Source organism: Nicotiana sylvestris, chromosome 6 (genome assembly GCF_000393655.2).
Source record: "Nicotiana sylvestris chromosome 6, ASM39365v2, whole genome shotgun sequence".
Classification (NCBI taxonomy): domain Eukaryota; kingdom Viridiplantae; phylum Streptophyta; class Magnoliopsida; order Solanales; family Solanaceae; genus Nicotiana; species Nicotiana sylvestris.
Genome location: NC_091062.1, coordinates 85829804 through 85901892, shown reverse-complemented (window position 1 = coordinate 85901892; position 72089 = coordinate 85829804). Strand labels below are relative to the sequence as shown.

Here is a 72089-nt window from a genome sequence, read left to right as displayed (position 1 = left end):
CGCAATTATCTACAAGAATGTGGATATTTGGTAAAGGAAAATTATCTTTTGGACTTGCTTTGTTCAGGTCCCTGTAGTCAACACAGACTCTGGTCTTTCCATCCTTCTTCAGCACAGGCACAACATTCGCCACCCAGGTGGTGTATCGGATAGCTCTGACCACATTGGCGCTAAATTGCTTAATTATTTCCTCTTTGATTTTGTCACTCACGTCTGTTTTAAATTTTCGTTACTTTTGTTAGACTGGTGAAAAATCAGGATACGTAGGAAGCTTATGAACCACTAGATCAGCATTTAAACCTGACATATCATCGTAAGACCAAGAAAACACGTCTCTGTATTCAAATAAAAGTTGAATCAAGGCATCTCTGGTTTTTTGTTTAGTGTGAATGCTTATCTTCGTTTCTTTGACTTCTTCATGACTTCCGATATTAATTAGCTCAGTTTCATTGAGGTTAGGCTTAGTCTTGTTTTCAAATTGTTCCAACTCTCTTTTTATTTCCTCAACAACCTCATCTTCATCATATTCAACCTCTTGATGCATTATTTTGATATTAGACAGCTTTTTAAGATCTGGGCGTGAATTCCGCATGCATGTCATGTTATTAAATCTGGCATTAACAAAACTGAAATGGAAACAAAATGACAAGAATTAGAAAAAATAAAAGATAGGAAACTTAATAGGAAACTGAACTGCATTTTATTGAATTCGAAAGGATAGAAGGGTTAACATCAAAACAAAAAAATCATACTAAGTTGTTTGGATTACAACCCTGAAAGTAACCCAAAATACAAAAAAGAAGCTGCAAAAGCAAACTACTAAGACTCTTTCCTTGTGGGGAGAGGAGTTGCTTCCTAGTTGGTGAGCATGGTGTATGGGTCAATTAGTTGCATATCAGCACGACTAGTGCCTTCACCAGCCTGGATCATATTCACTTCATAAAACATCTGGCTGAGGCCATGGCAAATTTCATCAATGTTTGCATGTGCCGAGGAATTTTGACCCTCTTGGAGTCGTGGCTTGACAAAAGTGTAGAAAATGTGAGGGATAGGTTGTTGCAAGACCCATCCATGATTTTTGCGGTGTTTGGCTTTGTTTTTGTCTGCTTGTGCTGGCCTGAAGCCTAAGCCAAAAGTACCCTGGTTACTGAATGGAGAAATAGGCTCCGAAATTCCTTGCAATGATGTCCCAAGCCTTTTCCTGGATCATAACCTTGTCTCAACATAATTGCAGCCACCATTACAGATGTGGCGGAAAGACGGGGATGCAGAATGGGCTTTCCTTCCTCAACATGGTCCACAACAACCACTTCAAAAGCCTGATAGACAATGGACTCACACCCTTCCTTGGCCTCAATACAGGGGATTAACAGGTCTTTATAAATGGAAGACTCGTCTTCCCCATGAACAATAATTTCTTGCCTGTCATGTTCGAATTTGAGCATCTGATGCAAGGTGGATGGCACAGCTCGGGCCGTATGGATCCATGGCCTTCCAAGAAGAAAATTATAAGAAGTGGCCATGTCCACTACTTGGAAAACAATCTCAAAGTCAACCGACCCAATCGTCATGGTGAGGTTGATCTCCTCAATGGTATCTCTTGCTGAGCCATCAAAGGCCCGGATGCGAACATTGCTGGGTCGGACTCTGTTTGTATTGATCTTCATGCTTTTCAAGGTAGAGAGAGGGCATACATCTACACTTGAGCCTCCATCAACCATGACTCGCTTTACATAATGCCACTCACATTTGACCATCAAGTTCAAAGCCCTATTGTGCCCCGCTCTCTCCTCGGGAAGTTCATCATCAGTAAAGGAGATTCGGTTCACCTCAAAAAATCTGTTGGCCATCTTCTCTAATTGATTCACTGTGGTATCCTCTGAGATATGTGCCTCGTTCAGGACCTTGATTAGTACACGGGCATGCTCTTTGGAATGTACGAGCAGAGATAGTAGAGAGATTTGGGCATGAGTCTTTCTTAGCTGGTCAATGATTGAGTAATCCTGAACTTTCATCTTTTTCAAAAACTCTTCTGCCTCTGTTTCAGTGACTGGTTTCTTTATTGGCAATTGGCCTTCTCTGATTTGTTTGGCCTTCCTCAACTCTTCTGGAGAGTAACACCTCCCTGATCAAGTCAAACCTCCAGTTTCCCCCACTTCCTCTATGATTTCCTTGCCTTTGTAGGTCATCACGGTTTTGTTGTAGTTCTAAGGAATGGTTTTTGTGTTGGTCACAGGGGGTTGCACGACAGGTTTAATTATGATCGGCTCTGTTATACCTTTCGTACCTCCCTGCTTCTACCTTGTAACGGGGTGGCCTCCAAGTACATATAACCTTGGGCTTGGAACACTGGAGTGAACTTCCAACCTTGAGATTTTCGGAACAAATAAAATTGCCTTATTTGAGCTCTGGGCACCTTTTACAATCAATGGCACATCTCGGCTGGGACTTACTTCCAGACCTGTTCCTTCTTGGATTGCACCCACTGTCATTTCTACTCGACCGATCGGCTTGTATTCTTGATCTTGGCCAGTCATTCCTACAAAATGAACATCATTGTGTGTTGGTAACAGGTTGTTTGTCACATTAGGAGGGTCCTCGCCATTCGTTACTACAATCAATTTTTCAGAAATGAGCCTCTCTACGACTCTTTTCAGAGTCCAACAGTCATTAGTGCTATGCCCCGTGGCACCTGAATGATATTTGCATCTAGCATTCGCTTGAAATCCATGTGAATCAGGATGCATATGGTGGGGAGCTATGGGTCCAATCATGCCCATTTGCTTCAGTTTCTGGAATAAACTAGAGTATGATTCGGCCAATGAAGTGAATTTTTCTGCTGGCATCTGCTCTCAACCATAATCCTGCCTGGGACGAGCATTGTAGGGTGCCCAAAAATTTTGCTGCTGAGGTCGGGGGGCCCTTGGAGCTGGTGCCCGTACCTGCTGATTGTGAGGCCGAGCATATGATTGAGCATTGAACACTATATATTGTGGTGGGCCCACAGAGTATTGAGGAATTGGCGGGGGGTAATAATGTTGAGGGTAGCTGGATTGCCCCTGCTGAACTTGCACATAAGGGTGTGATGCCCTTCTTTGAACTTCCCTAAATCCCGAAGTCATCATGGACCCTTCATCTCTCTTCTTTCTATTTGCCAAACTCCCCGACCCATTTTGGATAGCTTGGGTGGTGGCTTTGAGAGTATCTTGACTTACAATTCTGCCAGTCTTGATGCCATTTTCGACCATCTCCCCTATTTTGATTGCTTCTGCAAAAGGTCTACCCATTGCGGACATCATGTTCTGAAAATAATCAGGATCTTGAGCCTCCAGAAAAATAGTGATCAACTCGTGGTTATCCATGGGTGGATTAACTCTAGTCGCTTGCTCCCTCCACTTGATGGCATACTCCCTAAAACTTTTGGTCGGCTTTTTCTTCATATTGGACAAGGAATTACGATCCGGTGCAATATCAATGTTGTACTAAAATTGTTTGAGGAAGGCCTGGGCCATGTCATCCCAAACATGCCAGTGAGAGATATCTTGGTCAATGAACCATTCGGAAGCTACCCCCACAAGGCTTTCTCCAAAATAAGCCATCAGCAACTCTTCTTTTCCTCCTGCACCCCTCAACTGGTTGCAGTACCTTTTTAGGTGGGCGATAGGGTTACCGTGTCCATCATATTTCTCAAATTTTGGGGTCTTAAACCCTCGTGGTAAATGGATGTGAGGGAACATGCATAGATTACTAAATGAAACACTTTTGTGACCACCTAGTCCTTGTATATTCTTTATATTCTATTCAAGACTTTTCATTTTCCTGGCCATCTCATCTGGCTCAACCGTCATGGCAAGCTTTTCATTTTCCACTGGTGACTCGTAATGAGGAGTCTGATTGTATGGGGACGAGACCCCGAAAGCCATATTTGGAGGGTAGTATTGTCCATCATAAGCATGAGATGGTGGCTCATTGTTTGGCCTCGTCACAATAGGTGGTGGCGGGATTGTATATACTGGTGCGCCAGATACGACGAGAGGGGTATTCCTGACTGGTGCGACTGGAGGTCGCATGTTAGATGTACCGGGGGCAGCGTGGAGGTTGTAGTTCGGCACATACCCTGGTGGTAGAATATGATCGCTCGTTGCATGGAGCGGTGTTTGAGTAGCCTGGGTTATGGTGGAAGTTCCCTCTAAAGGACCCTGGGGTGGAGGTCGACCGGAAACCCAAGCTTGATATACATCTGACAGTTGTTGTCTCAATTTTCTTATCTCCTCCGACTCTTGCTCAACTGACTGACCCTGTGGATTGTCACTGACCAACTTGATTTCATCACTATTATCCATTACCACTGCTCCCTTAGATCTTGTGAAGTAATGATGTGTTGCCAGTTTCACCACAAACCAACCACCTTAAGCTTACTAGATAAGAGGTAACAAATGTGTTAGGGTTAAGAATTTTACAGATAGGAATCATACGTAGATATGTTATGCTCCTAAGATATTACCATCTCTAACATGCTTTTGGAAGGCTTCATGTTTCATTCCGGCTTATCAGCTTGTTGCTTATTGACACTGTTATTTCATTCTCTCTTTTTTCCGTTTTTTCGCCTTATTTTGATCCCTTACTTTAGAGTCATTGAAAAATATTTGATCGAACCTTTTGTGGGTTGCCTACGTATCATGTCGCCGCATGAATCAGAGCATTACGTAGTTGAGGTACATGACCATTTTTTTTAACAAACATCTTTTTGGTTCATTTTAGAATTTTTCTAACCAAAATCTTTTTCATTGATTTTAAATATAATAATAATTTTTTTTGGTACAAGACTCAAAAAACAAGAGTTACATAAAGATAAACAAGACCAAACCTGACTTAAACAGACTTTTTAGGATAAAAGGTAAAACAACAAGACTCAAAACACCAAAAGACTCTTACAGACTCAAAAACAACAAAAGCATAATGAAAAAGGATTGATAACTAAAAGAAGACTTTGATCTCTACAGCAGAATCCACCAGCATCACTGTAATCAAGGCTCTTGTTCCCGTGGCTGACCGCCAACATTGCGGTATATCCTCTCCAAGTCTGCAGATATATGACGAGCAACGTTCAATGATACTTCTGCAAACCGCTCGGGCGTCATTCCCTGGAAACTCCTGCATGCTCTTGAGGTATATGTGGCTACCTCGAGGATCTTTCCCTTAATGTATTCCTGAGCCACATGCAACTCTTGATTTTGCTGACCACGGGTCTCAGCTAGATCCAGCGCATCACGCTCATGGTCCAAGGCCATATCTTTCTGGCGCCGAACTTCTAGCGACTCCGCTTCTAACTGATTGATCACCTTTTGGTAGTGGTGTCTTTCTATTTCAAACTCCGCGATCTGGCTCTCCTTGCTTGACTCAACTCCCCCTATCTGATCCCTCAGACCTTGGATTAATGGAGCAAAACCTCTACGCTCATGATCACGGACTACCCTGAATTGGGCTACTTTCTCTTCTTGTTACTGAGCGGTTGTGACTATGTTCTTATTTCGAATTTGGGCTTTGAGTGATTGCTTCTCTCGTGCCCACTGAGCCTTTTCTCGCTCGAAATCAGCCTGTTGTATGTCCATGGCTGTCTCCAGAATGCCCTTATCTTCTTGTAAAGTGTCAATACGAGATTAGAACTCTTGTGCCACCTCCCTTCTGGTTTCTCTAACTCTGGCATTGATTTCATCCTCCCAATCAACTGCATGCCGTATGGATCTTTCTGGCCTTTGCTCGGGGATATCCTGGTTATGAAACCACTCAAGGTATGCGATGCTTACCTCCCCCCGTTCACGATCAGCTACCATCTCGTCCAAATCAGAAAATCGACTACCAAACCAAACCTTTTGCGCATATGACTCCCTTGGAGGTTCCTCTCCCTTGAATTCCCACACGAACGGGTGCATGTCCTTAATCGGGGGCCTCTTTTGCTCTCTCCCTAGTTGGCGCATGACGTGTATAGGTGCGTAAGGTTGGAAACCTCTGAAACCCATGAGTATGAAGAACGGGCGATACGTTGAAATATGCATGACCTTAGCAGAAGGGAACCAGTAATAGTTCCAAGTGATTCTATCAGCACTCAATGAACCAAGTAATATCCGCCAAGCCCTCACCCCCTCTGGAAGATTACAACTCGCAGCTCTGTCTGGGTGACATCCAATGTAATTCATCCAATCATCATTGAAATTTACTACTATTGGATGATGATAAAGGTGCTCTATGAACCACATCTGCAGCAGAATGTTGCATCCCTCAAAGTAATCTTCACCTTCTTGACAACGGGTCAAAGCCCAAAAAATATCTCCCAAAATCATAGGAAGAATGGTATGATCCTCACTACTTTGCAAATACGAGACTACCGCAACCAATCGAATTCTGATACGCCCACCACGCTCTGGAAAGACAATGATCCCTAGAAATGATATCATGAACGTGAAGATTCTTAACTCCCTCCAAGCGTCGTAACTCAACTGGTTGACGAATTCTGTGCCTGAGAAGTTCTCAAACCCTTTCTCGTCCCCAAATCTGTCATAAAGATATTCCGACGGAACCCAACCTTCGTTTAAGCAAACCATTGGAATTCGATAAAGGCATAACTTCTTTAAAAAGTTGTTCACACCAACCTTTCTCGGAGCAGCAGGCTTTTTCCCACGAAGGTCTCTTCCTAATCCGGTGAACCCACCTAATTCTTCCAATGTGGGCGTCGTTTCACAATCTTTGAACCTGAAGACATTGTTCGCGGGGTCCCAAAAACCCACTAGAATCTTGATTAAATCTCTGTTAGGCTTAATTCCCATGATGTTGGTGAGGAACTTGAGGTGCCTAAATACTCGATTTTGTTCCCATGTAGCAAAACTAGCCCACCAATTACAGAGATTACTCGGGGTCTTATCTCTGATCAAGAACATAGGAGGTGTCTCATCCCTTACCCTTTTCTGACTGCTTCTTTGTGGAGAACTCATGATGATCCTAAGAATAAGATAAAAAGGGTTAGGACTTACCTAAACTATATGCAAATTATGATCATTCTTTTTTTTTTCTTTTTCTCTCTTTTTTTTGTCAATTTAGGACTCGACCTATTTTTTTTATTATTATAATATATATTTTGAAATTACCGGACACAAAAGTTGATATGATAAAAATGAAAAAAATGGCTACTATTACAAATACGGCCCTTTGATACTTCCATAGAAGGCATAAAGGATGTCTCGGCAAAACAGCCAAACAGAGGAACAAAATGATAAAACATAGAAAAAATAATAAATAAAAAAACTATTTTTACGAAAATGACCATTTGCTACTCCGAGAGGGGTTCAAAAGATGTCTCAGCAAATATAACCGGACAAAACTAGATCAAATGACTACTTTTGCGAAAACAGCCTTTCAGTACTTCCGGAAAGGTTTAAAGCTGCTTCGACAAAATGGCTAGATATGAGGGCAAAATGGTAAAATGTGACCAAAATAGGCTCTCTTTTTTTTCGAGAATTTTATGCTCCCTTTTTTTGAAGAGTGTGGGCTGAACCCGATGGAGGTTGCCTACGTATCTCACATCCGGTGAGAATCAAACCCGCGTAGTTCGATAAAACTAGATACTTTTCCCTTATATATATATATATATATATATATTTAATAAAAAATAATCTTTACAACTCACACCAGACTATTTTTTTAAAGGTTTATTTGCACTAAACGAGGAGAATTATTCTTTTTTTTTTCATTTTCAATAATTACACTAACTAATTTTTTTAACCGGTCGACAATGCAAGTAAGCCTTCCAAATGATGTATCAAGTAGCACATACGTGAACATGATGGTCTCAAAGAGGATACATGTCTTATACGGACCCGGCCCCTGTGCCGAGTTTCGCTAAGTCAAATGCACGTGATGCAAATACAGCGAACCTACTAGGGATATCCGGCATGAGGTTTGTTCTTCTAGGTTTAAATCCTATTGGAGAAGGTATCTAGACTGGCTTACTCGAGCGGACAACTCGAGCCGAGGAGGGTCAGCGTACCGGTAGCATTGCTTTCCGGCTTAACTGGTGGTGCTCCCCGCCTAAAACATGTGTGACTAAAATCCTTCACCGGGTGACAAGCACCTCGGCTATCTCAAAGAAAGCGGGCTATGTCAAGAAAATGCCCAATTTTTAATTTCAAGAAGACTCAGAGGGGTGCGTGAGAAGACAATTTATATGTACAGTTCAACAATATCGAAGCAGTATAAAGCGAACAGGTAGCACATTAGGCACAAATAAATCACAATATATACAAAATTAATAAAGCCAAATAAAAGTCAAAATGTACAAGCTCGAATTCTGGTTGTTCGCCAGCGGAGTCGCCAGAGCTGTCACACCTCCTTTTTACCCCTCCGAAAGATATATAATGTTATGTAACGTGTTATGGATTATGGGTTAAAAAGTTTTTCCATATGACAAATTTGAAATAAGGATTATTTTATTTACAGAGTCGTCACTTGGAATTGATTTTTGCCGGTGTTCCAAGTCACCTTTTATTTGAATCCCTATTCAAAGGAAGGTTTGACTCTATTATTATTGGTCTGCAAAAACAAGTTTGGGTAAGGAATTCTGTTGACCGGGGAGAAGGTGTAAGACATTCCCCGAGTCCCGTGGTTCTAGCACGGTCGCTTTATCGACTACATTTGGCTTGAATTAATTTTGGACAAACTGTGATTTATATTATTTTCATGTTTTACCTATCTGCTTTTATCTCTTGATTATTAGAAAAATTAAAGAATATTTTTGAATAAGAAGATGTCATAACCACACTACGCAAGCGAATGCGTGATCGACGAAATTTATTATTTAGTCATAACAGCGCTACGCAAGTGAATCCGCAGTCATGATAAACGATTGTTAGCACGTTATTTACTTCTGGGAAAATTACTACATTCGAAGAAATTAGTTTGGAAAATTCATTAAATATCACTACCGCGCTACGCAAGCGAGTCCGTGGTTATGACAAAAATAATTGGGCCTAAAAGAGGAGGCATGATATTTATTTGCAAAGCTAATTATTGAATGTCACAATCATGCTACGCAAGCGAATCTATGGTCGTGTTGAAATTATTAACGCACCTGATGAAGAGTTCACTAGCCTTCTATTTTAGAAGTGAATAAGTCATATAAATATTTAAAGAGAATATAGCTCTTTGAAATTAATTGATAAAACTAAAACACTTATATTTGAATGGCTAACTTTTATCAACTTAAGAATGGAATGATTTGGAGATTTTGGCCGCTAGAATAGCACTGGGCCTACTATGATTTTAAAACATCATTTTTTTCAATTCTAAGTGCGAGAAACAAACTGCCGCAAATCACTTTCTTTCTTCCCTTTCTCTTTTCTATTTATTTATGAAAAATATAAAAATATATTTTTTAAAGAAAATATCTTAACGATCTCATGCCTATTTGGCCTAACAGATCTATATTTCTTTTAGCAAAATATTATATTTATATGGAACTAAAATTTAGCCAAATTTCACTAAGAATCTTTACACCAATATAATCTCAAAGATAAAACCCTTTCACATCCCCAGTAGAAAAGAAATAACTCATTGATACCATGATCTTATCAAACTCGTATACATATTCTACTTTATGAAGAAATTTAGATTCTTCGATATCCATGAGAAATAACCTTAAACTAATATAAGAGTCAAGATAGTTACATGAATCTGACAAAGTCTTTGAACCCAAATGATAGAAAATATTCTTGGTTAAATTTCATATTGTACTACCACTAGCATGAGTTAAACAAAATTATAGCAAATTTTGTAAATAACACTAATCTAGAAGAAATTGAGCAACCATCATTCACTAGTTGAACTCGAATGGTACTCCAACAACAATAGATATTTAAGCCTCAAAAAATAATTTTTAATTACAAACACAGAACAATCAAGAAAATAATCTCGTTCATTGCTTTAAACATTTAACTAACTTGGATTAATTATTTCCAGCACATGAGATAAGAACTAAACTTTACTTTCAATTTATAAATTTAAGCAATCTCCACAACTAAAATCCGCATGTTGATTCCAGAACAACACAAAAAATATGAATAAAAAAGAAACTGATATGAAGTAATTCACACACCCCTGACATAACTTGTATCCGCAACTCTAATAACTTGATAAGAAAATAAGGAAAAACTGGAACTATTTAATTACAGGTGTTCCATATATATTCATCATAAGGAGCAGACCTTATTGAAGGCATGGAAGTAAACTAAAGAAGCTTAAATCATCTCATTTTTGCATTCATTCTTGACCCAAAAGTAGTACAACAATTGAAGAAATTACCTGATCAACAGAGAAAAAATATTAGCAAGGGAGGGACTGAATTTCAGCAACAAACAGCAACGCCACAGCAGCCAAATCAACAACTTATGACCCGAGAAACATCCCAGAAAAATCCAGCAAGAAAGTATTTGAAACCGGTAGCTACTTCCCCAAGCAATCACCTAGGATTCCTCTATTTTCTTACAAGTTTTACACTCTAAGAAACACTCACAAAGTTCAGAATTTTCAGCTCACTATTCAGTATGTTCAGCTGATCTTTTCTGAAGTTTTTGTGTTTTTTAAGGTGTAGAAGGTGATGGCTAAGTGTGTTAGAGTGTGTGTAAGTGCAAGATCCAGTCCCCTTAAATGAGGAAAAAGCTCCTCTTTTTATAGGGGGAGCAAGGGCCTTGGGATCTGTCAAAAATGATAGATTTTTGACCAAAAACCTGTCCAAAACCTGATTTTTGTCCAATGAACAATTGTTCTAACCAGATATGGACAGAATTTTGGAGTATTGTACTCCAAAACAGTTTTCCGAACAGTAAAAACAACCAAATAAAGGCCCTACACTCAAATACCTTCTATTACCCTCACAAACCAATATCCAACTAAACTATTGCTTCAAATTAGAGAGTGCAAAATCAGATAACTAGGCTTGAACCATTAAACTAACAAAAGAACCTAATGAATACAAACAAATAAAACATATAGTTAAGGCCTTAAACTAATTAGCTTAAACATAGACAAAACTAGAAATAATAAATATGAAATTAGAACTTAACAACTTAAAGGCAACACAGAATATGAATGATAGTGAAACAACTATCGAATCGACTAAAACATGAAGTCAAAAACGATACTAAACACAAACTAATAATCACTAACAGATTTCGAGCTAAGGCAAAACACCAAAATCAAACGCGAAACCAGAAGATCAATGAGCTTTGCCATTTATAAATAGTTAATCGGATTTCACAAGTGATTATCAAAACCGATTGACTAAAAAAAATATAATGACAGATTAAATGACTAACCAGTATTAAGCAACGACCAACATTGAAGAAAGTTAATGAAAGTAAATACGAACTAACTATATAAACAATTGAACTAATCTTTTGGTTTTTTTCATGAAATTAATATAAAGACTTAGCTATTCGACCGACTAAGTCGAAAAACTGAAAATTCAGACTTAACAACTCTATACAAAATAGTCAACCGATTAAGTCGAAGAACCAAAAATCAGAACTAACGGACAAACAAAAATAGTTGACCGACTAGGTCGAAGAACTGAAAGTTCAAGCTTAATCAAATCCACACAAAATAGTCGACCGGCTAGGTCGAAAAACCAAAAATCGGAACTAAAAAACAATAACAAACTACTCGACCGGCTAGGTCGAAGAACTGAAATTCACATTCATGAAGTAAAATGTAATTAAAAACTAATACTTATTGCACATAAATAACAGAAACATTAGTGGAAATTAAACCTTAGAACTAACACTAAAACAAAACAAAAAATCAGAAAAGATAAAAATAGGAAAAGGAAATTGACGTTTTACCATACAGAGGGATTCAATGCCGAATCGAGCAAAGAGACGGATGTCGGGGAAGACGCTATGACTGCCCGACCTTGAACGAGCGTTTCTTTCTAGCACACGCCCAAACCAATGAGTTCTAGCATTGTACTAGAAAGAAACGAGCGTTTTTGGTCGGCGATAATCTAAAAAAAAGGGCCACTGATGGTCTTGGGTGGTCGAGGTAGTGGCGAGCAGTGGTGTGGCGGGCAGCGGTGGTCGGATGGAAGCTTCGCCGGATATCGGTTCAAAACCAATATAAATGATAGCCCCCGCCGAGCTCTATCTATGTATGTAAAAATTAGGTGGAAATGGTGGCTCAATCTCCACGAATTTGTCAAAAAGTGGCGGCTAGGGTTTTGATTTAGGCTAGATTCGTGGAATTTGGTTGGGATTCGGAGGATATGAGGCTTGGATTCATGGAGAGGAGGAAGAGACAAAGAGGGGGTGAAATTTTGGTGGTGTTTGGAGGGGCTCCGCCGCCGGTGGCGAATTCCGGCAGGCTGCGCCGCCGTGGATGCCTTGCGGCAGCAGAGAGGAAGGGAGAGAGTGAGGAGAGGAGTTTAGGGTTTGGGTTGGGTGTAAACGAGGCTATTTTCTGATTTTTGGAGCCTTATATTTGGAGTGGGAAATGGATCTAGGCCGTTGGATCAAGAATAACGGAGGGATGGGATTAAGTCTTCAGGTTACTAAATGAAACGACGTAGTTTTGATCCAAAACTACGTCGTTTGGACCCTCCCCTGGCAGCCCCCTTGTGGACCGGGTTTGGACGAAATGGGCTCAAAGTTTGGGCCAATTTTGACTCAATTTTAATTAAAATACACTAGTCCAATTCCTACCCCATTTATCAAACTATTAATTAACTCTTAAAACCTATACATACACAAATAAGAAAAAACACACACACTCATACACATACACATACATATATATAATGAAGAAGAAAAAGATGGGGCAAAAATTAGGCATTTACAGACGGCTCTAATAAAAAACCAAAAAATGAAATTTTGGAAATGGTTGTATAACTTTCTCCCTGTAAAGGTTAAAATTCACCAAAATTAATTGTAAAAGAATGCAATACATTATCAATTACGTGTGCAACTTAAATCTTTCTCTTCAAAGTTTTCTTCTATGAGTGATAATCCTACCTTGTTAAAGTTGCCAATTTCTCGATATATATACCCAATGCATGTGCTTTTTTTTTTTTCATTGTGACCCATCACAACAAAACTTCCAGTAAATGGAAAGTTTGGAATGAAAGTTCACATATGCGAGGAAAGAAAAAACTTCAAAAAATGCATTTCTTTTATCTAATAACTTGAATAACCGATTGATCAATTATACAAAAATCGTTGATGAGTTGTTTGGTTAAAAAGGTATATAAGCTAGAGATTTCAAATTATATAGCATCTCTAGATTCTAAGTATTGTAAGTTCTAGTAACAAGCTATTATTGTCACTAAATAACATTTTCAACATGCCATCTTAAGCATTTTAGTATTCCAGTACCCCCACATGATCTTTACTAAAAGACGGTCAAAATTTGACCACTGCATGAACAGTTCTTTTAATATGGTTGATCGAATACTATATGTCTTTTACAATTACGATGCCAAATTGATAAGAAAGTGTTGGTAACTTTTTACTATAATATATCCCTTTTCTTTTACTGATTCCTTTGTCAATAGTAGGAGAGTGGGACTAGTTTGTTCTATTGGTTGAGGGGCACCATTGAAAAGGTTAAAACGTCTTTTTTTGTGGTGCATAAGAACTTACTAAAGACAACATGGTCTGCAATTCTTGGCATGAAGCATGATAGATAAAATCAGTATCAAATTCAATTTTGAATGGAGTTAAATTGGTACGCATAAAACACAATAACGAACGTCTTTGGGTTCCTCCTCAAATAGAATGTTCATTGACTTGAATTTTGGGTAGTTGAACTTGCGCTTTCAGGTGTATATATACCTATTGGCTATTGTGTATGGTTTTGGTTGATAATGCTTTGAATCATTACCTTTTGTCTTCAATCCAATGTTATCTATCTTTTGTCTTTTGGACCATTTTTGTGTATATGCATTAGTATAGCTAATTGTCAATGCAACATAATAATCAATGACAGAGAAGGCATTCTGAAGATTCAAATATAGCACCCCGACAATTTTAATTGTTTCAGTTTAATTGAACACGGAGTTTAAGAAAAATAACGAATACTTCTTATTCTTGTTATATTAAATTAAAAATGCATGTAATATATCAAATTGTCCTTGAATCTTTTAATTTAATACATGTAATATATCAAATTGTCCTTAAATCTTTTGGTATTAAACATGCCATGTGAAATGTTGGGGTTAAACATTTATCAAATATAGAAATTAAAGTAACATTTTTTTTAATAACATACAAAAAAAAGAGAGTAAAGTATAACATATAAATTGATGTAGATGGAATAATTCATTTAATTATATTGAAGTAAATCAACACTTGTAGACATGCATTCGTTAGAAGGGGATCAGTAAGTCCCAGTGGCTAAGAATAGCAGGCAGAGGTTGTATTTAGTAATCAAGTCAAAAAAGGTGAAAGAGAAAAAAAGAAATAGAAAAGATTACATAATGTGTCTTCTCTCGTTCCCATTTTTCCTACCCTCACTTCAATTTCCTTCAATACACCCTTTTTCTTAAATCTAAATTTTAGGAAAAGAAGACCAGAATATAAGTCAATTTTCTTGTGATGTTAGGAAATAATACTCCAATCAGCAACGGGAACCTTTCCGGCAAGTAAGGGCGCCGGCACCGGAAACAATGGAGGTTACTAAGGAGGAAGGTTTAGCACTCAAGCTTGAAGCCTTGGCATAGCTTGAAGAGGCTGCAGCTCCTGATTGAATGAAATATGCACCATTTAACATTAGGTCCCCATCTGTTCTCCAATTCCATTTCTTCCACTCGCTTTCTGGTGCATCCTCGTGCTTCGTCACCTATATATATAGTTCCAATAATTTATAACTCTAAGGGTCGTACGATTTGCAAGGACTATAATGCAGCGAATAATAATACATAAAATTGTCATGTTGTGAACAATAATATATCCACAAGCAAGACTATAATTGCTAAAATTGAAAGTTAATTACCTCTTTGCTAAATCTGATATCAGGAGCAAGGAATCTGTTGCCCTGGCTATTGATGGTGGGATTAGCACTCCCACCAATAGCATACATTTCCCAGTGAGTATAGTCATTGTTCACCACATGGAAATAACCATGTCTACATCTACATGTTTCAAAAAACCAACAATTTTCATTAAATTCTAATCCTATAACATAGATTAAATTTGCTTCCTAACTGATTTCAAGACAAGTATAAAGTAGCTTTTTGCTTTTATATATATATTTACCTTGGCATTCTTTGGACAAGGCCTTCTCCAAAGTGATTGAAGGCAACTGTTACTTGCATGTTCTTGTCTTGGACATGGGAATCACTGTGTCCCAACAGCATAACTTTATCATGGTGAGTCATGTAATTGTTAGAAATGGTAATTGCAGTGGACCCCATAATAGCATCAATCAAACCATCTTTGCAATTTGACAAGGAACAATGGTCTACCCAAATATGACTCCCCCCAAAAATGGATACTCCATCACCATCTGATATAGTCCTCCACCCATAATGCTGTGGAGAGCTCCTCACCATAGTATTCCCACCTTGCTTACAATCATGTATGTGAATTCCATGGATTATAATATTGGTCACGTATTGTATTGTTATGCATGGTCCACCTGCAACGACGAATTCAAAATTTAAATTAATAAGTTAACCTTTAACGTTTCTCGTACGTACTTTGCAAATTATAGGTACAAAATTCAATATTTGTTAAAATGTTAGTTATCATTCATACATAAGTCAGAATAAATATTAGATTCGGACATTCAGTTGAACTCATTGAATATATAAGCTATATCAGAATACCTGCAATGTGAACGCTAGCTCCTCTTCCATCAATAGTCTTGAATGAGTTCATAATAAGTTCTTCTTTCAGTTGGATCACCATGTCCCTAGCAAAAATGACCCATAATGGCTCGTTTTGAATGACAGCATATCGGAGAGTGCCCGGTTTAGGGTTAACCGGATCGTCGTTGCCGGAATCGGTGACCACGTAAATCTTGCCGTCTTTGCCGCCAATGGCATTCTTGCCAAAGCCAATAGCACATTCAGCTAGCCTTTGGCGGTTCTTTTCCCAGTTGGGATCACAACGCCAGCAGTCATCTATAGGGTTTCCCGTGCCACAAGAGAGATAGCCCAAGTTCCTCCTTGAGGCATTGTTTATACTCCTGCAAAGAAAGCAAAAATAAAAGAAAATGTGAAAACTTGTTGAGCATATATATAATGTACCACCAAGAAACAGAATAGATAAATACAGAGATATGTGAGACAGGCAAAATGAACCTATGTACTGGATCAACAACAGATTGGGGATTTTGTAAGGTAGAAGAGGCAAAATGGGGAGGAACTAAGAGAAGATAGGGCAGGAGGAAAAGGAGAGAAAAAGAGGAGATGGCCATGTATTTTTTCTCAAAGGTGGAAAGTGCTTATGAGGTGGGGTTAGTGAGAGAATTAAGAAAAGAGAGAGTCAAGGAGTAGCTTTGGCTGGGACGGGAAAAAAAGAGAGGGAAATGGAGGATGTTATAAAGAGAGAAAAGCCGGGGAAATTGGCGTAATTAAACCAAACGAGTGGGGTATCTTTAACCTTCTTGATTACATGTTTTACGGAGATTCCTCGACAAGGGACTATTAAGATTACGGTAAAAACTTATTTGCAACATGTGCTTAATTTACACTAAGCTAATAAATACATCCACCATAATATTCGTTTACACATAGAATTCATACATAATCATGATTAATCAATAACTATGATAAATTAATATAGTTTTGTGTAAACATCAAAGAGTGATACATGGAGGAGTATTGGCAGGGCAGATTTAGAGCCCGTTTGGCTTAGCTGATTTAAGTAGCTGATAAACATTAGAAAAACACTTTTAAGTGCTGAAGCAGATTTAAAAAATAAGCAGTTACGTGTTTGGATAAAAGTGCTGAAATTAATAATAAACAGCTGAAGAACTGGGTATACGAAGAGTTGTTTAAAAAGAATTATTTTAGGGATAAAATAGTAAATATTTTGGTCAAACCTAAAGTGCTTATAAGCTGAAATTTGATAAGTTGGGGGAGACCAACTTATGGTTTTTGGCTTATAAGCACTTTTACTTTTACCAAACGCGTAGATAAGCAAAAAATGCTTATAAGTCAGTTTGATCAGCTTATAAATTTAACCAAACTTTAAACTTCGCCTTGAGTATTGGTACTTTTGGGTTTTGGCCATTGAGCAAGCATCCCTAGCTAGTTATTTGAAGCAATTTGGTGCACTAAACTCTTTCCTAGTCGTGAAATTCGCAATAAAAATTGGACCACACTGGGACGAAGCTCGTCAGCAGCAAGCATATCGTTGGAAAAGTAAAAAATCTCTCATCACTCCATTTGTCTTTCTACTTTAGCATATCTTTTGGAGATCATAACTTTGACATGTAAAGGGTTATAACTTACTTTATTTTTAGGTTATTAATACACACTTGTCATAAAAATTATTCGAGCTTAATTTTTGAATCACTTGATACTGTATATTTTTTTTAGCTTCCTGATCAGTATAGAAAATTTAATCTGTTTGTTCAAGAGAATAATGGAGTATAATTCTCCTGAGATTTCAATGCATAGCACATATATTTCTCCTGCTACTTTCAATTAACACTCATAAAGCTTTCCTTCATTTTTTTTTTCGTAATCGTTGTAAACAAAGAGATGCACTTTCCCATTAATTAATTATGTTTCAACGTATTTTTCTAGTATCATGTGTGACAAAATTGTTTAACCAAAAATCTGAGTCCTTGGTCAAAGCTAAAAGAAAAATTCGGGTTACTGATAATCAGGAGACAAAAAATAAAATACTTTTGTGAACAATGGTAGAGGGTAAATAGATAAGTATTTCAGTGTATTCTCAATAGTATATCGTGTCCTTACAAATGATGATCCTTCTTCCTTTTATAGATCATTCTACGTAAAGGAATAAAGCCTCAGCTTTAATGATATAATCATGAGCAATAAATGACATTAAATAGGCCGTTACACAATCATTCCTATTAAATACCAACTTTATAACGTATCAGACATTTAATAATGAATTTGGGCTCCTTTCTGTCATCTGATCCTTGCTTTCAATGCCTTCTAATCCGTTGGCTGCAAATAATTTAAATTGGTACGAGACTCGTATCTATACGTCGTCTCGTGCTTATTTAAATTCTTCTTCCCGTGGCTGTTTTCACCGTGCCTCTTAGTCAATTGCTGTTTCTTTGACCATTCAACTAATCCACGTGTCATGCCACATCATTTTTAATATAAATTCAGTTTTTTTCCCAATACAGATAGTCCCCCCACTTTCCAATTTTTTTTTATCAATTAAATAATTGGGAAGTGGATCTTCATGTAAAAAGAACTTTTGCCACAATTAATGCTTATGACAGTACTAACGTCTCAGCAGTCTTTTCCATTTAATGCTCTGTCCATGTGTCATTTTATAATTGATTCCGCTATTCATTCCTTTCTTCGAGACTTCTTCATTCTCACTATTTACGAAGTGATAGCTGCCTTTATTATAGGCTTTTCATCATTATACTTAAAAAGTTGACGGTTCCCATTTTACACATAACTTTGTCTTCCTTTGTCTTCTTCACTAATCTTCGACACATACCTTCTTCTTGACAATGTCTTCTTCAAACCCTAACCGTAAAAAAGTTCCAATTCTAGATCAGTTCCCCAACGCCCCTATTAGACACAGAAGAGGCGGAAGAAGTAGGCCTCGAACAGGGTTAGAATCTACGCGAGGCGGTTCCTCTGGTTCTTCTTCAAGGAGTTTTGTTCCAAAAGCCCCTTCTTCTAAGAGTAGGGAAATTCTTGATACTTCTCAAGAACCCTCAGTTGATGATATAGTTCCCAGTGATTTGTCTTTTGAAAGTGACAAAACGTCTCTTCAAAAACAAATTAAAAATTTAGAAAGAGTCGATACTTACCCAACATTAGTAACCGAGCTTACAATCCCCACTATAAGAAGAGATTGTAATTGGAAGGATAGTCTTCGAATGTCAATTCCTTCCCCAAATCAAAGAATTTCTTCTTTTAGAAATGGGTATTCTTCTGTTTACACTTACCCCTTCACTTTGGGTTTTAATCCTCCGATTGACCCAGTTATTCTCGATTTTTGTCGTTTCTTTACCATTTGTTTGGCCCAAATTGGTCCATTGGTGTGGAGAACAGTGGCTTGTTTGAGATATTTATCATCCAAGGCCAATGTCAATTTCACCTTTTCTCATCTCATTCATCTATACCATCCCAACTTAATACGCCATGGGGTTTTCACCTTAACTGCAAGGAGCAAAAAAGTTTTGGTAAACCCTGAGGATGACAGAGATCGTGGATGGTATATCCGTTACGTTGCTGTCCGTACAGTGGATTTGATTGGTGAAACAAATATTCCCTTTCCTGAGAAGTGGAATTTTGAACGTAAGTTTTCTCTTATTTACCGTACCTACTTTTGAGAATTTCAAAAGAATGTTGTTTTTTAACCTCGTCCCTTCTTGGTTTTTTGTAGCAACCATGGGAGATGTGGAACCTATTCCCAACTTTCGTGGTTGGGTAGACTCACTTTTGAAAATTGCTACTAGGGAGCAAAGAACTTGGAAATCAATTTCTTCCTTACATGGCTGGAAAGTCAAAACACACGGTATCCCCTCTTTTACAAAATTTTGTTTTACATGTTAAGCACTTTTTCCTCAACTTTAATCATGTATATCCATTCTTTAATCAGGATTTGGCATTAGAGGAATGACAGCTGAAGTAGCTATGGCCATTCGCATGTCTGCGAATGCTGCTCTGGATTTAGATAAGGCTCGAGCCTTGTTGCCTAAAAGAAAAGCTACAAAGGGAAGTTCTGAAGAAGAAGAGGAGGGTACCTCCCTAATTACCAGGCCAAGGGCCAGGAGACGAATAGTCATTGATGATGAAATTGAAAACACTCCTGCTCGTACCTCCGCCACCGAGCCTGTTTTGATTCAATCTGATAAGGATGCCGAACCAAGAGATAATAATGAATCAATTCAGCACCTTTTTGACAGTGGTTTCGAGAGTGGCGAGCTCGGACCTGTTTTTGACGAAGCTCCTCTTTCCTCACTTGTTCCTATTTCCTCCATTCCTCTGCCTACCGTAAATGTTTCTTTACCAGCTTTAACACCTTCCATTTGTTTGCCAATTTCTACTGCTCCTATATCTGTTCCCTTGGCTACTTCAACCACACATGCTTCTGTTCCGGTGTTGGTTTCGACATCTTTTCCCTCCATTCCTTCTATTCCCTCCGCTGCTCCTCTTCCCTATGTTCATCATATAGAGACAGGTTCTAGCAGCGGAAATATGTCAATGAGAAGTGTTACTTTAGAAGTTCCTGCCAATCATAGCCTCTTGAGGAAGACTGGCAGAGCCGATGTTTGGCTCGAACCTCTCATTGGAGATATAGAGAAGAAGAAGATGGAGAGCCATAGCTGCTTAACTTTGATGAACGACGTAGTTCATTCTACTTTGAAGGTATTTCTACCAACAAGTTTTTTTTTAAATTATCTTCAATTTCTCATTTCCATGACTTACCTCTGTAGGCTAATCTTATTAGCACGGAACTAATGAGAAGAATTTCCTTACTGGAAAGAAAAGCTTGTGAGTCTGAGAAGTCTGTCCACGAGGCTGAGGAAATTGCTAGGGGAGCCCAACTTGAAGCAACCAACTGGAAGGAGCAGTTCGAAAATGCTCAAGGGACTATAGAAGAGTTGCAAGAAAATAAAAACCTCCTAGAGCAGCAAAACCGTGGTTTAACTTCTGAGCTGGCAACAGTCAAAGCTTCTTCAAGCCAATTGAAAAGAGATAAAGAGCTTTTGGAATGCTCTTTATCAGAACAATTATCCAGAGCTAGTGAAGAAGTTAGAGAGCTGAAGGCACTTTTGGCTAAAAAGGAAGAATATGCAAGAGAGTTAGTGCAAAACTTAACTCAAGCTCAGGCTGACTTACAAACTTCTTCTGTCGAGATTCAAGCCTTGAAGAGTTCTCATGCTTCTCTTGAAGCTTCCCTTGATTCCCATTTAGCTGAAAATCAAATTTTAAAAAATGATCTTTCTATGTGGGAAAAGGAATATGAACTTCTAGAAGAAAATTTTAACATAGAAGTGAGTTGGGCTTTTCTGAATTCTCGTCGTGATGCTTTGACGGAAGCTGCTCAAGAGGGTTTTGACTTGTAGTCTGAACTGGATAAAGTCATAGATACCATCGAGAAAAGCCAACAGTCTACTGATACTCCTTCTCCTGCCCTTGAAGTTCCTGAAAATGCTGCTATTCCAGCTTCAGAGGGTGCAACTTTTACAACCCAGTCTATGGAAGTTGAAACTTCTGTGATAATCCCCTCAAGCTCAGCTGAAACCGTTCCTGTTGCTGCTTCTTCAGAAGTTGCCACCGTGCCTGTGGCTGAAAGTGAAATTCATATTGCAACTTCTGATGTACTAACCCCTTCAACTGGATGATGGTTTTATCCCTTAGTTTTTAAGGGATTTTTTGGTGAAAGTCCCCAGTTATCATAATGGGGCAATTGTATAAACTTTTATTGACTAAGTTTCTACTTAGTTTTTTTAATTAGATCAAGAAATTTGTTTATACTTCAATGTGTTCTACTCTTGCCTTTTCTTTACTTATTTAGGACTTATAGAATAGTTTAGCATTTTTATTCTTTGAAAATGCTTTATGATTCTCCCATGACTTATTGACATGAGGCTTATAAAAGAGGGCCCTTTTATTTTATCGATACTTAATGAAGAAGACGTCTCAACTTCATAATGGTGTTAAAATACGATGAAAGTAATAGGAAAACACACGTTTTGTATGAAACAACTTTTAACAAGTGTTTGACTGTTACATGTATTACAATACATCTACCACTTTTCTCGTAACTGTTTTTCTTGTAACAGATTTGTAAATAACATAAACTAAACAAGGTTTTTTTTATAACCCGTTTCAGTACATAGTCATGACCCTATCTTTACATGTTAAGAAGGGTTTGAGAGGTGACTTTGTTTATGAGTTTGAGAGATGACTCTGTTGTTCTCATGAATGCTGAAGACTTCGTAACTTCTTCTCAACACTTGCTTCAGTTTGGCCGACTTTTATTCGATACTCGTATCTGTTTCTTTGCACCTATCTGTGTATAATATGTAGTCCCCCAAGTGTTTGAGCGGTGAAGTATGAAGCCTCGAACACTTGTTTATTTCTTTTTACTTTGGCCCTTTTCCTGAAACAGAAAGATATACGGGACTCGACTATGTGATTATAGATGAAGACTGCCTAACTCGTGTGTATTTCCATCAGATTAATTGTAACCCTGGGCTAGGAATTTATGCATACTCCATTTTGCCTTGCAGGTTGTGACTCATCATTTGGCACGAGTTAGGATATTTAGCCTAGCATCTAAAATCGTTAGTAAAATATTAAAAAATCAAGAGAAGAATTTTTACATGATGATACCTGACCGTAGGTACTTTCTTAAAAGTAATATCTTTTTAAGTGGACAGCATTCCAATGTGAGGGTAAAACTTTACCATCCATTGTTTCCAACTGGTATGCTCCTTTTCCCGCAATGCCACGAACTTTGTATGGTCCTTCCCATGTTGGACTTAGCTTTCCTGAGTTAACAGCTTTTGTAGATTGGAAAACCTTTTTAAGCACGAAGTCCCCAATTTTGAAAAATCTGAGGCGTGCTTTCCTGTTGTAATATCGTTCTATTACTTGCTTTTGCGCTGCCATCCTTATCAAAGCAGCCTCTCTTCTTCCTTCAAGTAAATCTAGGCTAACCCGCATCTCCTCATTATTAGATTCCTCCGTTGCCTGATCGTACCGTGTGCTTGGCTCACCTATTTCAACTGGTATTAAGGCTTCCGTACCATAAACCATCGAAAATGGTGTTTCTCCAGTGCCTGTTTTGGTCGTTGTACGATAAGCCCATAGTACTCCGGGTAACACCTCAGGCCAATTACCTTTTGAATCTTGTAACCTCTTTTTCAAGTTATTGATAATAACTTTGTTAGTTGATTCCGCTTGTCCATTCCCCACTGGATGGTATGGCGTAGATGTTATTCTTTTGATCTGCCAACTTTGAAAAAATTCTGTAACTTGTGCTCCAATGAATTGTGGTCCATTGTCACATACGATCTCCTTTGGTACTCCAAAGCGGCATATTATATTGCGCCATATGAAGTCTTTAACTTCTTTTTCTCGTACCTGTTTAAATGCCCCTGCTTCTACCCATTTAGTGAAATAATCTGTAAGTACGAGTAGAAATTTTACCTGACCTTTAGCTTGTGGAAGTGGACCTACGATATCCATTCCCCATTTCATAAAGGGCCAAGGGGTTAAAACAGTATGTAGTAACTCAGCTGGTATGTGCATATTATTGCAGTACCTTTGACATTTATCACATTTGGACACAAAAATGGTTGCCTCTTCTTCCATCTTAGGCCAATAATATCCTGTGCGAATTAACGTTCTTACCAGTGACCGTCCTCCTGCGTGATTCCCACAATGTCCTTCATGTACATCTCTCATGACATATTCGGTTTGAGAAGGGCCGAGACACATTGCTAGTGGTCCGCCGAACATCTTTCGATAAAGATTACCTTGATATAAACAATATCGTGCAGCTCTTTTGCGAAGCGCGAAAGCCTTTCCTTTGTCATTAGGCACGGTTCCGTGCTGTAAAAAGGCAACAATTTCATTTCTCCAATCCCATGTTAGATGATTAAAATTTACCTCGTTTTTGTCAGGTTCGAGAACAGAATGAAATAGATGTATGACTGAAGCATCTGTATTGTTTGCCACGTCTGCTGCGGATGCAAGGTTTTCTAAAGCATCTGCCTCTGCATTCTCATCTCTTGGGACTTGCACTACTTTCCAAGTTTGGAATTGCTTTACTAAATCCCGTACCTTTGTGAGGTATTCTTGCATTCGTGACTCTCTGGCTGTGTAAGTCCCCAACATCTGATTAACCACGAGTTGAGAATCACTCTTGATTATAATCTGTGTTATGCCGAGTTCTCGTGCCAATTCTAAACCTGCAATTACAGCTTCATATTCTGCTTCATTGTTAGTTATAGAATGACATTTTATAGCCTGTCTAATGGTCTCACCCGCAGGTGGTACGAGGACTATTCCTAAGCCTGCCCCTTTTACATTAGATGAACCGTCAGTGTATAAAACCCAAGTCCCCGGGTTCGCACCATTAAAAACTAATAATTCTTTCTCTGCTTCTAAATGCATCCCCTGGCTAAAATCAGCCACGAAATCAGCTAGTACTTGAGACTTTATAGCGGTCCTGGGTTGATAAATAACTTCATATTCACTTAGTTCTATAGCCCATTTCGCTAATCTTCCTGAAAGCTCATGTTTATGCAAAATATTTCGAAGCGGAAAAGCAGTAACTACAACAATGGGATGACATTGAAAATAAGGTCTTAACTTTCTAGATGCCATGACCAAAGCTAATGCTAATTTTTCTAACTGTGGGTATCGTGTCTCAGCTTCCAATAAAGACTTACTTACGTAATAAATAGGAGATTGTTTACCTTGGTCCTCGCGGACTAAAACAGCACTTACCGCGACTTCAGATACGGCCAGATAAATGAGAAGTTTTTCCCCTACCTTCGGTTTTGCCAACAACGGTGGTTTTGACAAATAAGTTTTCAAATTTCTAAGGGCTTGCTGACAATCTTCATTCCATTCAAAATGATCTTGCTTTTTAAGTGCAGAGAAAAACTTAAAACACCTTTCTGAGGATTTGGAAATAAATCTCCCCAAAGCTGCAATTCTTCCCGTTAATCGTTGTACTTCCTTTTTATTAGTAAGGATATCCGGGATTTCTTCTATTGCTTTGATCTGAGAAGGATTCACCTCAATACCACGGTTAGAAACAAGAAAACCCAAAAAACTTACCTGATGCAACTCCAAATGCACATTTTTCTGGGTTGAGTTTCATATTAAATTTTCGCAAAATTTCAAAAGTAATAGATAGATGAGAAATATGATCATGAGATTGCTGGGTTTTGACGAGCATATCGTCTATATATACCTCCATTGTTTTCCCTAAATGTTCTTGGAACATTTTGGTGACCAACCTTTGATAGGTTGCCCCAGCATTTTTGAGACCAAAGGGCATTACTTTATAACAATAAGTCCCCCTGTCTGTGATGAAAGAAGTTTTTTCTTCATCACCAGGATCCATTTTGATTTGATTATATCCTGAGTATGCATCTAAAAAACTTAAAAGTTCATGACATGCGGTCGCATCAATTAGTTGATCTATATGTGGTAAGGGAAAGGAATCTTTTGGACATGCTTTATTTAAATCAGTATAATCTACACAAACACGCCACTTACCATTTTTCTTGGGTACAACCACCGTATTAGCTAACCAAGTTGGATATTTTACCTCACGGATTGATCCGATTTTTAATAATTTTTGGACTTCATCCTGAATCACCTGGTTCTTGAAAGCACCTTGTTTCCGTTTCTTTTGCTTTACTGGTGTGAAAGAAGGGTCCTCGTTGAGTTTGTGAGTCATCACATTTGGAGGTATCCCTGTCATATCAGCGTGGGACCAAGCAAAGCAATCTAAGTTAGCTTTTAAAAATTCGATTATCATACCTCGCATGTTCGTGTCTAAATTAGCCCCGATATAAACCTTCCGTTCAGGCTGTTGATCAAATAACGTCACTGCATCAAGCTCTTCAATCGTCGTTTTGATGCTTTCGTTCTTTTCAGGTTCTTGAATTGTGTCAGGCCTTGAGTCCAAATCTGTTTTCTCTTGTTCAGTTGAAGTTTGATCTCTTTTACTTTCAACTGTTTCCTGTAATTGCTATTTTGCTTTATTTACGGCGCTCGTACTTGTTACAGCGTTGACATTTCTGGCCATCTGCTGATCCCCACGAATTTGACAAATTCCCCATGGTGATGGGAATTTGATAACTTGATGCAGGGTTGATGGGACAGCATCCATATCGTGTATCCATGGCCTTCCCATGATCATATTGTAGGCCATTTCCATATCAACTACCTGAAATTTAGTTTCCTTCACAACACCCATAGCAAAAGTTGTTAGTATTACCTCACCTTTTGTTACTACACTTGAGTTGTCGAAACCTGACAAGGTGTGCGCCTTGGGTAACATTTTGTCTTCAGCTTGCATTTCCCGCAGTACCCTTAGTAATATAATATTTACAGAACTTCCTGGATCAATCAAAACTCGCTTTACATTAGTATCATATACAAGTAAAGATATTACCAGTGCATCATTATGTGGAGTTGTCACTCCTTCGTTATCTGCGTCATCGAACGAAATGCTTTCATTGTCAAGGACCTGCCGCACCCGTTTTCCGTGTGTAATTGTTACCTTAGAAACCTTGTTTGAAGCTGTGTAAGTTATGCCATGAATATCTTCTCCCCCGCTTATGACATTCACTGTCCTTTTGGGTGAAGGAGGTTGTGGTGGTTCTTGTCTGTTCTTCATATAAGCTTGTTTTCCTTTCTCACTAAATAACTCAGTGAGATATCCTTGCTTTAATAGATGATCTACTTCACTTTGCAGGAATCTGCATTCTGAAGTTTTGTGCCCGTGATCGTTGTGAAATTTGCACCAATGGTCCGGATTGCGTCTACTTGGGTTTGACCGCATTTCTTTCGGCCACCGTACCTTATCTCCCATGCTTCTTAAAACAGCTACGAGCTCGGAGGTAGAGACGTTGAAATTATATCCACCGAATCGTGCCTTTAAACTCCTATCATCATCACGTGATTCTTGTTTATTCCTATCATTCCTGAACTTTGAAGAAGAGCTAGAATCCCGGTTCCTTGACTTTTGATCGTATTGTTGGTTATCTTGCTTCGACCGTGGGTCCTTTCCTGCGGGTCCCATATATGGATCGTACCTGTTTTTACCTGATCTTTTTTCGGAATCTGACCTTCGGGTACCGCCCCTTTCTTCATGATGGAGCTTAGGTACGGTATCTTCTTCGATTCGCAGCTTCGTGCTATACCTATTGTAAACATCATTCCATGTGGTTGCAGGAAATTCTCGAAGACTTTCTTTGAGTCGTCTCGTGGCTTCAGAACTTTTGTCATTTAAATTACTTGCAAAAGCTATAGCAGCCCAATTGTCAGGCACACGAGGTAGAGTCATTCTTTCACGTTGGAACCTATCAACGAAGTTTCTAAGCAACTCCGAATCCCCTTGTTTGATTTTGAAGATATCTTCCATCCTTTTCTCAACTTTTTGTGCTCCCGAATGTGCTTTAATAAAAGAATCTGCAAGCTCAGCAAAAGAATTAATAGAATTTTCAGATAAAAGAGAATACCAGGTTAATGCACCCTTGGTGAGTGTTTCTCCAAATTTCTTGACCAATACTGATTCAATTTCTTGTTTGGTCAAGTCGTTGCCTTTCACGCCAGTTGTAAATGCAGTCACGTGGTCACGTGGGTCTGTAGTACCATCATATTTCGGGATGTCAGGCATTTTGAATTTTTTCGGAATTGGAAGGGGAGCAGCACTAGGCTTCCATGTTTGTTGTGAGTATTTGTCCATGTCTACTCCTTTTATTACAGGTGGAACTCCAGGGATTTGTTCTATTCGCTCATTTTGTTCCTTCAGCTGTTTCTGCAAGGTTAGTACTAAATTTTGCAAATATGAATTATTTAAATTACCTGGTCCCCCTTCTTGTGGTTCACTGGGGGTTGCTCCGTTTCCAGAATTATCAAGACCAGAACGGGGGTTCTCCAATGTATTATTATTAGGAGTCGGTGTAGGTGGCGCAGCAGGCAATCGACTAACAAGTGCCTGAAGAGCTTTGCCGACTTGTGCATCGATTAGCTTTTGCAAAGCTTCAGTTGTAACTCCTTCAAAATGTTCAGATTGCTCTTGTTGATCAGCACGGGATTCAGTAACAGGAGTGCCTTCACGAGATTGACGTGGTGAATTTAAAGGAGAGGGAACCACGGTATCTTGATTTTGATGTATTTGATTTTCATGGCTTCCCAATGTGTTGTTACTGTTGTTGTCGGCGTTATTGTTTGACATGGTGACGATAATAGATAAGATATAGCTTAAAAGGAAAGATTATCAGATTCCCGGTAACGGAACCAATTTGTTTAACCAAAAATTTGAGTCCTTGGTCAAAGCTAAAAGAAAAATTCGGGTTACTGATAATCAGGAGACAAAAAATAAAATATTTTTGTGAACAATGGTAGAGGGTAAATAGATAAGTATTTCAGTGTATTCTCAATAGTATATCGTGTCCTTACAAATGATGATCCTTCTTCCTTTTATAGATCATTCTAGGTAAAAGAATAAAGCCTCAGCTTTAATGATATAATCATGAGCAATAAATGACATTAAATAGGCCGTTACACAATCATTCCTATTAAATACCAACTTTATAACGTATCAGATATTTAATAATGAATTTGGGCTCTTTTCTGTCATCTGATCCTTGCTTTCAATGCCTTCTAATCCGTTGGCTGCAAATAATTTAAATAGGTACGAGACTCGTATCTATACGTCGTCTCGTGCTTATTTAAATTCTTCTTCCCGTGGCTGTTTTCACCGTGCCTCTTAGTCAATTGCTGTTTCTTTGACCATTCAACTAATCCACGTGTCATGCCACATCATTTTTAATATAAATTCAGTTTTTTTCCCAATACAAAAATACCTTATTCTTTTTTAATCATTGTATTGATTAACATGATTCTCCCTTACAACCAATTCTTTTTAAGCCATAAACAATGTTTATAGTTTATCAAAAATCAGTCACAACGCGCATGTAAAGCTAATATATTAATGTATAAATTTGTCTCCATATACCCTTTAGGAAGAAGCAACCTAACTATAAGCTGCCTTCCGATTTCTTTCGTTTCCTGTTAAGTATTTTCATTAGCTCCCAAGTAAAATAGCTATTACTTTATGTAGCACCCTCGAAAAAACAGAACATAAAAACTAACTTTTGTTTTCCTTTTCCTTTTTCCTTTTTTCTTGCGTGGTTGGGGGGGGGGGAGGGGGGGAAAGAGAGAGGGTTTAGGAGTAGGAGGGTGAAAAAAGCTTCTTGTTAGAAATTAGGCTTAAGCTCATTTACACATTAGCACTTGACGCAAGCACATGATTTTTTGTCAAGAAGTCAAGGTTTCATGTTCTTATAATGTGTCCAATCTAGCCAGCTTCAAACAGGGCGGAAGGGGTTCATTATATATAAAAGATAAAATTCGATTTTTACCTTTATATTTTATATTTTAAATTTCCTTGACACAGTTTAAAAGCATAGCTTAGTGGTCAAGGGGGTTCAAAAAATTTGTAAGGTTTATGATTCAATTTCAATTCCATTGGCCATAGTTTATTTTAAATTTAAATTTTTTGTTTTTCTGAACCCGCTTAGCACAAATCATACCTCCGCCGCTGGCTTCAAATATACCTAATCAAAATCTTCCTAAATTGGCTCATATATTATCATATATCTGGGCCACAAACCTCGCCACAACATCACTTGTCCACATGACAAAGCCAACATATATAAGGTACCAAGAGAGGTTAGTACAGACAATTAGAGACGAATTCAGAATCTAGCATTATTGAATTTAAAGTGTGATTTTATTATATGTATACATCTTAAATACATTAGTATATTTACACGTAGTTTGAGCCAAAAATAATGAATCCAGTTCTGTAAGCCAAACGCTCACCGAACTCATCCTAGATCTGCCAAATCTACACTGAGACGATCCAAATTCCTTGATAATTTGGACACATCCTCTATTTTTTACTCAAACTATTCACATAGTTTAAAATGTACATGCATATTTTGCTAAATTCATATATAGTGTAGGCTATGGCTATGGACTTGTGGTTTTAATTTCCTGATGAAAATGAAACAAACTGAAAAGAAAAATTCTCACAAGGATAATCTGATTCCGTGATACAACAGGGTTCTCTCGGCCGTTTGTGATAAATCGCAGCCTCAATTAGTATATAAATGGTATACACTATCAGCAATTTATTGGGATTGGAAATGTTGACACTCCTTTTCTTGAAAAGTTTGGGACAAGCCACAAAACCAACGTGAAGTTGGGTATTTGTGTAGGTCTTGGTAGGATTCAAGTGAATGATCACACAGCCATGTATGTTAGTTTTCGGGTATAAGTTCAGTGGCGGATCGAGAATTTAGAGGTTATGGGTTTAGATTCGTAATTTTATCACATTTTATCTAATATTATGGGTTTAAAATTTATTATTTGTACATATTTAATGGAGTTTTTTTTTTTTTTTTTAACAAAAATACAAATACACTGGATACGGCCGTGTTTAAGTCGCCTCCCAGGTTGGGTTTTTGATTACTTCTTCTAGGAAAGTAGTCACGTGTTTCCCTATAAGTTAGATATATCTGTAACTAGGAGTCGCAAACGGGTGAGTCCGGTCCGATATGGTTCGGATCAAAAATAGATAATAAAAAACGGATAAATTATCCGATTCGACCCATTAATACGGATAAAAAATGGGTTAACCGGCGGATAATATGAGTAACCATATTATCCATGACTTTTTGCATATGATCACTTTTGGGAGAATTCTTATAGCCCGTTTGGCCGAGCTGCAAAATCAGCTTATTTTGAGAAGTGCTTTTTTTTCAAAAGTGTTTTTCTCAAAAGTATTTTTGGTGAGAAGCAGTTTGTGTTTGGCTAATTAGTTTGAAAAGCATTTCTGAGCAGCAATTAGTGTTTGGTCAAACTTTAAAAAACTGCTTCTAAGTGTATTTTTCTCAAAAGTGTTTCTCAAAAAAGTGCTTTTGGAGAGAGCTACTTTTTTCTGCTTCTCCAAAACTGCTTCTGCTTCTCCTCAAAAGCACTTTTTTCCTTCCAGAAGCTTGGCCAAACATCTCATTAATCTACCTAAATTGAGGAACCCCAATTTGAGGCTTTATAAATATAAAATTTAGACCCATTGGTTATACATTGGTTACCTATTGGTTAAGCATTTTCTAAATGGATAATATGGTTCTTATCCATATTTGACATATTTTTAAAAAGTTCATTATCCAATTTATTTTTTAGTGAATAATATGAGTGGTTAAATATTTTCTTTTAACTACTTTGTTACTCCTATCTGTAACTTTGGATAGAAGAAAAAAGAAATAGAAAAAGAAAGGGAAGAAGATATTAATTGTGCGACATCAAAACTTTTCTTCCTTGACAATCATAGTAAATTAGAGTATCGAACAAGAGAAAGACAAAGTTGGATACTCGTAAAGAAGGGTCTAAACCTGCCCCTCTCTCCAAATTTTACTTACAAAGTTTTCCCGCAAAATGCTCTTTCTTTGGCAAAATACATAGTTTACCTATCAACCTTGTACCTGTATGGATTCAAATTTGACCGACCACGATTCATAACGAGCACGACAAATAACCGAGTACACTACTAGAAATCTGGAAAAAAACGACCAAAAATTGGCGACCAAACTTGGTCTGTCAAGAAAAGCGACCAACGTCGGTCGCTAAATTGGAGAAAATAATTAAATAATTATTCTAAATACATTAGCGACCAAGGTTGGTCGCTTTTTGGTCGATAATTTGGTCAAAATGTTGACCGGACTGGTCAGACTTGCTTGGTCAAAGAAATACAGAAATTAGCGACCAACTTTGGTCGCTAAAGTGGGACCCACTTATAAAATTTTAATAATTTTATTATTTTATAAAAAAATTATAAAATATAAATAAATATAATTTAAAATTAGCGATTAAAGTTGGTCGCTCACGAAAGGGAAAGCAGATAGAGACCAACTTTGGTCGCTAATCTGGGACCCAGTTATAAAATTTTAATAATTATATTATTATTTAAAAAAATTATAAAATATAAATAAATATAAATTTATAAAATATAAATAAATATAATTCAAAGTTAGCGACCAAAGTTGGTCGCTTACTAAAGGGGAAGCAGATAGAGACCAACTTTGGTCGCTAATCTGGGACCCAGTTCTAACGTTTAACAATTATATTATTATTTTAAATATTATATAAAATATAAATAAATCTGATTTAAATTTAGCGACCAAATTTGGTCGCTAATTTTAATTTTCTGGATAATTATCGACCAACTTTGGTCGCTAATTTTAATTTCTGGATAATTAGTGACCAAAGTTGGTCTCTTTTCAGGTCAACATTGGTCGAAATTAAAAATTACTTTTGTATTTACTATCTAAATAATATAAATGTAATCCGTTAACACTTTTGTAATACAAGGGATGAATACACTAAAATATATTCTAACATGTTATATATGTAGTTAAAGTAGTAAAACGGAGCGTGTTATCTATCTATCTATCTATCTATCTATCTATCTATATATATATATATATATATATATATATATATATATATATATATATATATATATATATATATATATATATATATATATATGTTGATAATAATTTTTTCCTATGTATTTTACATACAAAATATTTTTAAAATAGCATGTACATGCATAAATAAGCATGCCCAAGAGTTCAGGTATTTTTCCTAATTTTTTTTAAGATTTTTAAAATCAATTTATTGTCTATTTTAGTAGTACAAAATCCATAATTATTTCCAAAATTATCAATTTGGTGAATGATTTATTTTATTCCCATATTTATACCAAAATATAGTTAAGATAATTTTTGTATATTTTTACAAATTTATTTGGTATTTAAAAGACTAAATTGCATATAATTGCAATTATAGCCTACTTTAAGATTAATAGCATTTTTTATTGTAAAATTGGTCCCAGTATTTTTAAATTGATATTTATATATTGGCCCAGTACTTTTAATTTGCTTTTAAAATCATTTTTACTATTTTTTATAAAATAAAAGGGGAAAACTGGCTATTTAACATTTAGCCTCATTTCATTTCAATTACAACCTATTTACATTTCAATTTTAGCCCTAAAATTAACCCAATCCTAACCCCCAGCTGCACCGGCCCAATTTTATCTTTTACCCGACCCATGACCCAATTAAAAAAACCCGCCCGGATTCCCTTTAGATCCAGGCCGTTGATCATTTTGATTAACGGCCATAATTCCCCCTTTCCTTTTTAATTTCCCAAACACCCCTAACCCTAATCACTTTCACCTAACTAGCCGCCTTTGAATCCCTTCGTCTCTCAAACTCTCTCGAAGGTTCTTCAGAACCCTAGTCGACTTCCACCCTTTTCAACCGTTACTTCACCGGAATCTATGGCTTCTCAGGCCATGGATGGCCTGTACCCACCCTCTCTCACCATTAAACCTAAGCCGTTGGATGATTTGAAGCCCGACTCTGATGGTTCTCTTTAGATCCTGCTCAGATCTGTAGATCTATGGCTTCTCCGGCCATGCTCCGGCATATTCAAGCACTAGAAGCCTTTTCTGACCTCATCCGACTCAAGATCGAACCTTCTTCCAAGCCTTTCCCATTTCTAGGGTTCCTCTGAAACCCTAGCTATTCGAGGTTTTTCTCGGGTTGTTTTCTTAGATCCATGTTATATCTGTGTTCTACTGGAGTTTTAAAACATTTTCCCCAATCTTCTCTTTCAAAATTTGTTTCTCTTCGATTTAGGGTTTCTGAAAAAGTTTCAAAATATTTTTTGACTCTTCTTCTTCTTTTCTTTGTGTGTATCTGCCTATGTTATGTTCTTATGTTTTCTTTATATGCCTCGCATGATCCTCCCATGTGTTCTTATGTTTGCTTTATTATGCATATTCTTCTATTGTACTCTGTTCTTTCTTCAACTGGTTTCTATATCATGCTTTCACACGTTTATCTTATGTGTTCATTTAAACCTGTGTCCCTTTACTGTATCTTCTACTAAGCTCTTAGTTCTTATTTGCCTTCTTCTGGATTTTGTTTGACTTCTTTGATTGTTCTCTTAAGTGCTATGCTGCCTCTTTTCTCTTCTGAACCTGTTTAAGTTCCAAGTTTTTCTTAAAACATGTTCTTTATGCTTCAAATCAGTTTCTTCACTATGTTTGCCTCGAATTTTTTATTGTATATGCTTGTTTTTCTCATAAGTCTCCGAAAGAGATTCCTGAGCATGTTTCAATTACTTGCCTCCTCCTCTTTGTACCTTACTCGAGTTGGAAACCCTAGGATTTGGGGTTTTTTGGGCGAGTGCTGATCTGGTGTTCGGACTAGGGTTCTACTTTGGAACTCTGGGCTTTCTCAGACTCGTTTCGAGTCTATGTACTGAACTTGAATTTTTTAGTTTATGACTTTGAACTTTTCTACACTAGATCTTTCTAATTAGTATGACAGTTCTTTCCTGTTTGACATGTCTGTATGCTTTATATATGAAGAATTCTTCCTTCAAAAAAAGGTTTGCCAATTTGTGATTGATTCAGAATTCCTTTTTTAATAAGGTTCGATTGATTGTTACTGATTTTCTTTAACTAAACCTTTCTTCACCTTTTCTGGTTGGATTTATTCATACCAAAACTCAATTTCTGATTTTACTGGCTGTTGATTGATTGTCTTTCCTTATTTGCACAAACCGTGTTGATACCAAACTCTTTCCTTAAATAGTTTCTATGTATTTTCCCTTCTTGTACTACTTTGGAAAAGATTTTAATCCAATTCTTTCCTTAATTGTCTTCTACATGTTTGAAATCAGAATCCCTTAATTGAAGGGAGATTCTGTGTAATTGATTGCAAACTATTCCCTTACCTTTTCCTACTTGTTTTCTGCACTATAAAAGGGGCACGACCCTTATGCACTTAGACAACCTTGAACCTTCAGTTCAACACTTCAAATTCAATACTTTGCACACACACCTTTCAATTTCAATACTCTTTCAATACTCTACTCTCTTTTGAGAACTTTTGCACTGATTGCTTGCAATTTGGTTTACAAGACTTCAGCTTTCACTTATTTGTTTCCCTGAAATTGGTATGCCTTAATTTCGATTTCAGCACCATCCCTATGTGTTTATTTTACAGTTGCTACATTCCTGTCTATTTGTTGTTCATGTTCTGCATTGAATATGCTACTCTCTCTTTGTATCTGCTGTTTGTTATGAACTCTCTATACCCCACTCCCTTCTATGTGTTTGAGTTAAGGTTCATGGCCTAACAACATCTAAATTGCTGCTTAGGTCTGAACCTGATCCTCAATGGATCCCAACTCTCAAAATGTGGCTAATAGGCTAGTCAGGGGTGTGCCAGCACTCCTCATTGCTGGGCATGACCACCAGCCTGCCATGGCTCACCCTAAATCCCCTATATGCACTTACACTTACTCTTAGATTCTAAGTTCTGCCCCCTCTTATGAGCCTTTCTTTGGGACCTTGAGTTCCCTCTGAACTTGGACATCTGAGGGCTGGCATTTCCATACTGCACTGTCTTAATTCTGCAATATATTTGGGTTGTAAGCATTGCCCGGAGTCCCCTCGAGGCTCTTAGGAAACTTTGGCACATCCCAAATAAGAGAAGGCTTTGGAAATCTGTTCCTGGAAGTTGGTTCACCTCATATTGTTGGACTTTGAGTCTGAATTAGGCTCCTTGGTTGTAGCTTACTTTCTGATGTAATTTCACCCTTTCTTAATTCATTCTGGTCTGTACTATGTTGTAATAACTTATGGGGTTCTAGTGAAAAGGGGAGGGTCACTTATGTATGCATACGGGTAGACATCATGATCGTAGGTATTTATTCCTGCAATCACAGCCTGTTTTACTTCTGCATTTCATATAGAGATCCTGACTATAGGATTCCGCATTTCTATATTTCATATAGAAATCCTGATTATAGGATTCTGCACTTATGCATTTCATATATAAATTATGCCTATAGGTTTTCCGCACTTCTGCTTATATAGAGATCATGTCTATAGGTTTTCTTCACTTCCGCGTATCATATAGATAACCTGTTTATAGGATTTTGCATTTTACATCTATCATTAGGCAAACAGTTATAGGTTGAGTAATAATCAATTGCATTCTAGATACCATGTCTATAGGACGCCTGCACTTTCATAATCGTTTTTAAAACTAACAACGCCTAGAAATCATGCCTATAAGAGTAACCTTTGAATCTGATTTGCTTATGTCATCTACAAGTCTAAAATCAGTGGTAATGTCGTCTAACATTTGCAGAACTTACGTGTTTTCCGCAATCAGTAAGCCTTCTTTAAAATTGGAGTAAGCACTGTTAGATATCATGCCTATAGGTCTCACTTAGGCAAACCATTAGGTAATTAATTAACTGCATCAATCTTTGATAAATTACGATCAGGGAAGGCTAATTCGGACTCCTCATCTGAGAAATATGTGATGAATCAGCCTATCCCATGCTTTAATTTGATTTCAGACCATAACGAATACATGAAAGACATGCTAAATAATCTGTCTTTAAATGAGGAGGCCTGTTTGAGCCCTTTAAACTGTTATGTGTTATCCCCATACCTGCCTTATATGTTTTGATGGTCGCCCTAGAATTTTGTCCTTTTTAAAACTCTGAAAACCAGATCTCCCTTCCCTTTAGGACTAGTAGTCCCAAATGCCTCCGGGACTGATAGGATTGGGGCGGGTACTAGCATGCAATAAGTAACGACATCATTCCGCGCTTTACTACCTTAACATGGTGGGAAGGGTAGATATGGATATGATGACCAGTGCGCTAATACCACGTGCAACCCCTCTCCTGAGGAGCGATTGCTAGGTATTGCATTGATGTGATCCATATTAATCATAAACCTAGGACCCCCTCCCCTCCCCTTTTCCTGTCCTTCTCTACTTTCTTTAGAATTGCTTAAATCTTTCATAAATTTCTGCCCTCTTTGTTGTTCCTCAAAAGTTTTCAATTTATTTGCCATGCAAGCCCCTCTATTTGAGCCCTTAATTTCTTGTTTGATTATGTGAAGTCACAATTGTAACATGGCCGGGAACCACACTATTGGATCTTGAGGGGTGCCTAACACCTTCCCCTCGAGATAATTTCTAGCCCTTACCCGAACTCTGGTTCTTCAAACTCAAACCCTTCTTAGTGTCCTAATGCACTTAATCATTAGGTGGCGACTCTTCAAGTTCCAAAAACCCAATTCCCAAAAGGGAACGAGTTGTCCTCCTAAATGTCACAAGCCCGATTTCGCGAGAAAAAGGGAGAGTGACAATATATATATATATATATATATATTGTCACTGACTTATAACCTACAATATATATATATATATATATATATATATATATATATATATATATATATATATATATATATATATGTATATGTAAATTGAATCATTGACTTATAACCTACTCATATGCATCGTTGAATATTAAAAACAAAACGTCTCGACTTATATCAATTAATCTGTGTTCATCGACTTATAACCTAGTGATGAATGAATGTAATTCATTAACTCTGTTACAATACAAATAATGAATACAGTATCATGTATTATAACATGCTATATATGTTGTTAAAGTAGTAGGAAGTGTGTGCGTTATATATATACACACACACTAACATATACTATAACAAGTTATATATACGTTATAGTATTACAGTGAAGTGTACATATATATAAGAACATGAAGCGCTCGGAACACAGGGCCGGGTTCTTTTAGGTATTGATACACTTGTAAATTGATTCATCGACTTATAACCTACTCAGATGCATGTATATATATTAAAAACAAAACGTCCCGACTTATATCAATTAATATGTTATAATTGATATCGACTTATAACCTAGTGATGAATGAATGTAATTCATTAACTCTGTTACAATACAAATAATGAATACAATATCATGTACTATAACATGCTATATATGTAGTTAAAGTAGCACGAAGTGTGTGTGCTATATATATACACACACTAACATATACTATAACAAGTTATATAAACGTTATAGTATTACAGTGAAGTGTCTGTGTGTGTTTATATAACTTCACTGTAATACTATAACATTTATATAACTTGTTATAGTATATGTTAGTGTGTGTATATATATAACACACACACTTCGTGCTACTTTAACTACATATATAGCATGTTATAGTACATGATATTGTATTCATTATTTGTATTGTAACAGAGTTAATGAATTACATTCATTTATCACTAGGTTATAAGTCGATGAATCAATTATAATATATTAACTGATATAATTTGAGACGTTTTGTTTTAAATCAATACTATATATATACACACACGCACACACTATACTATACTATATATGTACATAATTTTAAATTGAATTAAAATCCTAAATTTTAATATTTAATATCGAATATATATATATATATATATATATATATATATATATATATATATATTTAAAAACCCAAAATAGAAAAAAAAATTTTTTTGAAATAGCGACCAACTTTGATCGCTATTTTGGTCAAACGATCAAAAAATAGCGACCAACACATTGGTCGATATTTTGGTCAAACAGTCAAAACTTAATTAGCTACCAAAATAGCGACCAACGTTGGTCGCTTTTTGTAAATCCAGAGTCAAAAACGGGTTTTCCCCTCCCATTCTCTTATTTTCTTCCCAAAATTTCCCCAAAATCTCTCTCTACACATTCTCCTCCCCTTCTCTATTTCCCTCACACAAATCAATCCCCCCACCTCGCGCCACCACTGTCCGCTATCACTGTTTGCCGGAGTCGCTGCTATCATTCTCCTCCTTTGCAGCACCACTACTTCCATTGTTGTTCAAGGTTAGTAATCTAACTTATTAGCTTTTTAATTTTTAATTTTTCTATATAATTTTATGTAATTTTTTACAGTTTTATCTATTCAGTATTAGGGTTTTTGGTTTGAACTACATTAGATTTAGAATTAAGGTATATAACTCAAATTAATGCATTTAAATTATTTAATGTATAAATTATGAACTTAAGGTAGAAATTATGAACTACCTTAAATTATGAACTTATGGTTCTTAATAGAACTCAAATTAATGTATTTAAATTATTTAATTTATAAATTGATTTAAGGTATAAATTATGAATTGAACTTTTTGGATATGAATTGAGCTTTTAGTTTATGAATTGAACTTTTAGTTTATAAATTAAAATTTAGGATATGAATTGAACTTTTAGGATATGAATTGGACTTTTAGTTAACTAAAAAAATATTAGGTATGAATTAACTAAATTAATTTGTTGTTGTTTTATTTGTATAGATGGAACATCGTACTTGGATGTACAATAGGAATTATTCTAATCGGCAGGGATTGCAGGAGGATTTTGTAGAAGGGGTGCATGACTTTATTAGACATGCAATGTCACTTCAATCATACCTAAGTGAAGGAGTAATTAGGTGCCCTTGTGTTAGGTGCAACTGTATGAAGTTTGAAAAACCTGCAGGAGTTAAGCATCATCTTTATAGGAAGGAGTTTATAGCAAATTATTTTGTGTGGACTAATCATGGAGAAATCGATGGTAGCTATGAGATATTTCATAACATGGTTGTGGGTGAAAGTAGTAGGTCGGTGGAGAATACAAATCGTGATTCTAGAATTCATGATATGGTTGCAGATGCTTTTGGGATGCACTTAGGGGGTGAGCCCAATGAAAATGTTAAACAAACTCCTAATGTTGACGCAAAATGTTTTTATGAACAGTTAGAGGAAGCTAGTCGTCCACTACGTAATGGAAGTCCGCACTCTGAGCTGTCTGTTGCAGTTAGGTTACTAAGTATCAAATCTGATTGGAATATTTCTCAAACAACCATGGACTCTTTCATTGACCTTATGAGTGAATTAGTTGACTATAATATACCTGGTGATTTCTATAAGGCAAAGAAATTAGTTTCTAAGTTAGGACTTTCGTCAATGAAAATTGATTGTTATGAAGATGGTTGCATGTTATATTATAAAGATGATGCAAATTTAAGCAGTTGTAAATTTTGCGAAAAGCCTTGTTTCAAGAGGCTTTCCAGTGGGAATATGGTCGCTATCAAGGCGATGCATTATTTACCTCTTATACCTAGGTTAAAGAGGTTATATGCGTCGATGAGTTCTACTCCTCATATGAGATGGCACTTTGAAAATAGAAGACCACCTGGTGTTATGTGTCATCCTTCAGATGGAGAAGCTTGGAAGCACTTTGATAGGACATATCCAGATTTTGCTAGTGAACCAAGGAACATTCGGTTAGGTCTGTGTGCGGATGGCTTCATGCCTTTTTCTGTATCCGTGACACCATATTCATGTTGGCCTGTCTTTCTTACACCTTATAATCTACCATCCGAGTTGTGCATGACTAGTCCATATATATTCTTAAATTGTATTATCCCCGGTCCACGTAATCCGAAAGGTTTGATAGATGTATATTTGCAAACTTTCATTGATGAGCTGAAACAATTGTGGTACGATGGTGTTGAAACATATGGCATATCAACCAAGCAGAATTTCAATTTGCGTGCTAATTTAATGTGCACAATTAACAATTTTCCTGCGTATGGAATATTGTTTGGGTGGATGACTGGTGGGAAGCTAGCTTGTCCTTACTGCATGGAAAATAGTAAAGCATTCGCTTTGAAACATGGCCGAAAGCAATCATGGTTTGATTGTCATCGTCAATTCTTGCCTCCTGATCATGAGTTTAGAAGGATGAAAAATTCATTCAAAAAGAATAACATGGAATATGATTCTCCAACTCTGATACTTTCAAGTGATGAAATTTGGGAGAGGGTCCAGAACTTCAGTAAAGTTACTGAAGCTCCACCTTATAGATTCCCCGAATACGGTGTAACTCATAGTTGGACGAAACAGAGTATATTTTGGGAGTTGCCTTATTGGAAGGATAATCTTCTTCGTCACAACCTTGATGTCATGCATATTGAGAAGAATTATTTTGACAATTTGTTCAACACAGTGATGGATGTTAAAGGTAAGACAAAGGATAACCCAAAGGCTAGAATGGACTTACAAGAATATTGCAGGCGGCCTGAATTATACTTGCAGACAGCAAACAATGGTAAGATATTCAAGCCCAAAGCAAGTTACACATTCACTTTGGAGGAAAGACGGCAAATTTGTGATTGGGTAACAAAATTGAAGATGCCTGACGGTTATGCATCGAATCTTGGGAAAAAAGTTGATATGGAGGTAGGGAAGTTGAGCCATTTGAAAAGTCATAACTGTCGTGTTTTCATGGAGACCTTAGTGCCTATTGCATTTTGTGGATTTCCTAAAAGAATCTGGAAACCCATCACAGAGATTAGTTTATTTTTCAAAGACTTGTGTTCTTCCACATTAAGGGAAGAAAACCTACTCCTGATGGATCAGAACATTCGTGTAACTTCTAGTAATATGGAAAAGATATTTCCATGTGGGTTTTTTGATGTAATGGAACACCTTCCAATCCACCTTGTAAACGAGGCACGACTTGGAGGGCATGTTCAATGCAGATGGATGTATCCCTTTGAGAGGTAATATTATAAGTTTGATGTAATTTTCTGTTTTATTTGAATGTTCTTGGCTAACCTGAAATTATGTAGGACAACTGGCAAATGCAAACAATTTGTTAAGCAGAAGAATATGATTGAATCTATATGTGAAGCTTATCTTGCAAAGGAAACTGCTCTTTTTTGTTCTTATTATTTTGAGAGTAATGTGCCATGTGCTAGGAATAGGCCCAATAGGCACACGGTCGAATGTGTGAATGATTCATTATATCCGCCTATGTCCATATTCAATCAACCAGGTCGATGTTCTAAGGATGTTAGAAAGAGAAGTTTGAGTAATATGGAATACAAGTCAGCTACACTTTATGTGTTGCTAAATTGTCCCGAAATTGTACCATTTCTCAAGTAAGTATTGATTTAGTAGTTATCAAAATATAAAATTTACCGTGATTACATCTCAGTGCAACTACTAAAAATATTTGATGTGTTACAGTCACTTCGTGGGTCAATTTGGCCATGATGCTGTATATACGACATTTGATACGTTGTTCAAACAATTTGTAAGTTTATCCTTAAAATATTCTAACACTATGTAGGTAAACAATATTTGGGAGTTATGCTAACTTATGGATTTTTTTAACAATATGTGGATAAATGATCCAAATAATGGTGTAAATCAATTTTTGAAAGATATATCTTGGGACCTGGGCTTGAGGTCACAACAATGTCTAAGTACGTTGTGAATGGTTATAAGTTTCATACAGAGGATTGCTCTAAAAATAAAAATAGCAGCAACAGTGGGGTGTGGTTTCAAGGTGGTGATGGCAACCAAGTTGGAGATATTGATTATTATGATGTTCTCAAAGAAATAATAGAACTAGAATATACAGGTTGGCCATTTAAGAAATTGATACTCTTTAGATGCAAGTGGTTTGACCCAAATCTAATAAGAGGTACAAGATTACACAATCAATACAACATAATTGAGGTTAATCATACGAGGGAGTATGATCGCTATGATCCTTTCATAATTGCACATAATGTTAGGCAAGTATATTATGCTCCTTATCCATTGCGGCGGAATAAGTCCGATTGGTGGGTTGTAATCAAAACTAAGCATGTAGGTAGGGTGGAAGTCGAGAATGTGTTAGATGTTGCATATCAAAACAATATCTCTAGTGTTCACCAAATAGTGGACGAACTTTTAGAAAATGATTCGGAACATCCTGAACACATATTGGAAGAAGTTGATATAAATGAAGTAAGAATTATAGAAAACGAGGAAGAAGAATCAACTGATGAAGCTCAAACTAGTGAGGAAGAAGAATTCTCTAATGAGGAATAATACGTTGATAAGCTTTAAAAAGTTGGTTTCTTTAATAACTTTCGTTTATAGCTAGTTTCTTTATATGTTTCAATCTAAATATGTATTATATTATGCAGATGACAGGCAAGGGTCAAGGTAACAATGACCCTACTGGTTTTCGGGGTCGAGAAAAGGCTAGGAAACCAAAGAGGAGGGTAGAAGATAATATTCAATTTTTTCCACCCTCTTCAGAGGTGCCTATGCCTATGTCTTTGCCTCCATCCTAGGGCTATTCTGAGTTGCCACAGCATCACGAACTCTACACCTTCGCGCAGACACCAGGTCTTTTGTCACAGGGCCATAGGACTATACGTCCGACATACAGTCCACCTGCCTCACTACCACGTGGATCGCAGCCATCTGCATCGCATGGATCGCATAGATCCATGTCACATCCACATTGATCACAGCCATCAGTGTCACAGCCACTCGGGTCACAATAATCAGTATCACACCCACTTGCTATCACGCCCCAACCTCGGGAGGCGCGACCGACGCTCAATCGAGTGAACCCAATTGAGCAAGCCTTATTAACACTTCCTACCCAACTCAATATGAATAAGAAAACCATACTTTCATTTATTTAGATAAGGAAAGATAGTACATTCAACATTGTTAGTTCATTTTATATCACAACACTGAACCGTAGTTAAGTTTCCAAGATTCCACACAACTTTATTTTAGAGAAGCGAGAGTTAGAATTACAACATAGTTTGTAGACCCATCCAACACCCGTATATAATCCACACATATGTCTACGGAGCCTCTAAGGATACAAAATACAAGTATGACAATGCCGACAACAAGGCTCCGGTAATAACTCAAAAGTGAAAGTCCACAACAAAAGATGTACAATATAACCCCTTAAAGGAGAAAGGGGCTCACCAAGACTTTGAGAAGGAGGTATTCCGTTACGCGCGATCGCCACTATCCGCAATGGAGCCACCTACATTCATTTAAAAAAATGTAGCGCCCCCGGCAAAAGGGACGTTAGTACCATGGAATAGTACTAGTATGTATAACTAAACACCATCTAGTTAAAAAGAACTTTCACACCAAATATAAGGAAATCACAAGTATAACTCAAAAGCTTCAAACGATCACAACATTATCAAGGTAAAAGAATCATACAATTTTCACATTTTGATTCCATAGCCTTTAGTTATATTGTTCATCATTGTTCACAATACCACCGCTAGCTTGAGCGGAGTCCGATCTCAACCCGATCGGCTAGGTTGCCTCACTATAGACATACACTTCAATCACAATCTCATTTTCTCTTTTTATCCGGGATTCAATATCAACATAATACCACCATGTGTGCGGCATGGCATCCGATCTCGGCCCGATCGACTAGGCTGCCTTACCAAGGCATTTCCCTTTTCCATTAATCATCTCAATTCAACTTTTGTTTCACATATGTCATTTCATAGGCACTTAGGGCCACAACTATCATGTCATATATTTGGCACTAGGCCACATTTCACATCATTCCCAATTTCAATGTTAGATTTGTAATTTAGGATAACATGTGCACACAGAGCAAATAATATTGTAAGCATAGATGAGACTTCACATAGAGGACACAACATATGCAGCTTCAATCTCAATTTAAGGTCTAAGCATTTCAGTACATGATTCATACTCCTTGCACCCTTTCAAGTTATCAAGAATATCACATTTATCATACTAAGACACATCTTTCACGCATATAAGGTCGCAACCCCAAATTCATATGAAACAATAATCAACACAACAATTCAACTTTGATCTTACCGTATTTACACAAACACCGATGGAGCTCAATTTCTATAAGACGGGGTTTTAGTCATACATACCTGAAATTTGCCCCTTAATGATACTACAATGATCCAATACACTTAAGCAACTTCAATCTACAATACAACATTCAATAGGGCCAATATTAGTAATAAATTCCATAACTTATGCCATTTAGGCATATTATCAAACACCTTGTATGTATAGATCTTTACACCTCATAACTATAGTATTGGTTCATCCAACTATCACCATTAACCAACAATTTATTCCATCATCATTCCTAACCAATTTATAACTTCCAACAACATATGCATGACCATTCATTCACACCCAACCAACAAATCTTATCAAATAATCATCTTTCAATCTCTACAATAATTATGTATTTATATTGGGAACTTATGGCTTCCAATCACCACACCAAGAGTTCCAATACTTAATTCATACTCATATTCCCATAATATAATCATATATGTAAGTCTAAGGGGTAGGATTTACCTTTTGGAAGAAATCTTGCAAACCCTCCTTTGAGTTCTTGAAGGAATTTCTTGAAGATCTATGTATTTTATGAGTAGATTTCATCAATATTAGTGTAGGAATGATGGAATTTCACACCAAGTTAATGGAGATTGCTTACCTTGAAGATTGGGGGGGGGATTGAAGGTCTTGAGAGGGTGAAGGAAGACCCCAAAGTTCTGCCAAGATGAATGGGTAAAAATGAACCCCGAAATGAGTATATAATGTTTCGGGCGCCACAGGTGGCGCTGGGCGCTGCCTGTAGCGCTGATTCCAGTATCTCAAAAATTCCCGGCGCCACGAGTAGCGCCTAGCGCTACCCAGGACACTGGCGAATGAAGAGACACGAAAACGGGCATAACTTTCTGTATACACCTCCAAATGATGAACGGTTTGATGTGTCGGAAACTAGACTCAAAGAGCTTTAATTTGATAGGTTGTGCATCTCACAACACCTTATATAAATGTAGATATGCTCGTACCAAGTGAGGTCTTGTGCGTACTCATTTACAACTTTAGTCTATTATAAAATTTTCCAACTTGGCTTAGACTTGGGCCTCTCCTTAGACCACAAATCACTTATAATATGACTTATACGCTTATTAACATATCCAATAATCCATTATATCATGAATCCTCATTTGCATACAAAATAAAATAATTAGCCTACCTTGGCACCACGAAATCCTAAATTACTTAGCAAAATTTTCTGGGGCTTTACACTTGCGATCCATCCAGCTATGTCGCAGTTACAGGGATCACATCCGTCTTCATCAGGGACTCCATCTATTTTAGACCTTCGCTTGTGAGATACTAGCTCTGACCCCCCCTACACCTTTCACACATGCCTCTGATATACATGCTTCGGACGGTGATACTGATGATGACGAGGAGGTAGATTATGATCAATATGGTAGGATCATCATAGTCCTTGAGGGTGATAGGTAAGAGTTATTTGTTATTTTTACGTTTATTGTTTTGTACAGTTTTTACTAAGATATTAATGTGTTTTTTTAATTAAATTACAGGTTCATCCCGATTAATATTACTACGAGGATAATCACCAAAGCAACCAGAAAGCTTTATGATGGCCCTTATGCGACTTGGAGTGAATTCCCATTCTCGCTGAAGGAGCAAATTTTCAATCAATTTAAGGTATAAATGTTCTTTTAAGAAGTATAATTATTTATATTTATGATATTTCCATATAATATTTAACTTTTGAAATACAGAGCAAGTGTGTATGGGAACACCGCTATAGCACGGAAGTGGCTGCAAATTTTCATCTCAAAGCTCGCAAGCGGTTGTTGCATACTTTCTCCAAAGCTAGAAAGTTGAACTAGAAGCCTGACTGGTTGCTTCAGAATTTATGGGAGGATTTGCAAAGGCAATGGCTTGCCGCAAAGTTCTTAGAGAAGAGCGAAAAAGGAAAGAAAGCTCGCACATCTGAGAAGGGAGGATCCTTGCACACTGGAGGTGCGATCAGCCTAGGGACAATAAAAAGAAGAATGGTACGTAATTGCTTAATTTATTTTAATTTTAAAAGTATATCTATTCTATTTATTAACTAAAATTTATGAGTTTTCAGGAAAAGAAGTTGGGACGTCTGATGAACCAAGATGAGCTATTCAAGGAGACTTATATTGTAAAGAAGAAGAAAGAGACGGATCAAGAAAGGTGCCCTCTGTACATGTAAGTTTTCACTTTTCATTAAGTATTTTGATTTACTTTTATATAAATTTTGAAATACTAATTCAATGTAATTTTCTTATAGGGTCGCTTCACAACTGAAGTGGAGGAATTCATACGCAGTCAGCCACCTAATGAGTCGGGCGAGCCAATCCAACCTTCGGACGAGGATGCTGGAAGAATGTGGATGGAGGCTGCAGGTGGTCCAAAATGGGGGAAGGTATACGGGCTTCCTACTAAGAAATTTCATCACTATAAGTGTGGAATTCAAGGAATAGGAACTTCCTTGCAAGTCGAGCAACTTGATGAGGAGAGCCTCTCCGCTATGCGGGAGACTGTGACAAAGCTCACATCCAAGCTAGAAGCGACCAAGGAAAGAGAAAAGCTTAGAGATGCTCAGTACATTGGCATGCAAGCTCAATGTCAGGGCATGCAAGAGAAGCTCAAATATCTCCTAGCTTCTGGAGGTTTTCCGATTTCCCGGTCTCGTGAGTCATCGCCAGAGGCTCGCCTTCCCCGTGCTCGTTCCTCCTGTCCTCCAAGTGCTTGTTCCTCCCTGTGATCGTTCTTCCCGTCCTCGACAAGTAGACCTTTCTGGATACCGTCTTGGTGATGAAAGTTCATCAAACGGTGATGATAATGATGTACAAAACACTCCTTGACTTTTATACACTTTGAACTAGACAAATAGAATCGGTTTTCGAATGGGCTTGTAATAAGAGTTAACTTAGTTTGGTTAGCTTAATGTGTTAGTTCTATTGAACTTTATACTTTGTGGGTTTTAATGTTGTTATTGTTGTGTTGTTGTTGTTGTTGTTGCTTATAATAGGGATTTGGTACGTTGGCAGGTGGTGTAGCTGCCAAAACAGACAGTTTCTGCCAAAATTATACCCAGAAAAGCGACCAACTTTGGTCGCTTGTTGGTCGCTTTTCTATTTTAAAAAATTATTTTCTAGGAAATAGCGACCAAGGTTGGTCGCTAATTAACCCATATTTCTCAAAAAGTGACCAACTTTGGTCGCTATTCTATTAAAAAAAATAATTTCTGGAAAATAGCGACCAAATTATGTTTAAAAAATAACCAATTTGGTCGCTTATGTTTAAAAAAAATTTAAAAAATTATTAAAAAAGCGACCAACTTTGGTCGCTATTTTTCAGATTTTAAAATATAATATTTGGTTTACAGACCAAAGTTGGTCGCTATATTTTGGTTAATAATAAATAAAAAAACATAATTTAAATATAGAGACCAACTTTGGTCGCTAAATTTATATTATTAAAATATTAAAGCGACCAAAGTTGGTCGGTATATTGTTTACCCGGAATATTTGGTCCTTTTACCTTAGAGACCAAAGTTGGTCGCTAATTAGCGACCAACTTTGGTCCCTAAGGTAAAGGGACCAGCAAATAGCGACCAGGCCTGTTTGGACGCTTTTTGGTTGCTTTTTGATCTGTAAGCGACCAACTTTGGTCGCTTTTCGTTGTCATTTTTTTTCGGATTTCTAGTAGTGGTAATTCCGAACCTGCGTCCCGAAAGAGACGACCGTAAGGCAAAAGAAGAAACTGTATGACCCTTGTAGAAGTGTAAACCCATTAGGGGACATTAAGAATATTCCGTCGAATATTCCTTGTATTGGATTTCTTACAACTCCAAAGGGTCTCTCCCTAGTATAAAAAGAAGAAAAAGACCTTGTAAGAAGGGAGTATTCTAGGAAATGAACGGATCTTGAATAAAAAGAAACTTTGCAACTCTCTTCTCCCTACCTATTATTATTCTAGAGATTATTATCTTCAGCTACGATTTACCCCTTCATCTTTGATTGATTTGTTCAAAAGGGTTTTAACTTTTTTTGACTCAAATAATTTGGTGCCGTCTGTGGAGATTTCTATAGCTGAAACCATTGTTCTCATCCAGATTCCTGAAAGAGACAGTTAATTTTCTTCAAACTCAGTATAAACCAACAATGGCGGTAAAGGAAGCGAGGCTAAAGGCGATAGCAGATGTCTCGAATAATCTTCTGAACTCCTTCCATGAAGCCAACAGAGAAGACGATGAGAATGCAACTCCAAGCGCTACCCGGAGGCAGAGATCTCACCTCTTCCACACGGAGATCTAACGATCTTACCCGAAAGGGGAACTTCAACATCCACAGTGGGGGAAGCCCCACTAGCAGTCAAAAGACTACTAGAAAAATGGCTAACGAGTGATTTGAGCAACATGCTCGAGAAATCCACTCAAAGAGATACCGAAGACGTGCCACCTATAGAAATCGCAGCTGCCACCTATGAGCCCAGTGCTACTCGAACAGGTAACACCCGCACTGTTACTAATGTAGGTGACGATGCACTAATGGACATCTTAAATAAAATGGAAGATATGGAAAAATGAGAACAAAGCACTCCGTGACCAAATGAAGGAACGTCAGGAGAGGGTTGATAAAATACCGGGCGATCCGAAGCTATTACCAAAATGCGACATGGGCCGATTCGTCGAACAACCATATAGCGAAGGGGCTGCCCCTCATCCTATTCCAAAAACCTTCAAGATGCTGCCATACTTGAAAATATATGACGGGACCACGGACCTAGAGGATCACCTAATCCATTATGTTACTGCGGTAAAAGGGCAATAATCTGTCAAAGGAACAAGTATCGTCTGTGCTGTTAAAAAGTTCGGCGAGACTTTGACGGGAGGAGCATTGACGTGGTACTCCCAGCTACTAGCCCAATCGATATCGACGTTTGAAGAGATGGCGGATAAATTCGCCACCGCCTATGCAGGAGCAAAGAAAGCCGAGTCTAGGGTCAATGATATCTTCGCCGTCAGGCAGACGACGGGCGAATGACTTTGGGATTTCCTGTCCCGATTCAACAGAGTAAGGATGAGTCTACAGAATGTATCAGAAGGGATGGCAGTAGCGGCCTTTCAAAATGGGTTAACTAGGAACGGATCAAAGGCGACCAAAATATTGCTTAGTAGACTCATGAAGTACCCCCCTACCACATGGGAAGAAATCCACAATGCCTATTGTGCCGAGGTAAGGGCAAACGAGGATGACCTGAACGAGCCGCTTCAGCGATTAACATCAGTCCAAACCGAGACCAGGAGAGACCGATGTAATGACGGGCGAAGAGATCAACCACCACATTTCAATCGATAAAGGCATCAGCCCTATATCCGAACAGCCAACCCGCCCCCTCCACGACACGTGGACGCAGTGCCACGACACACTGCATCCCTCCGAAACGAAAGAGGTATGCCTCCACCACTATATGCTCACAACTTCTGTGTTCTCCTTCAGAGATAGTGTACGCACTGGAGAAGTTGGGCACGAAGGTACAGTGGCCGCAAAAAATGAAATCGGACCCAAGCACCAGGAGGTCGAACGTCCTTTGTGAATTCCACCAAGAAAGAGGACACAAGATCGAAGATTGCATAGGTCTGCAGCAAGAAGTAGTCACGATGTTGAACTAGGGGTACCTGAAGGAACTTCTAAGCGATAAAGGAAGAACCAACTTCGCTCGAGGACGCGACCCATCTCAAGGACCTCCAAAGTCACTGTCACCAGTACGTACCATACAAATGATCATTGGTGGAGGCGATGACATGGTAGTCAACCATGTGAAGTTCACCACCACGCACAAACTCAAACGGATGGTCGCCCACGAACGGTATGACGACCTCAAAGATAGTATCATCTTTGATAAATCAGATATCGACGGTTTGTCTTTCCCTCACTATGATGCTTTGGTTATAACTTTACACATCACTGACATTGATGTAAAAATAATCATGGTGGACGACAGAAGCGGCGTGTGTATTGTTCATCCGCGAGTTCTCATGCAAATAAGGCTCTAGGATAAAATAATACTGCGTTGCATAACACTAACGGGTTTTAATAATGCAATAGAGCGAACATCCGTAGAAATAATGCTACCTGTCCTAGCAGGGGGGTCACCCTGGAAACAACATTCCACGTCATGAACCAGGAAAAGGCCTACAACGCCATCATAGGGCAACCGTGGATACACGCCATGTGAGTCGTCCCCTCAAGCTTCTATCAAGTGATCAAATTTCCCACCCCATGGGGGATATTCAACATCCTAGGCGAGTCACGTATCGCCCAAGAATGCTATCGGATCACCCAAGATTGCACACACACCAAGCAGCTAAAAGGGGCAAGCACAGAAGCATAGCAGTCAGCCATGTCGGGCACCAAACCCGATATACAAGAAGAGGCCATCAAAGATCCGGACATTAGAAGCTTACAAAGCAACCGTAGAAGATCTTGATCCCATCCATCTAGATAACACCGACCATACCAAAAAGGCTTATGCTGGACACAGCCTCTCGGAGCCAGGTGAGTATCGTGAGTTTTTAACTAACAATGCCGATTTGTTTGCTTTTTCCCACTTAGATATGCCCGGAATCCTAAGGGAGATCGCCACACACAAACTAAATGTCGATCCACTTTACCGGTCGGTTCGACAAATGAAGAGGAAGTTCAATGCCGCAATCAATGAGGCGGTCAGCGAGGAAGTTGATAAACTACTCGCCAACGGTTCCGTCAGAGAATCTAAATACCCCCAGTAGGTCGCCAATGTGGTGATAGTCAAAAAGAAGAATGGGAAGTAGCGAATGTGTGTCGACTTCACCGACTTGAACAAAGCATGCCCGAAAGACTCCTTCCCATTACCCCATATCGACCAACTTATCGATGCAACAGCGGGGCACGAACTGCTGAGCTTCTTGGACGCATACTTCGGTTATAACCAAATTTTAATGGCTGAAGAAGATCAAGAAAAGAGCACTTTCATCACTCACCAAGGTACATACTGCTATAAGGTGATGTCGTTCAGGCTAAAGAACGCAGGGGCCACATACCAAAGGTTAGTCACCAAAATTTTCAATGAGCAACTTGGTAAGACAATGAAGGTTTACATCGATGACATGCTAGTAAAGTCGACAAAGAAAGAAGATCACATTGGTCATCTGAAGGAGGCCTTCGCAATTCTAAGGCAGTACGGAATGAAACTGAATCCCGAAAAGTGCGCCTTCAGTGTGACTTCTGGAAAGTTCCTCAGTTTTCTAGTGTCACAAAAGGGAATCGAGGTCAACCCGGACCAAATCAAGGCCATCGACGCAATACTGTAAATACTGACCAGCAAAAAGCAGGTGCAGAAATTGACAAGACAAATAGCTGCCCTATCAAAGTTCATTTCACGATCCTCAGATAGTTGTCATAAATTCTTCAATGTACTAAGGAAAGATCACGGGTTACAATGGAATGGTGAATGTATCGAAGCCCTGAGAAAACTAAATACATATCTATCCTCGCCACCGCTGCTCGTCAAAGCGGACCCAGGTGAATGCCTACTTGTGTATCTAGCGGTCTCCGAAGTTGCGGTAAGTGCGGTCTTGGCCTGTGAAAATAAAGGTACGCAATCCCCGATTTTCTATATCAACAAAACTTTAATCGACACCGAGATGAGGTACCCTGACCTCGAAAAACTAGCTCTGGTGCCGGTCATAGCTTCGCGGAAGCTTAGACCGTACTTCCAATGTCACCCCGTAATAGTGGTGACAACCTTCCCCCTAAGGGGTATCCTGCATAAACCCGAACTATCGAGTAGACTAGCCAAATGGGCCATAGAACTAAGCGAGCACGACATAACATACCAACCGCGAACTGCTATCAAGTCGCAAGTGCTCGCAGACTTCATCGCTGATTTCAGCAAGGAAATACTGCCCGAGGTAGAACAGGAAGCACTCTGCACTTCTACAAACACCGGCCTCTAGGTCCTCTACACCGATGGTGCCTCTAATGCCTCAGGATCGGGACTGAGACTCGTCCTCGAGGTCCCTACAGGCGAAGTAATTCGCCAGTCCATACGATGCCTCAAGATGACTAACAATGGGGCCGAGTATGAAGCTGTGATTGCAGGTTTGAAGCTAGCCCTCAAGTATGGCGCTTGATGACTCATCCTCCACTGTGACTCCCAACTCGTGGTGAATTAGGTCACCGGGACTTCCCAAATCAAAGAGCAAAGGTTACAAATATACCAGTCAGAAATCCACAAACTACTGCCAGAATTCGATGAATGCCGCCTCGACCAAATACCCAAGGTGCAAAATATTGAAGCAGATGGCCTCGCTAAACTGGCTGTGGCCACCAAGAATATCAACAAAGAAAACGTGGTCACCCTACTTCATTCCGCAATAGACCACGTCGAGGTACATTCTATAAACATAACTTGGGACTGGCGTAACCACTTCGTAGCCTATTTGCAGGATGGAACACTCCCGCAAGACAAAAAAGAAGCCAAAAAACTCCGGATACAGGTAGCCCCGTACATCCTAGTAAACGACGAGCTCTACAAAAGAACTTTCGGCGGTCCTCTAGCTAAATGCCTTGGGCCACATCAAACGAGGTGAGTACTAGAAGAAGTACACGAAGGACACTGCGGCACCCACTCGGGAAATCGTGCCCTCGTCAGATGCCTCATTCGCGCCGGATACTACTGGCCCACCATGAAAATAGAAGCCACCGACTATGTCAGGAAATGTGAACAATGTCAAAAGTACGCCCCTATGATACACCAAACAGGGGAACTCCTTCATTCCGTCACTTTGCCATGGCCATTTATAAAGTGGGGAATGGACATAATCGGCCCCCTCCCAGTAGGACGAGGTAAGATACGCTTCCTTCTGGTTTTAACTGACTACTTCTATAAATGGGTGGAAGCAGGTGCATACACTCAGATATGCGAACAGGAGGTCATCGCCTTTATATGGAAAAACATCATATGCCATTTTGGCATCCCCAAAGAGATCAGCTACGACAACGAACCTCAGTTCGTCAGAAAAAGAACGACTGAGTTTTTTGAAAAATGGCACATCAAACGGATACTCTCCACGCCATACCACTCTGCCGCTAATGGTCAAGCTGAATCCTCCAATAAAGTAATATTAAACATATTGAAAAAGAAACTTGAGGAAGCTAAAGGGCTATGGCCTGAACTACTACCGGAAGTATTATGGGCATACCGCACTACACCAAAAACTAGCAAAGGAGAAATGCCATATTCACTGATCTACGGGACCGACGCAGTTATACCCATCGAGGTCGGGGAGCCCAGTTTGATATTCTCCAGCGAGAGCGGAATAGGCAACGATGAAAGTAGGCTACAAGATCTGGATGAAGTTGAAGAACGAAGAGACATGGCTCATATAAGAATAGTAGCCCAGAAGCAGCAAGTAGAAAGATACTACAACAAGAAAGCCAAGGTACGACCACTCAAAGTTGGCGACTACGTCCTCAAGGCCAAAACACAAGCATCAAAAGACCCAAATGAAGGAAAATTGGGAACGACCTGGGTCGGATCATACAAAATAGTAGCAGCAGCAAACAAAGGAGCGCTCCATCTAGAAACAATGGAAGGAAAACTACTCCAAAACAACTGGAACATCGCCCATCTCAAGTACTTCCACTTCTAAAAGAAGGCGTCACCTAAGTCGTACTCTTTTTCCCTTACTCGGGTTTTGTCCCAATTGGGTTTTCCCGGGGAAAGTTGTAACGAGGCGACAAGGGGGACGCCTTAGAATCATCATGCTATTCATTACCTCGACCCATCAATATGACCTCCAAATCAAAGTAATGAAGGGACTACACATAGATAATTGAATCCCCATTGTATGAACGGAATCAGATCTCCATTGTATGTACAGAATCAAATCTCCATTTTATGTATGGAATCAAATCTCCATTGTATGAACAGAATCAAATCTCCATTTTATGTGCAGAACCAGATCTCCACTAGTCGACATGTGACGTCTTCCTACGGGAACACGATCAAATCTCCAAAAAATATAAGTTCGACCTTGTTCAAACCACGACGGGATCCTACTTCGACGACAATTTGAAGCAACATCCCAATGGCCAAGGCCATCGATGACAATATAAGTTCGACCTTGTTCGAACCACGACGGGATCCTACTTCGACGACAGTTCGAAGCAACATCCCAATGGCTAAGGCCATCGACGACAATATAAGTTCAACCTCGTTCGAACTAGGACGAGATCCTACTTCGATGATAGTTCAAAGCAACATCCCAATGGCCAAGGCCATCGAGGCAATGTAAGTTCGAACTCGTTCGAACCACGACGGGATCCTACTTCGACGATAGTTCGAAGCAACATCCCAAAGGCCAAGGTCATTGATGACGATATAGGTTCGACCTCGTTCGAACCATGACAGGATCCTACTTCGACGACAGTTTGAAGCAACATCCCAATGGCCAAGGACATCGATAAAAATATAAGTTTGACCTCGTTCGAAACATGATGGGATCCTACTTCGACGATAGTTCGAAGCAACAACCCAATGGCTAAGGCCATAGATGACAATATAAGTTCGACCTTCTTCGAACCACGACGGGATCCTACTTCGATGATAGTTCGAAGCAACATCCCAATGGCCAAGGCCATCGACGACAATATAAGTTCGACCTCGTTCGAACCACGATGGGATCCTACTTTGACGATAGTTCAAAGTAACATCCCAATGGCCAAGCATCGATGACAATATAAGTTCATACCACAAATCTGAAGCAAGGTGATTCGCGTCTTCAGAGTTGGTGCCATCCCCGTCAGGTGTGAGGGGGTCGTACCCACATGACTCATGATCTGCATGAGCTTCGGTGTGCATAGCATGAACCTTTGCCTCAGTAGCCCTCCCCTCAACGTGTAACGCCTTATACACATAAAGTCGAGCCTCTGCATGGACCCACAACTCATACAAATGGTGGGGCACAACCAGATCAGCTGAGGCACGAGACGTAGAAGGCTGAGAACATCGACTCACCTCTTCCGCCCTCAGCGAGGCCATTTGTCCCTTCAATGCGGCCAACTCCGCCTCCAGATCTTTAACACGCCCTTCGAGCCCTGCAACCTGACGACCAGAGGCTTCCCTCTCCCCAGTCAGTTCTGACCTGGAAATATGGAGAGCATCTTCCAAAGATACCGATTTAGAAATAGTTGCCGCTAGCTTATTGGCACTGACGTTCAGCTTGCCCTTATGCCCCTCAATCTTCGCTACCTTAACACTCAACTCAACTTTCAAGTCGACCATCTTTAGCTATAAGTCGGCATTCTCAGCCGTCAACCCCATGCTCAATTCGAGCTCGTCCTCCTTCGCCTTGAGGGAAGCCTCCAGTTCACTATTGCGGGAGACGACCTTCACGAACTCTTCATCCCTCTCCCTCAACTCCTCTATCTTGCGCTCCAACTGGTCCTCCCGCTGCTTGATCCCCTCACGAAAAACCTGAAACTCAGGGTCCTGATGATAAATGTCGGACATCGCCCGATGCTTAGCACGATACTGCTGATACTTGGACGACATTTTCTCATAAAGGCCCGTCCTTTTTCTCTCTCGACGCTCCCTCTCAACCACCGGGACGAGAGTCTAACAAAAGAGGAGGGAAGAAGTTAGAAATAAAATACGTAACGACGATTACCGCACCAATCCAACGATAAAAATGAAAGGAAGGCACCTACCTGCAGGGCCATACCGCGACCTTCTGAGATAACTCCATGTTGCTCATCGCCCCAAGCATCTCGCTTTCAAGAGCAGCACAAAGAGGAGATAAGGCCGATGCCACTTGCTCGTTGTTCAGCAGCTAGTTGTAGTTCCCCGGAACGACCACGTGAAGGTTGGATTCGTCCATCCTAACCTCCAGATGGGTATGGCAACCCACAAATTCATTACATCTTCTGGGTCGATATCCAAACCCGAGCTGCCACCCTCAACACGATGCCCTCCAACATTGGACAACACTTCACCTTCAACAGAGCGCACTGAACCAGCTCCTAGGACTCCTTCCACTTGGGGAGATCTCCCCTGACAAAATGGAATCGTCCATGAATACGGGCACAAGGCCTGTCCGGGATGCCCTGCTGCCATCAGCGTCCGTAGCCATGCCCTTCCCCCGCTCCACCCTCCTCCTCTTCCTCGACAATGGCTCGTCCCCTTTAGAAGATTCATCCAAAGGACGTGAAATCGGTACCGAAGAGGCCTCTTCCCTTGCGGCCACAACTCGAGATGGGTCTCCTAATTGAATAGGTTCAGGACGACCCCCACGAACAAATTCGTTCAAAATAAAATACGTATCTGCAGTGGCAACAACTTGTCGAAAGGCGGGAACTGGCGCCCTCCGCCTGGAAGCCCCTCGACCTGTCATAACAAAGGGTCGTACCATTAAACCGAGTCGCATGGACAACAAAGTAATAAGAAAGCCATTTACCAGAGGAAACTTTATGGCCATAACGCTACACAAAGTTGGGCCAAGTTTGAGTCTCTGCTGCATAAGGCAACATGCGCGCTACCCAATCTCTAATACCAACGATAGGGCGGGGTGGATGGCCCATAGCTACAAAACGGCAAGCAAATGAGCTCTACAGTAAATACAAAAGAGAAAGGGACATAATGATGGTACTTACGAGTCCCGTTCCACCGCTTCGGAATCTGGCGGAGACAGAAATGACGTGTTCGGTCTTAACGAAGAAGTACTTATGCCAGAACTTGCGGCTCGCCCGGTCGTCCGTTCCAACCACCAATCCTTTCGTACCAAGAAGCCTCAAATGCACCATGGTACCCCTAAGGAAGCTAGGCATGAACAGGTTCAAAAGGTGGTGGACATAAACGCTACACTCCACCAACTCTGCATACTTGGTCAATAGTAGAAGCACCTTTAGCGTGTATGGTGAAAGTTGTGCTGGGAAAACTTGATAAAATTACAGAATTCTTCCGCTAAGGGGAAGAGAGGAAGGGTGTAGCCGATCATAAAGGGATACTCGTAGAAGGCACAATACCCAGGCCTTTGGACATCCACGTAATCTCTCCCCGCTGGAACCATTTCTATATGAGCAGGAATGTCGTACTTTCCACGAAGGGCATCAATATGGACCTGCTCCATCTCAGAAAATACGGGGTTCAGGGTAGGAGGCGGATCTCTAAGTAAGTCACTCCGGGATGAAGGGTGCCTCGGTAGTAGCTCGTCCACCGTATGAGGGCTGTCACTCTCTTCTACTACCACATCTCTGCTATCAGAAGGAGGCATCGTGGATAACGGGGTGGCTTCAGGAACCTCCTCGCGAGGACGACGAGACATCGGCATAATATCGTATAAAGGATTATTAACACAAAAGGAAGAAGAAACTTCAGGTGAAGATCGAAAAAAGAGCAGAAAGATATGAAAGCAAACAAGGAATAACGGAAGAGGTCTTCAAGGGAGGAATGGCAAAAGTTTTTCAAAAAATCAAATCCTTCACCTATTTATAGGATTGTAATGCACCAGAATCGAGGCGACAGGCTTCAAATCAGCACCAGAATCGAAGCACCAAGGTGTCAGTCCCCACCTCAAAAATCTGAGCGATAATGACGCACGTAAAGCTGACATCATTTCCTGGAGAAGTGTACCACATGCATGTCTTGCTGAGCATGATGACCCCTCCCCCTCATTTTCCATGTCATAATGCTTCCATAGGTCAAATTTCTCCAAAAGGAGCGCATGGAGTCCGCTCATCGAGGACGCATCAGGTCACGATCCCGACAAGCGGAGGGACTAACTGTATGGGTCCAAATTTGAACGACCACGACCCATAATGAGCACGACAAACAACTAGGTAATTCCGAACCTGCATCTCGAAGGAGACGACCGTAAGACAAAAGAAGAAACTGTACGATCCTTGTAGAAGTGTAAAACCATTAGGGGACATTAAGAATATTTCGTCGAATATTCCTTGTATTGGATTTCTTACAACTCCGAAGGGTCTCTCCCTAGTATAAAAAGAAGAAAAAGACCTTGTAAGAAGGGAGGATTCTAGGAAGAGAATGGATCTTGAGTAAAAAAAACTTTGCAACTTTCTTTTCCCTACCTATTATTATTTTAGAGATTATTATCTTCAGCTAAGATTTACCCCTTCATTTTTGATTGATTTGTTCAAAAGGGTTTTAACTTCTTTTGAGTCAAACAGTACCTAAATCCTTGTTACACACCTCTCTACTACGGGCAACTTTTTACATACCTAACCTTTATAGAGTGTGTCTAAGACACACCACTTTGCCCACGTGGTCAATGTGTGTTTTTACCAGCAAATGAAGCGTGTGAGCATGAGAATTTTTATATCAAATGTCAATTTTTTATTTTTTTTTTAAAATTTAAATTAGGGTCTTCTTCTTCCTTGTTTGAAAAAATCAATAAACCTGTCATAGCTACTCCTTCACGCTTAGACCCGCTTCTCTCCACTCGATCTACTTCTTCTCAAGTACTAGACCCACCAATATCTTTTCTTGTTGATTAGTCCTTAGCTTTGTTGATTTTTTTTTGATTGAGAAATTATAATTAGAATTCAAAAATTAAAACTCTTTGTAGCTCTACCAATCATTAAAGCTAGGCTTAAGTTTATGTACAGAAGATTCTTCTTTTCTCCAGTAAAGCTTAGCTTGAACTTTGCCGTGGCTAAGTAAAATTTCTGAAAGGGTGAAATTTTCAAAAAATTTCCCAGCTATTAAAGCTTAGCTCAAGCTTTTCCAGATAAGCACATTCTTTAATTTTGTTAACGGGTGAGTTTACAAATAATTATTATTACTACCTAGTTGCTTCAGTTGTGGGAATTGAAAGAGCATAAAAAGAAAATGAATGCGTGATGATGGCAGTTATGGTGGACAAGATGAAGAAGATAGGGATATAGTTATAATTTTATGTGCTATCTTTTTATTATTAGTCAGTGACACGTGTCATGACCCTGTTAGTGCGTGATAGTACACATGCTTTGAAAATCTGGGTAAGAAAAAAGTGGTGTATATTAGACACACTATAAAAAGGTTAGGTGTGTAAAAAGTTGTCCGTGGTAGAGAGGTGTGTAATAGGGATTTGGGTACAAGGTCCATAGGTAAACTATGTATTTTGCCTCTTTTATAAAACACTTGAAATAGACTAAGAGAGTTGCGCCTACTACGACTTGGATGCATCATATATCGTACTTTGAATTATCTTCTTTAGACCTGGAGTAATTAAGGGTATAGACAATGATAAAATTGGCTTTATCGAGATCTTTCTTCACATTTGCAAAGGGATAAACATACCAGATAGTCATCATTTATCATGTGGTTGGGTTGACGTGAAACATTTTTAAGTCCTCTTCTCTTGCTAACCTTTCTCCTTTTTCACTTCTATATAGATGTTGTCACAAGAATTCAGAGTTCAAAAATCAATACGCAACAGTGCTGTAAATATAAAAAGGGGATGTGCTAAAGTCAGATTTCCATCGTAATTACTGCTAATTGGTAAACCTAATGCGTTATTACTGATGTATGCATGATGGGGGAGGGAATGAGTCTAAGTTGTATGCTTTAATGGTGAAAATATTTTGTATATGCAATTATGTTACTTATAAGGCATTTTATATACATATCTATTATAATCACTAATGAGTAACCTCATAAAATTAATAGCTCTAACCTGCTATGATAGGTTAATTACATTTTTTTATTGAACTACAGTAGGTTAATGTTACTCCCAAATACACACGTAAGTACAGGTAGTTAATAAGTAATAAAGTATAATGAGAAAAAGTGTCGAACCCATAGATCTAGACCTGTCGTTAGTTAATTACCTACTAATTCACTAAAATTGTTATTTACCAAGTGAATCAAAGGTTGGTTTGTCACTAAACTATGGATGCAACATTAAAATGAGAAATTAAACTAGGTCAGGAGAATTATTATTTAGAGTAACTTCAAAAGAGATGAATATTCCAGAATTGTGGTTGATTCACTAATCTTATTGGGTTCTAGTTAATTCTCCTTCAATACAAATCGCTTATGGTTGTATTAACCAGATTATATTTTACTCGTAGTATTATATCGAATTGCTACTCACCTGCCCAAGATAGGTTAGCGCATATATTTCTATGGAATTAATCTATCAAGAATGCATTAAGACCACAATATTTAGTTAAGCATGGAGACTAGGTATAATTCTATCCTAGCGACAAATCCACCCCTAACCTTAGAGATAAAGATGATATTTTTCTAATCTAAACATGACTTTTTCAAGCATAATCTAGATAGTTGATAGGGCTTAACTATTGGCAAGACAATTAAGCAATTAAGCACAAAGTTAAAGAAATAACCATGTAATAACAATTCATATTAATAATGGAAAAAATAACAATCAAACATCAATATCATGGCTAACCACAACTCCGAGATGAAGGGACTTAGCCACGCATAATCACCATAATAAATTCACAAGTGTTTTAATGATCAAAGTACTAAGAAAAAATGAATGGTAGAAGAACTCTCTAATCTTTGCTCCAACTTGCTCCCAATGTGTGTTTTGCCTCAAAAGTCTCATGTTACCCTCAAAATTAGGTTTAGAAATTCTTTTATACAAGTTAGGGGTATGTAGGATCGAAAGAACCCTCTCCCAGTCGAAATAGGATAGTTCCCGTACGAAGGGCCCTGGCAAGAGCACTGCGCTAGGAAGAGCGATAACTTCTTTTTTTGATTCTACAACATCTTTCCCAACGCTACAGGCAACTCCTAGCACTGGTCTGGGCGCTAGGCTTGCACTTCGTCTAATTTTCTTCTTTTTTCGCTTTAAGTCGTGCACATTCATTCTATTTTGCTCCCAATCAATTCGTACACATTTGAACACCAAATCTAAGTCAACTAATCACAATACAAATGAAATTAAATAAGGTTCAAGTAAAATGTAAGGTGACGCATATACAAAATATATATATTTACCCGAATATCAATATCATACACTTAAACTCTTGCTCGTTCTCGAACAACTTAAAACTTCACTATCCCAAAAGCAACTCAAAATACCACTTCACGAGGGATGAAGCTGGATTTTCATTAAGCATACTACATCTATGACTATGGTTAATACTAATAATATTAAGCATGGGCATGCACATTACACACATTTCTCAACCTCTACTATACATGCCAAAGTGTAAGTGCGCAATTTCAAAGCATTAAAACAACCTGCCCATAACCATCTCACTTCAAGGACCGACTTGTTTCCACTAAGTACTCTTGGCTCGTATACTCACTCAAAGAAGAGAAGTTTACTAACGTGACATCCATCATGAGATCATATGTCTTTACCACAAAATAAGAAGAGACTATCCAACATTCAATTCAAGAGATCAAATGTAATTTGTCACGACCCAATTTTCCCTCCGTTGGGTATCGTGATGGCACCTAGTCTTAGGGACTAGGTAAGCCTAATATTTATTGAATAACAATAATAATAAAGAAAAATCTAACAGTATTGATATAGAAATCTTTACAAAATTTTACAATTTTTCAAAACCGGTAGTATAAGTCATAAGCTCTACAGAATTTACTACAACTTCTAAACACAACTGTTTGGAAATAAGTAAAACATTGTGAATACAAAAAAAATAGGAAGGTGACTCTGAAGCCTGCGAACGCAGCAACAGGTTTACCTTGAGTCTCCACAACAACGATCCGCATATCTACTAACGAGCAAAAACCTGGATTTGTACAAAAAGGTACAGAAGTATAGAATGAGCACACCACAGCGGTGCCCAATAAGTATCAAGACTAACCTCCGTAGAGTAGTGACGAGGAACAGTCAAGACACCTACTGGTCTAATAAACTAAACAAGTATAAGTATAGGAAAAACAAAACATGATATCTATATAAAGACTACACGATATGGCTAACAATACAGTAAATGCAATAAAAAAGGAAACAACCAGTATCAGCGGAATACCATAATAATGACACATAAGAGTAAACAGAACACAACCTAAATCTGAAATCACAGATACAGTAAGGACAATAATAACTCAGCAACTACGATAATTTTCTCATCAGGTTTTAGTCAACAAACTCCACGAAGGTACTGAACCTTGGGCAAATACACAACTCACGGTTCTCAAAACCCGATCCCTATCACTTGGCATCCTGTGCCCTCATTACACCTCATAATTATGCAGTCAACTCACGTGCCTAATAGAGCCACTCTCACATAGACGGTAAGTAAACAAGGGTGTGCATCTATACTCAACAATATCAAGAAAACCTCTTATCCGATAAGGGTGCTTAGCTGCGTGTATGCTTGTGCAAGTGCCCTAACATAGTTCATACCAGCTAGTAAGCATAAGGAAAAATGGACAACACGTATATAAAACTAAGTACTGAAATTTAACAAGAACGGAATCATAGAAAGTCAACAACTCAGTACACAGAGATAACGACAGTGGATCTCCCAGGATACTGTCCCGTAGTCCCAAACGTAAATGTGCAGGGAGGGTCTCCCGAAATACCGTTCTGTAGTCCCAAAGTAAATATGCAAAACAGGGGATCTCCGGGAATACAGTTCCGTAGTCCGCAAGTAAATATGCAGGGTAGGGGGATCTCCTGGAATACCGTTCTATAGTCCCAAAATAAATATGCAGGGGGATCTCCTGGAATACCGTTCTGTAGTCACAAAATAAATATGCATGGAGATCTCCCAGAATACCATTTCGTAGTCCCAAAATAAATGTGCAGCGCAACCAATAGAGATAATAGTTACAGCACGGCAGAAACCTCGTACATCACTGCAACAAGTACAACAACAACAATGACAATAATACAAAGTACGACGAGTAAATCAACTTAAGAACTTTAAATCACAAAGAAACGGTAGAACCAGTTCACAAGGAATAATCACAGTAAATAATGCTAGGCGTAAAGGGAATAGTTCAACAAGGAAAAACTAATATGTAGCAACGATACCACAATATACAAGTCAACAACAAGGAAGCCAACACAAGTCAAATAGTTCCAATTAAAGGCAAGTCAACTAAGATATAGGTTATCTAAACTCCTTTTAAGGATGAGAAATTTTGAAGGATATTCAACAATTCAAATAAGGGTAAGCAACAGAAGATAATCATAACTCCAATTAAAACTAAACAATTATAGGATGAGATAATAATAATTTCAATTAAAGATAAACAGTTATAAAAAGATAGCATGACGATAGAAGAGGCAAAATCTTCAGTTAAGTCAAATAAGAGTCAAATAGTCAATAAGAGTGAATCCTAAAGCAATTAATTCTAATTAAAGCATGTAGAAGTGAAACTAGCAAATAGGAACTCAAACGTATCAAGAACAACTTCGTACGCAGTGAATATAAGGATCTAAGAACCCTAAAGACCAACTTTCCACAAATAAGTCCGAGCATGCACTCGTCATCTCGTGTACACGGACTACAATCATCATAGAAGACTCAAATCCTAAGGAAAAATCCCTCACACAAGGTTAGGCAAGATACTTACCTCAAAGAAGACAAATCGATACTCTAAAATAAACTTCTCGGGTGAAAAGACCTTCGGACGGCTCAAATCTAACCAAAATAACTTCAAAGCACAAATAAAACTCATAAGAAACTATTCCGGATCATAAAGTCTCAATCTTTAACAAAATCCAAAAATCGGTCCAAAAGTCGACCCATGGACTGCACCTCGGAACCCGACAAATTTTACAAAAACTGAATAACTATTCCAATACGAGATCAACCATACAAAAATTTTCAAATTCTGATACCATTTCGTCCCTCAAATCATCATTTTTTTCATTTTGAAAACTTTCTTAAAAAACCAACATTTTCCTCAACTCAAAACACAAATTGAATGATAAAAATGAAGATAAAATCATGAAATATATTAGATACTAGGTGAAGAACACTTACCCAATCAATTTGCTTGAAAAACCCACAAACAATCGCCCAAAATCGAGCTCCATAAGTAAAAATATGATAAAAATGGTCTAACCCTCGATTTGGGAGTATATTCTGTCTGCCTAGGTAATTGTACATCATGATCGGGGAAGAGGAGATGCAATCACGAAGAAGGAAAACTTGGTGCCCATGAACTGAGCTACGCGAATGCAAACAAGGAGATGCAAACGTGGATAACAGTAGACTAGGCTTATGCGATCGCGTACCCAAAGATGCGAACGCAAGAACAAGTTGAGGCTCCCCAGCAAGGCTAACAATACACGAACGCGGAAAGTAAAACGCGAATGCGGTGCAGAACAATTTACATGTTCGGATCGCGAACCTTACAATGCGAACGCGATGAAGGAAAATATGGCAGGGCAACAGAACATTACGCGATCGCGACTGGAAGTACCGATCGCAAAAGAGAACATCAGACACCAAAAACCAGCAATCCAAAAATAGAAGAAATTGGCATGTAACCCATCCGAAACACACCCGAGACCTCCAGGACCCCGTCTTAACACCCAAACAAGTTCTATAACCTAATACGGACTCGCTCAGGGTCTCAAATCACATCAAACAATGCCGAAAATGCAAATCGCGCCATGAATCGAACTATGAACTTCCATATCTTCCAACTTTAAACACTCGCGCCGAAACCAATCAAACCAACCCGGAGTGACGCCAAATTTTGCAGACAAGTCCCAAATGACAAGACGGAGCTGTTCCAACTCTCAAAATCGCATTCCGACCCCGATATCACAAAAGTCAACTATGGGTCAAACTTCTCCATTTTTCAAACTTTAACTTTTCCAACTTTCGCCGAAATTCCTCAAATTACCCTACGAACCTCTAAATCCAAATTCGGACGCACGCCTAATTCCAAAATCATCATAAGAAGCTGTTGAGATCATCCAAAATCTATTCCGGATCTGTTTATTCAAAAGTCAAATTCCGGTCAAATTCTCATCGCTTAAGCTTCCAAAACTAGATTCTTTCTTCCAATTCGGCTCAGAATCATCCGGTAACTGAATTCAACCATACACACAAGTCGATACACATATTATGAAGTTGTTCAATACCTTACGCTACCGAACGGAGCTTAAATTCTCAAAACGACTGTCCGGATCGTTACACACACAAGAATAAGAATTCACTCGCTTTCATAAATAAATTCACGTGCTTCACAAGATTGTACCATAGGCTTGCCCGTAGTGTAGAACTCGACAAATCTAAGCTCGCCAAATCTAGGATAAAATAGGATTTTACGAGTTGTACTATAGGCTAAGTGATGGATAAGATACATTTGGATAAAAGTGAATAACCCTCCTAAGCACGTTAATATAATACAACAATTAATTAGCATGCATACTTGTCATCATCCACTTTCAAATGTTATACTACAACACCGTATCAAGGATAGGCCCTCTTTCTTTAAGAACTTCACATATTGGCAACTTACTAGCGAAGATACGATAAGATTCACAGATGTGTTATTTTTCTCCTTTTTTCTTTTTGTTTTATTATTTTGTTTTGTTGCTCTTTTTTTTTTCTTTTTTCTAAATGAACATACGAGTCAAGAATTGAGAGAAGGTGTCACAGAACAGACTATTTGGTATTTTGACGACATCAAAAATTTTAAAACTTGCCGGGAAGGTAATTTGCATGACAAGGCGTAAATATTCTAGCATCAAACAAGTCAAAAGACATTTAGGATCAATTTCTTCTTCTTCTTTCCACAATTTCTATTCTAAACTAAAAATCCAAAAATACCCGATTTAAGTTACATACCCTGAAAAAGAATCGATACCTAAAGAAAAACCAAGAAAAATTATTACTTACTAACTAAACTAAAGCTAGCTACTTAAAGCAAAATAAAATATTTTTGTGTTTTTTGTTTATTTTTCCGATTTTTTTTCTTACTCATACTTTAATTCCTCAAAAAAAATTGTCTAGAAAGTCCCATTGGGAAAAGTCTAATTTTTATTGCATGTTTTATTTTTCGTGATGATTACTACCTATTACTAAAGAATGAATGCTAACATTAATACTATACTACGCTAATATACTAAAGAAACTATTACAGCACGAAATAAATCAAAATAAAGTCAAGTGACTAAACAAAAATATGCAAACAGAAACAGACACAGGAAGCCCCCACCCCCACCCCACCCCCCACCCCGCGACCAGTGCATTGTCCTTAACGCACATACAAACAAGTTGGGTGGAGCAAAGGGACTCCCTACTACTCTAACCCCTCTGGGACGTACTATGCTCCTCATCAGACTGTGCATCGCCTGAAGTTCTAGCGGGCTCTGTCTCTGTATTATACCTATCATCATCATTATCATCAACTCCTTCCAGTGCCAGCAGTCTATTGGCCCCCATACCATCATCACCTCCCTCACGAGAGCTAGGAACCATGTTTTTATCCTTAGACGGGTGAATAGAACTAGCAGGTGCAAGTTTCAATAACTCCTCGGTGGCTCCCGATAGAGGATATTCGGTGTGCAGCTGCAACTTCTCATTATCTATTGCTCCAAATCATTGCATGATCAAGTTCAACGTGCCATAGATGTGGCAGCTGAAGTTTTCACCCTCTCAGCCTTGGCAGCATTACTCAGCTTCTTTGTGGTGTCCGATAGAGCTATGATATCCAGGAGACCCATCAGAGTAGGATTGATATCATCACTATCTGGATACTCAGGCACCTTGTTGGACAACATGTACTTCGTCAACAAGTTCCCAAAGAAGAACATTTTCACATTCTTCCAAACCTAGTGCAAGCTATTTCATCCAATATGAGTGCTCCAATATTGAAAGGTTTCTCTATTATCAGAAAATAGATCAAGCACACTCTAGCTCGGGTGCACTCAAAGTTTTTCTCAGCAGGCATGATGCGAGCTTGGACAACATTCTGCCATACCTTGGTTGTCTTGTCAAAGTCTACGCTACACGTCTCCAGATACTTACCTTTTTTTGTTCTGGTCCACTTGGCATTGGAATTCATGCCACATAGTGCATGATAGATGGCAGTGCAGGTACCACTACGGATGAACTTCTACAAAATCCTCGGGTCATGATTGTTGACCCCCAAGTAATTGGTTACATCCTTTCTGGAAAGGCTCACGCTCTCCTCTTGCACATCTGCATGATCATGGTTGTGGTTCTAGTTTGCGTACAGTTCCCGAACCATACATAGATTGGCATGACCAGGTGACTCTAATAAGCGATCAAGTTTCAGTACCTTCATCCGTGCTAAGACCTCCAGATAGTTCTTCTTCAGAGCAGCTTCATTGATACCTCACTCGGAGATGTACCGACCGTATGGCTCAGAGTTTTGGTATCATGCTTCGCCATTTTCACTATCAAACTCAATACCCAGACGGGCCTCTTTGGTGGTCTAGCTGAACTTTCAGCCACTTGCTTACCCTTGGTTTGCTTGCTTGACGTAGCCTCACTTTGCTTACGTTTCTTAGGTTGATGGGTAGCAATAAAAGGTCGTGCAGTAGCCTTGGACTTACTTTGCTTATCACGAGCTATTTGTACCTAAACTTGCAAAATAGATGCACACTTCATTAGATGTCTTAAAAGATCATATAAAGCCAAAAGATAGGATCGGCACGACCCTACACTAAAGACTTAAGCATATATGCAGTTTTAAGCATCAACAGTCTAGTACCATATTCATTTGAATATGCTAATGTCGTTGCGTAATCAAGACTGTTCCTTTTAATCACATAACAATGCACATAACATAAAACATTGTAGCACATGAACACCACACTTGACATGGAATCGGCCTTACAATACGATCAGGGCTGTTCATTTGGATTGGATATCCGAAATCCGTACCGATCCGTTCAATTTTGGATTTCGGATTTCGGAATAGATCGATTTTCGGATTGTGTTTATTAAAATTTTGGATTTCGGATCGGATTCGGATTGGATAATTTTAATCTGATCCGATCCGAAATCCGAAATTATTAGGGCATGTGTAAATACTAAATTTTAATTTCAGATAGTTAGTACTTTCTTTACATTTTCCTCCAAGTTATTACCTTTATAATTGATGGATTTAGCTATATTGGTACCATTGTACGCTCATAATTGCAGAAACATGAATTTTTCTTACTGTATTGCCTCTTTATAAAGAAAATATACATATAAGTTTGCAATTTTGAGGCATAATAATCCGATCCGAAATCCGAAAATCTGATCTTTAAAATCTGATTCGATCCGACATTAATTCGGATCGGATTCGGATTGTATTTTCTAGAATCCGAAATCCGAAATTCGATCTGAAATGTGTTAAATCCGATCTGATCTGATCCATGCACAACTCTAAATACGATCACTATATGTTTGGATCCTTAGTTGAAACTAAACTAGTTATTGTACACTATGACTCTCCTAAATACCTAAAGAGACTAAAAAAAAATACAATACAATACGGCTAGGTGTAGCCCTCGCATTCAATACTTGCGCACGCGCACACGACTATCGTGTTGCCATCGCACATGGCATGGCATTCGTGTGAAGTCGGACAACCCAACCTCTGTGTATTGCCAAATCATTCCCTATCACCCGTACTTATCCCTAAGAATATCATTTAAACGCGCGGCTACCTTGACTTCACCGGTGATCAAATTCGTCATTCAAACATTTCATCGAACATGTGAAGTGCAAACACTATGGTTAAGCTTTTCAAACACCGAGAAAATTGGATTACCCTCCCATTTTATGAGGAGCTGGTGGAAATTGTAGTTTACCACCTCATATTTGTTTATCCATACACTTACCTTACCTCAAATTTCACAACAATTACTCCGGAAAGTAAGTGCTCAAGAACCTAAAACTAAGGGAGCTAGGGAAGGGGGTTTCGGTTATGACTGGTGGGAACAAGAGAGGGAAGGGCGACAAAAGGGATAACGAGGAAATAAGAGGAAAAAAAAGAGATGACTTACCTGGTTGTTGGACAGAGGGACGCGATGCGGTTAGTAGCAGCAGAGAGAGATAGAGAAAGAGAAAGAGAAGGAAATAAGGTTTTGTGATTTTTGGTTTTATATTTTATTAAATGTTTAGTTAAAGAGAACAAATTAGGTTAGGTCAGGTCAGTCTCGGGTTATAACAAGAGAGGGGTGGGTTAGTTCGGGTCGCTCTCGAGTCCATAGGGCAACAAGTAAGAAAAAATTAGAACAACCTTACCTAGCTCTAGTGCTACAGGAGGCGCGATGCGCTACCTATAGTACCAGAAACAACAGAAGTAGCGCCATGAGCGAGGGACATGGTTCTGGGGCGCTTAAGCCTACAACCTGCCGTGGTCCTAGTGTAATGGGAGACATAGCACGCTAGGTTAGGTGCTGGGACTGCTGTGCTGCCATTTTCAGGCTACTTTTTGTGCAATATTGTCTAGTTTCTACCTAAACCTGTGTACACCTTTTCTAGATTTCCGTGCCAACTCCTACCTGTAATTTTACGATACAAACAACTACAAAAATCATCAAAACACTAATCTAACACTTTAGCTAAAAATCTACAAAAAACAATGAACATAAAGTTGCCTCCTACAAGCGTTTGATTTAACGTTACACCATGATGCAAAATCCTTGCCTAATAAGCGAGTATCACTTTGGTACTCTGACAATCCACCTCACCTCCCCAATAGTGCCTTACTCTTTGTTCGTTAACCAATAATGTTCTATCACCACTCAGAGTAGATAACTCTATTTCACTATGCAGGGTGACTTTTACTACCTCAAATGGACCCGGTTACCTCGATTTTAGCTTCCTAGGAACAATTCGAGCCTCGAAATGAATAAGAGCACCTTTTGGACTGATTCGAAATGACAAGGTTGAATGTGTATGTCATGCCATCACTTTGTTTTCTCTTTATAAAGTTTGGCATTCTCGTATGCCAATAAGCATTATACTCTAACTCGACTGGTAAGGGGCATGCTTTCCTATATACAAGCTTGTATATTGAAGTCCTAATTGGCGTCTTATAAGTAGTTGTATATGTCCACAGAGCATCATCTACTTTGTACCCCAATCCTTCCTATTTATGCTCACAATCTTCTCCAAAATTTATTGGACCTCCTTGTTCATAACTTCGGCTTGTCCACTCATTTGCTGACGATATGCAGTAGCGACATTGTGACAAATTCCTTTCATAGAAGGTTATTCAACAACTGATTTAAAAAATATATTCCTTCATCACTTATTAGAGCTCGCCGGGTCCTATGTTCCTTTTCACAAAATTGGCCACCACCTTCACATTATTGGCGGGTAAAGCAACAAATTCCACTCACTTTGACACATAATTCACACTAGTAAGTTATACTTGTCCCCTCTAGATAATAGGAATGGTCACATGAAGTCTTTGCCCCAAATATTAAAATCTCAACTACAAGGATATTAGTCAATTTCATACCTCTTTGTAATTGTTCTTGTTCTCTGGCATTTGTCATACTTCTTTAAAAATGCATGAGCATTCTTAAACAGAGTTGGTCAATAGAAATTTGACTGCATCACCTTTACAGCCGTCCTATCTCCTCTGTGATGTCCACTATAAGGTGAAACATGAACATCATATAAAATTTATTCCACTTCTCCTTCCAGAATACATCTCCTCATCAGCTAATTGCCATAATATTTATACAAAAATAGTCCATCCCAATAACAAAAGTCCATGTCATGAACGAACCTCTTCTTGGCCTCAAAAGACCTCTCCGGAGGGAAGACTTCACTCACTATAAAACTCACATAATCCGTATATGACGGAACAGAATCATGTGTGATGGTAAAACGTTGCTCAACAGGGAATGTCTCCTTAATCTTTCCCCCTTCTTCAATATGTTCATGGTTCTCCAACCTCGATGGGTGGTCTGCCACTTGGTCTCCTATGCCCTTACGATCTTGTATTTCTTGTCAGATTCCTACAATAACAAAACCCATATTATTGGTCTTAATTTTGACTCTTTTTTAGAAAAGAGATACCCAATTATTGCATGATCGGTGTGGACGATAACTTTAGTTCCCACCAAGTAGGCTCAAAATTTCGCAAATGCCCACACAATCGCCAATAACTCCTTCTCCTTGGTGGTATAGTTCAATTGGGCATCATCAAGGGTTTTACACTTTTACTCGCATGGTTGTCACACCTCCTTTTTCCGCACCAGAGAGGGTGCAAGGGAGTTTTTCCAATTAAAGGACAATCGAAATGGGATTGGTTTATTAATTTCAGAGTCGCCACTTGGGAGATTTAGGGTGTCCCAAGTCACCAATTTTAATCCCGAATCGAGGAAAAGAATGACTCCATATTACAGTCTGCGCACCAGAAATCCGGATAAGGAATTCTGTTAACCCGGGAGAAGGTGTTAGGCATTCCCGAGTTCCGTGGTTCTAGCACGGTCGCTCAACTGTCATATTC

General features: G+C 38.7%; 4 protein-coding genes and 1 long non-coding RNA gene across 5 annotated transcripts; 2 read left to right on the top strand and 3 right to left on the bottom strand.

Annotated features, from left to right (window-relative positions):
* Positions 1–238: 238 nt before the first annotated feature.
* Positions 239–3440, bottom strand: LOC138870885 (uncharacterized). The gene is made up of 6 exons (XM_070148725.1): positions 2943–3440; positions 2462–2792; positions 1214–2125; positions 918–1124; positions 770–773; positions 239–626 (listed from the first exon to the last, which is right to left on the bottom strand). Exons 1-6 carry the CDS (start codon positions 3438–3440, stop codon positions 239–241), a joined length of 2340 nt encoding a protein of 779 aa, XP_070004826.1.
* Positions 3441–14344: 10904 nt separating this feature from the next.
* On the bottom strand, positions 14345–16548 carry LOC104236026 (probable pectate lyase 18). Its single transcript, XM_009789871.2, has 5 exons — positions 16343–16548; positions 15866–16227; positions 15294–15675; positions 15031–15169; positions 14345–14877 (listed from the first exon to the last, which is right to left on the bottom strand). Exons 1-5 carry the CDS (start codon positions 16456–16458, stop codon positions 14656–14658), a joined length of 1221 nt encoding a protein of 406 aa, XP_009788173.1. The 5' UTR covers positions 16459–16548; the 3' UTR covers positions 14345–14655.
* A 3859-nt stretch (positions 16549–20407) lies between these two features.
* Positions 20408–21558, top strand: LOC138870884 (uncharacterized). Its single transcript, XM_070148724.1, has 3 exons — positions 20408–20578; positions 20647–21063; positions 21280–21558. The coding sequence occupies exons 1-3, from the start codon at positions 20408–20410 to the stop codon at positions 21556–21558; spliced, it is 867 nt and encodes a 288-aa protein (XP_070004825.1).
* A 17702-nt stretch (positions 21559–39260) lies between these two features.
* LOC138870883 (uncharacterized) lies at positions 39261–47403 on the top strand. The gene is made up of 5 exons (XM_070148723.1): positions 39261–39978; positions 40165–40829; positions 41046–41189; positions 46741–46829; positions 46965–47403. The coding sequence occupies exons 1-5, from the start codon at positions 39261–39263 to the stop codon at positions 47401–47403; spliced, it is 2055 nt and encodes a 684-aa protein (XP_070004824.1).
* A 20648-nt stretch (positions 47404–68051) lies between these two features.
* LOC138872183 (uncharacterized) lies at positions 68052–69711 on the bottom strand. The gene is made up of 2 exons (XR_011400640.1): positions 69625–69711; positions 68052–68206 (listed from the first exon to the last, which is right to left on the bottom strand). It is a non-coding gene; the product is annotated as an uncharacterized lncRNA (long non-coding RNA).
* Between the last annotated feature and the right edge of the window lie 2378 nt (positions 69712–72089).

Excerpts from the sequence above, each read along its gene's own strand:
- LOC138870884 (XM_070148724.1), top strand. The coding sequence starts at position 20,408 with ATGTCAATGAGAAGTGTTACTTTAGAAGTTCCTGCCAATCATAGCCTC. Across the intron at positions 20,579-20,646 it reads TAGTTCATTCTACTTTGAAG|GCTAATCTTATTAGCACGGA; the intron begins GTATTTCTACCA and ends TTACCTCTGTAG. Across the intron at positions 21,064-21,279 it reads CTGACTTACAAACTTCTTCT|TCTGAACTGGATAAAGTCAT; the intron begins GTCGAGATTCAA and ends TTTGACTTGTAG.
- LOC138870883 (XM_070148723.1), top strand. The coding sequence starts at position 39,261 with ATGGAACATCGTACTTGGATGTACAATAGGAATTATTCTAATCGGCAG. Across the intron at positions 40,830-41,045 it reads ATAGATTCCCCGAATACGGT|ACAGCAAACAATGGTAAGAT; the intron begins GTAACTCATAGT and ends TTATACTTGCAG. Across the intron at positions 46,830-46,964 it reads AAAGAGACGGATCAAGAAAG|TCAGCCACCTAATGAGTCGG; the intron begins GTGCCCTCTGTA and ends ATTCATACGCAG.
- LOC138870885 (XM_070148725.1), bottom strand. The coding sequence starts at position 3,440 with ATGAAGAAAAAGCCGACCAAAAGTTTTAGGGAGTATGCCATCAAGTGG. Across the intron at positions 2,126-2,461 it reads TGCAATCCAAGAAGGAACAG|GGAGGTGTTACTCTCCAGAA; the intron begins GTCTGGAAGTAA and ends TGACTTGATCAG. Across the intron at positions 1,125-1,213 it reads TGCAATTATGTTGAGACAAG|GCTTCAGGCCAGCACAAGCA; the intron begins GTTATGATCCAG and ends CTTTTGGCTTAG.
- LOC104236026 (XM_009789871.2), bottom strand. The coding sequence starts at position 16,458 with ATGGCCATCTCCTCTTTTTCTCTCCTTTTCCTCCTGCCCTATCTTCTC. Across the intron at positions 15,676-15,865 it reads AGCTAGCGTTCACATTGCAG|GTGGACCATGCATAACAATA; the intron begins GTATTCTGATAT and ends TCGTCGTTGCAG. Across the intron at positions 14,878-15,030 it reads ATATCAGATTTAGCAAAGAG|GTGACGAAGCACGAGGATGC; the intron begins GTAATTAACTTT and ends CTATATATATAG.